The sequence below is a fragment of the Neoarius graeffei genome, chromosome 8 (genome assembly GCF_027579695.1).
Source record: "Neoarius graeffei isolate fNeoGra1 chromosome 8, fNeoGra1.pri, whole genome shotgun sequence".
In the NCBI taxonomy this organism is placed as follows: domain Eukaryota; kingdom Metazoa; phylum Chordata; class Actinopteri; order Siluriformes; family Ariidae; genus Neoarius; species Neoarius graeffei.
Genome location: NC_083576.1, coordinates 14860260 through 14932348, shown reverse-complemented (window position 1 = coordinate 14932348; position 72089 = coordinate 14860260). Strand labels below are relative to the sequence as shown.

Here is a 72089-nt window from a genome sequence, read left to right as displayed (position 1 = left end):
GATGAGCTACAGTAATAATTAATGGATTAAAATGTGTGCTCCTTTACAAATAAATCTAATATACAACATAAAGAGTGATGTAATTAAATAATACTGGCTGGCATTGAGTGGTATATCAGATACCACTTTGTGGATGATATTGTGATATGTGGTGAAAGTAGAAAGGAGGTTGAGTTGGGTTTGGAGAGATGGAGGTATGCATTGGAACAAAGAGGAATGAAGGTGAGCAGGAGCAAAACACAATACATGTGCATCAATGAGAATGGGGATGAGAGTGTAGTGAAGATGCAAGGAGTAGACGTAAAGAAAGTTGGTGAATTCAAGTACCTGGGGTCAACTGTGCAGGAAAATGGGGGCTACGATAGTGAAGTGAGAAAGAGAGTGCAGGCAGGGTGGAGCAGTTGGAGAAGGATTTCAGGAGTCATTTGTGATAGGAAAGTCCCAGCAAAAGTGAAAGGTAAGATGTATAAGACAGTAGTGAGACCAGCTGTGATGTATGGATTGGAGACCGTACCCTCAACGAAGAGACAGGAGGCAAAGTTGGAGGTGGTGGAGTTGAGGATATTAAGGTTTGCGATGGGAGTGACAAGGTTGGACAGGATAAGGAACGAGCACATCAGAGGGACAGCACATGTGGAGAGCTTGGGAATTAAGCTAAGAGAGATGAGACTGAGATGGTATGAGCACATCCTGAGAAGAGATGCAGAGCATGTTGGAAGGAGAATGTTGAGGATGGAGCTGCCAGGCACACGAAAACGAGGAAGGCCAAAGAGGAGATACATGGATGTGGTGAGAGAGGACATGAAAGTGGCAGGTATAGTAGAGAAGGATGCAGAAGACAGGGAGCAATGGCAATGGAAAGATCCATTGTGGTGACCCCTAATCAGGAGCAGCCAAAAGAAGAAGAAGTTGAGTGGTATATCAGATATATTCCATTCAGCTAGCATGATATTGAGCGAAGCTGAATGGAATATATCTGATATACCATGAAAAAAAGCCAGCCATAATTATTATTATCCATACGCATTCCTTTCAGGTGTTCAACACGTCTTTCTCTTTCAAAATTCTCTCAAAATCTTTTGTATTTAGCGACGCAAACCTGGCGGCCATGTTTGTTTACAAATTGTCACAGTCGCTCTCTAGTGCGGAAGTTTTACATCTCTGACGTGCAACATCATGCTGTCTTGACAACCGTGCAATATTGTAAACCGTATTCAACGCTCATTCTCCATTGGGTAGAGTGGCATAATACACGTAGGATAAGCGGTACACTAACAATATTGCATGCTATCAAACCAAATAAATGAAACCCGCTAGAAGGGAATAGAACATGTTTTTATTCCATCAAAAAAGTGTCCTGTATGGATAATAATCGTTGATATTGTGGACTTTTCTGTAAGGACAGATTGATTTAACATTTATGGAAGGAGTCTCCACTTTGTAAATGACACCCACAGGAAAATCTTCAGGATAGAAGAGTTTGCGGTTTCTTGATAAAACCAAAAGTCCGTTGGTTTTTTTTTTTTTGGCCTGATTCACTTCATGAAAGAGACAAACGGAGAGTTTGGTGAGTGAACAGCTGTTTCAAGTTAGAGAACTAACTTGTCTCACAGATGTTCCACAACATTAAATATAACAATGAACATTTCAGTAATAATAATAAAAAAAGGAAAATTGTAATTGACAAAAATACTTACGGTATAAGAGGAATAAAGCACTTCAGGATGTGCTGTTCTTATAAAATAATCAACTTCAGGGTGGTAATATTAACTCTCCTTCATATCAGGCTCCTTCACAGCAGCACACTATTGATTATTTTCCTCTAACAGCATGTTTTTTTCTGTACACAATACACGATCTGGGACATGACTCACTGACGAATCATTTTCAAGAATTATATTAATCTCTTAATTCTGTGAACGAAGTAACAATGTAAGCGAACAGGCATTAATTGACATTTGATTACTTTTGAATTAAATACACCTGCAGTGACTCGCTTATTTAGTCCATGACTAAAAATAAATCCACATGAATAAGCAACGAGTAATTCGCAGCATGTTTCTGAACTCTGGTCTCCAAACATAAATGTTCAAACTCGCTTTTCAGCCTCAGTTCTGAATTTTGCCAGTTTATAGCCATAAACATGTTAAGCTTGTTATCATATCGCTTATCCTCCATGTATTACGCCACTCTCCCCAATTGAGAATGAGAGTGCAATATTGTTATAATATTGCACGCTGTCAAAACAATATGACGTCACATTGTCATGTCACACGTCAGAGCTCATGCGAAACTCCAATGATAAAACATTTCTGCTGTGCATGCGCACAATCATTTCTTTGTCGGCCGGGAAAGAGAGAAGACGAGGCTAATCCAGTGCTAGGTTTAAGCACTAAATAAATAAACTGAAACTGAAGACGTGCTGAACACCAGAAAGGCTACCAAAACTTCATTATATATTCTTCATGCATATTTACAAGAGAAAAACAGACCAATGGGCACTGAAAAACTGGAAAAGAGACACGTCAGAGATGTAAAACTTCCGCGCTAGTGAGTGATTGTGACAGTTTGTAAACAAACATGGCTGCAAGGCTTGTTTTGTTAAAAGTGGAAGATTTTGAGAGAATTTTGGCTGCCAGGTCGCTCTGTTGTGTGTAGTTATCGATGTTAATTTTAAAAGTAACTAAGTAAATTACACAGGGAAAATAATAATAATATTCGGCTTGACTGCGCTGGCATTGGCCTGCGCTAGCATTGTCCTGTGCTAACACTACACCAGCTAGAAGGTAACTGGACTGCCATGCTAACAGCACTAAGTCGCAGGTAAGCTAGCGTCAGCCTTTGCTAATGCTACTGCTACACCAGTTGGAAGCTCACTGGACTGCATGCTAACAGCACCGAGCCATGGGTAAGCTAGCGTTGGCTTTCGAGAATGCTGATATGAAGAGTGTGTATGTATAATAATAATAATGGCTGGCTTTTTTCATGGTATATCAGATTGAGTAAATAGAATACAAATCTGCACACTTGAAGTCTGTGCAATGATTTATTTACTGAGATAGCAAGCTTTCGGTCGCTAGACCTTCATCAGGCAGAGTGCATAGTCCAACAAACAGTGCTGAGTTAATACATCTTACAGTGGTGCTTGAAAGTTTGTGAACCCTTTAGAATTTTCTACCTTTCTGCATGAATATGATCTAAAACATCATCAGATTTTCACACAAGTCCTAAAAGTAGTTGAAGAGAACCCAGTTAAACAAATGAGACAAAAATATTATACTCGGTCATTTATTTATTGAGGAAAATGATCCAATATTACATATCTGTGAGTGGCAAAAGTATGTGAACCTTTGCTTTCAGTATCTGGTATGACCCCCTTGTGCAGCAATAACTGCAACTAATCATTTCCGGTAACTGTTGATCAGTCCTGCACACCGGCTTGGAGGAATTTTAGCCCGTTCCTCCGTACAGAACAGCTTCAACTCTGGGATGTTGGTAGGTTTCCTCACATGAACTGCTCGCTTCAGGTCCTTCCACAACATTTTGATTGGATTAAGGTTAGGACTTTGACTTGGCCATTCCAAAACATTAACTTTATTCTTCTTTAACCATTCTTTGGTAGAACGACTTGTGTGCTTAGGGTCGTTGTCTTGCTGCATGACCCACCTTCTCTTGAGATTCAGTTCACTGACAGATGTCCTGACATTTTCCTTTAGAATTTGCTGGTATAATTCAGAATTCATTGTTCCATCAATGATGGCAAGCCGTCCTGGCCCAGATGCAGCAAAACAGGGCCAAACCATGATACTACCACCACCATGTTTCACAGATGGGATAAGGTTCTTATTCTGGAATGCAGTGTTTTCCTTTCTCCAAACATAATGCTTCTCATTTAAACCAAAAAGTTTTATTTTGGTCTCATCCGTCCACAAAACATTTTTCCAATAGCCTTCTGGCTTGTCCACGTGATCTTTAGCAAACTGCAGATGAGCAGCAATGTTCTTTTTGGAGAGCGGTGGCTTTCTCCTTGCAACCCTGTCATGCACACCATTGTTGTTCAGTGTTCTCTTGATGGTGGACTCTTGAGCATTAACTTCAGCCAATGTGAGAGAGGCCTACAGTTGCTTAGAAGTTACCCTGGGGTCCTTTGTGACCTCGCCAACTATTACACGCCTTGCTCTTGGAGTGATCTTTGTTGGTCGACCACTCCTGGGGAGGGTAGCAATGGTCTTGAATTTCCTCCATTTGTACACAATCTGTCTGACTGTGGATTGGTGGAGTCCAAACTCTTTAGAGATGGTTTTGTAACCTTTTCCAGCCTGATGAGCATCAACAACGCTTTTTCTGAGGTCCTCAGAAATCTCCTTTGTTCGTGCCATGATACACGTCCACAAACATGCGTTGTGAAGATCAGCCTTTGATAGATCCCTGTTCTTTAAATAAAACAGGGTGCCCACTCACACCTGATTGTCATCCCATTGATTGAAAACACCTGACTCGAATTTCACCTTCAAATTAACTGCTAATCCTAGAGGTTCACATACTTTTGCCACTCACAGATATGTAATATTGGATCATTTTCCTTAATAAATAAATGACCAAGTATAATATTTTTTTGTCTCATTTGTTTAACTGGGTTCTCTTTATCTACTTTTAGGACTTGTGTGAAAATCTGATGACGTTTTAGGTCATATTTATGCAGAAATATAGAAAATTCTAAAGGGTTCACAAACTTTCAAGCACCACTGTAATTAGGAGCACCTGTAGTCAGTGCTGCAGCCACTCTGTATCAGTAGAGCATCATGGGAAATGTAGTAAAAATAGTCATGAAACATATACAAAAAAGAAAAAAGAACAAGTCCATGCTGTGTACACATCAGGCTCCCACCATCATAAAACAAAGCATAAACAGTACAACATTCAATAAACAATTCAGAATTAAATAAATACACTCATGTCAAAATCCTCGTTTAGACCTGATGGTTGTAGTGCTTCTAATATCCAAAAGAGTTCCCGTTGGCATAACTTCTTGCCAACGTCACCCCCTCTGTGTAAGGTGACTTGTTCTATACCTCTAAATCTGAGTGAGGAAACAGGATGTGACTGATCATTAAAATGACAGGCAACAGGATAGTTTACATCTTTCCTCCTAATAGAACTCTTATGTTCGCTAATTCTTTGTTTCAGATGGTTTTACCGATGTAAATTTTGTCACCTGGACATGTTAACATATAGATAATATTCTTTGTGTTACATGTGATGATCCCCCTGATTCCAAAGGTTTTCCCAGTTCTAGGGTGCTTAAAAGTGTTTGTTTTCACTGAGTTGTGACAATGAGCACAATTTCCACAGGGATAATTCCCTTCTCTAACACTACGTTCACACTGCAGGCTGAAGTGACTCAAATCCGATTTTTTCGCCCATATGTGACCTGTATCCGATCTTTTATTGACAATATGAACGACACAGATCCGATTTTTTCAAATCCGACCCAGGCCATTTGGATATATGGTCCTAATTCCGATTCCTATCCGCTCTTTTCATATGCGACTTCAGTCTGAACCGCCAGGTCGCATTCATCCGACTTACACGTCATCAATAAGCCACAAACGTCACTATTCTGCGCTGAAGTAGGCGGCGGGTCTCTCAAAAAAAGTTACAACAACATGGCGCATGACATCAATGCGACTCCGCACCCACACGTTCCTTTGAACGGAGGTTGCAGTCACTACCCCGCAGAACGCCTGAGCCAAAACCCTTGCCCTCTTCCTTCTCAACCTCCTCCTTAACATCAGGCTATTGTGCATGTTCTGGCTCCGTCGCAACAACAACTGCATCATCGCCAGGTACTCCATGCTGGCTACTGTCATACACAGGAAACTTTAGGTTACTTCCGTAAACACTGGCCATGCTCACTGCGTGTGACGTCGTCGTATCCTGCAATGCGCATGCGGAACACTTTTAGGTCGCTTTTCGTTCATACTGAGGATCACATACAAGTCGCATATATTTGTTAATGTGAACGACCTCACAAAAAAATCGGATTTCACAAAAAAATCGGAATTGAGCATTAAGCCTTGCAGTGTGAACGTAGTGTAATAGGAGTTAATAGAGTCTGTTTCGGAGGAGGTAAGATGGTAGCTCTGACCAGTTTATTACGAAGGTTTGGTCCTCTTTTGTAGAAAAAAAGAGGTGGATCCTGAAAAAGTGCAAACAAGACTGGATCCGTGGTTAAAATATGCCAGTATTTCATAATTGTTTTTTTTTTTTAATAATGTGGGCCTGGGGAGTGTATGTAGTGATACAAGGGACTGAAAAGTGTCTTTCTTTTTTTTTTTTTTTTACACTTTTTTTCAAAAGGTCAGCTCTAGACTTAGAAAGAGCATTGTAATATGCTTCATCAACACACTTAGCAGTATAACCTCGTTCTAGAAACCGCTGTTTCATTTCTACTGCCTTCTCTATAAAATCTTTGTTAGAGTGGCAGAGTCTTCTTAATCTATAGAATTGGCTTTTAAGTATTTGCCAGCAATAATTGGCATGCTTTTTAACTATTCGTAGTTATTTAACATTAAGACATGCAGGTTAGGTTAACTGGTGACTCTAAATTGACCGTAGGTGTGAATGTGAGTGTGAATGGTTGTCTGTGTCTATGTGTCAGCCCTGTGATGACCTGGCGACTTGTCCAGGGTGTACCCCGCCTTTCGCCCGTAGTCAGCTGGGATAGGCTCCAGCTTGCCTGCGACCCTGTAGAAGGATAAAGCGGCTAGAGATAATGAGATGAGATGTTTAAATAATGTTGGCTGCCATTGAGTGGTATATCAGATATAATCCATTCAGCTACTCGTCTTCAACTCGTTCAATATCATGCTAGCTGAATGGAATATATCTGATAGACCACTCAATGGCAGCCAACATTATTTAAACATATGAATGGTTAAAAAGCATGCCAATTATTGCTGGCAAATTCCTGCAGTATAACAGGAATAACATTTCAGGATGTGCCTTCATCACATATCATATCACCACAACATTGATTATTTTCTTATAACGGCACCAGACATTATATATACACTCACCTACCTACCACTTTAATAGGAGCTTGTTCTTGATTCTAAGATCCCGATTCTTGGCTGCAGGACTGGAACCCAATGTATTCTTCTGCTGTTGCATGCTGAGATGCTTTTCTGCTCACTACGGTTGTAAAGAGTTGCTATGAGTTGCGATATCCTTCCTGGCAAAAAAAAGCTCGAACCAATCTGGCCATTTTCCTCTGAGCTCTTTTATCAACAAGGTGTTTGTTTCCACCCACAGAACTGTCGCTCACTCACTCACACGATGCTTTTTGTTTTTCGCACCATTCTGTGTAAACCCTCGAGACTGTTGTGTATGAAAACCCCAGGAGATCAGAAGTTTCTTGTTGAAATACTCAAACCAGTCCATCTGGCTCAGACCAACACCCGTGCCACAGTGAAAGAAAGTCGCACTCTGAGATCACAATTTTTCCCATTCTGATGTTTGATGTGAAGTGAACTGGAGCTCTTGATTTGTATCTGCATGATTTGATGCATTGTGCTGCTGTCAAGGGGTCGGCTGATTAGAGAACTGCATCAAACAGCAGCTGTCTGGGTGTTCCTAATAAAGTGGCCGCCGAGTGCAGTTAAATTCACATTCACATGAATTAGGTATGTTCACATACTATACTGTAATGCCCACGATTTAGAACACACTCACTGGCCACTTTAATAAGAACACCTGGACCGCTGCTCATTATTGCAATTATCTAATCAGCCAATCATGTAGCAGCTGCATAATGAATGCAGATACAGGTCAAGTTTATATTCCAGTCAAGCGTTACGAATGTTTAATGTTGATGGCAGTGCGTGCAATTCCTTAGTTAAGGAAACCTTCATGTAAATTGTTTCTAGAATTTTCTATGATTTGTTTTTCACTTGTCCAGGTCATTTCACATGTCTGTTAGAAGTATATCAAGGCAGGTAGACTTGTGCAGTGATCTTGAAAGTGATCATAAGATTACACCAGTATAACCGATGAAGCCTGGCCTGACTATTACTCTAACGATCAGAACTTAATTAAAATCCTAGCTGTCTGTTCCTGAAACATTTTCAGTCTCTTTTTATTTTATTAATATGAAATGACTTGTTTCTGTAATTTCATCCTTCCCACATTCTTTACATTCCCCCACTGCTATCGACGTCCAAGTCCGCATCTCAGCGCTGTGCACAGTGCTCATCCCAGCACACAGTTGCCATGGCAAAGGAACCCTCCCGGTCTCTCAGTCTCCAAGGTACCGAGCCTATTGTCTTTGGTTTCTTTATTTAGATGAAAACATGATTTACTGTGCACAATCCTCACCCGTTCCACCAGAGAGTGTATACAGATACCTATCTACTTGATTCGACATCTTGACTTGAGTTTGAGTGCTCTCAATCTTTGTATTTGCACACAATACACTTTTATAATAAGCTTGATGGACATTGAAGGTTTATCATGCTGGCTTGTTTTCACACAAGCATAGGAAATGCATATAGGCACTGAAAGGTGTCTGCGGTATAACATGTAGGTGAAAGCTCTCTCCCACTCTCCAGCAGTGAGGCCATTTTACTATGCAAAACGATCTGGTGAAGTGGAGGACTGTGGTTGGAAAGTACAGTACACAGTTCGCTTTTGTTCCATGCCCATGATGGTAAATTTGCAATTCAGATACAAGGCTCAAATTCAGCCTATTGACCAACCAATGCTGCTTATATGCAAAACTATACAGTATACTGTCGGAAAAAAAGACACAGTGCTATTGAATAATGGTATTATTTAGGTAACGGAAAATAATCTGATTAAAAACCATATTCAAGAGCAGGAAACGTATGTATGAATGTTTGAAGGCATTTGGAGCATTTAATTAATTTTTTAGTAGTCATCGGTGTAGACTGGATTCATGGTACAACTCATGAAGCCCCTTAAATGAGTAGCAAAATATCTTCAAGTCCACACTTTCAGAAAAAAATAGTACTTGGGTGGTATCCTCAATCTTTTGTACATCTTTTGTATCTTGGATATACTGTAGTGTAGTGTAGCATTAAAACCATTTAAAGTTACAGTACAACGAGACCGTCAATGATGGCGTAGCTCACTCAGGCCCTGTGAGAAATCAAATCTGGGTAGAAGTCATATGCACCCTAGGTTCCCCTACCTTCATGCCTGAAAGAATCAAAATCAGTGAAGAATTGAAGGAGAAGAAGCGATTTGTGTGGAAACTGCTCGTTAGGGCTTAATTGCTCCATATCGTCATTATTAATTGCAATTATGCAAATTTGGGTAGAAGCCATATGCACCCCAGGCAGACCTACCTTCCTGCCAAAAAGAATAAAAATCAGTGAAGAATTGACAGAGAAAAAGCGATTTTCATGAAATGTGGACAACGCCAAACGGATGACGGACAACACGATGACATAAGCTCATCACCCGTCGGCCGGATGAGCTAATAATGAACAATAATTAGTTGTTTGTTTTTTTAAGAGTAAAGCATTCTTTGTAAAAGATATATGTACAAACTATGTACTCTTGAGGGTACCATCTACATCAGAAGGAAAGGTACAGTACCCTTTTAGTACCCTTTTTTTTGCATTCATTTTGTGTTACATTCTACAGTACTGTGCAAAAGTCTTCGGCGCCCTATTTTTTTTAATACAAACTTTGTTATAGATTTCTATTTTATGGCTTCTACGTTATCGAGTCAGTACAAAAACATTTTAGAGTCCAAACGTTCATCTTTTTTCCAGCACAAAATTAAATGTTACAGAAAATAAAAAAGTTTGTATCTGAGCTGCATATTACCTAAGAGAGCACTTTTCAGATTTTAAAAAAAAAATCATAATGAAGCTACTGGGTTTTGGTGCAAAATGAAGAAGCGAGTGTGACGGTCAAAGTGTCCCGAAGAACTGTGGCTGGTTCTGTAAGATACTCAATAAACCCTACAGCTCATTTCCTTATCAAACTGCACTCATTGGACCTCAGACAACTATTTTTTTTTAAGTAAAGGGAATTTCGTCTCACGCCAAATATTGATTTTGTTTAATTTATTATGGCTTACTGCTTACTGTTTATAAAAAATGAAGCTACACTACCGTTCAAAAGTTTGGGGTCACTTTGAAATTTCCTTATTTTTGAAAGAAAAGCACTGTTCTTTTCAATGAAGATCACTTTAAACTAATCAGAAATCCACTCTATACATTGCTAATGTGGTAAATGACTATTCTAGCTGCAAATGTCTGGTTTTTGGTGCAATATCTCCATAGGTGTATAGAGGCCCATTTCCAGCAACTATCACTCCAGTGTTCTAATGGTACAATGTGTTTGCTCATTGCCTCAGAAGGCTAATGGATGATTAGAAAACCCTTGTACAATCATGTTAGCACAGCTGAAAACAGTTTAGCTCTTTAGAGAAGCTATAAAACTGACCTTCCTTTGAGCAGATTGAGTTTCTGGAGCATCACATTTGTGGGGTCGATTAAATGCTCAAAATGGCCAGAAAAACGTCTTGACTATATTTTCTATTCATTTTACAACTTATGGTGGTAAATAAAAGTGTGACTTTTCATGGAAAACACAAAGGTGACCCCAAACTTTTGAACGGTAGTGTAAAATACGGATAGGTCACAGACTATGGAAATATAATAACAAAGGATCCAAAATACTGAGTGGTTACAGATTTTAATACGGATGCATCACAGATGTTAATAATTAACGGATTGGTCACGGATATTTCAGTATATTCCAGATTGGTTACCGATTTCATTTGGATGATGCATCATGGATAAAAAATTAAGAAGTCTAAAACAATTAAATGTTTTCTCTAAAGAGCTAAACTGTTTTCAGCTGTGCTAACATGATTGTACAAGGGTTTTCTAATCATCCATTAGCCTTCTGAGGCAATGAGCAAACACATTGTACCATTAGAACACTGGAGTGAGAGTTGCTGGAAATGGGCCTCTATACACCTATGGAGATATTGCACCAAAAACCAGACATTTGCAGCTAGAATAGTCATTTACCACATTAGCAATGTATAGAGTGTATTTCTGATTAGTTTAAAGTGATCTTCATTGAAAAGAACAGTGCTTTTCTTTCAAAAATAAGGACATTTCAAAGTGACCCCAAACTTTTGAACGGTAGTGTATCAACCACCGGAGTGTGCACATGGGTTGTTTTGAAGTCCAAGCTGTACAGTATGACCTGTAATAACGTGCTACTACTTGGAAAAAAACTTCCATGACTATTCCTAAGTTGCATGCATTTATTTCCCTTGAGTGGCAGGACCAAGTGATCTTATAGTTGGGATTATAGTTGCGGTGTTTCTGCTCCAGACTGGAACTAAATTCAGGCAGAGGTATAGTCATAGTTGTAGTTATCGGTATAGTTATAGTTATCGGTGTTGTAGGACCGGGCCCTTAAAGGAACAGTCCACCGTACTTCCATAATGAAATATGCTCTTATCTGAATTGAGACGAGCTGCTCCGTACCTCTCCGAGCTTTGCGCGACCTCCCAGTCAGTCAGACGCGCTGTCACTCCTGTTAGCAATGTAGCTAGGCTCAGCATGGCCAATGGTATTTTTTGGGGCTGTAGTTAGATGCGACCAAACTCTTCCGTGTTTTTCCTGTTTACATAGGTTTATATGACCAGTGACATGAAACAAGTTCAGTTACACAAATTGAAACGTAGCAATTTTCTATGCTATGGAAAGTCCGCACTATAATGACAGGCGTACTAACACCTTCTGCGCGCTTCGACAGCACATTGATACCTTCACTCCTCTTCGGGCATGGCCAGCTCCGTATCAATGCGCTGTCGAAGCGCGCAGAAGGTGTTAGTACGCCTGTCATTATAAACCTATGTAAACAGGAAAAACGCGGAAGAGTTTGGTCGCATCTAACTACAGCCCCAAAAAATACCATTGGCCATGCTGAGCCTAGCTACATTGCTAACAGGAGTGACAGCGCGTCTGACTGCGTCTGACTGACTGGGAGGTCGCGCAAAGCTCGGAGAGGTACGGATCAGCTCGTCTCAATTCAGATAAGAGCATATTTCATTATGGAAGTATGGTGGACTGTTCCTTTAAGGTGAAACTCTGGTTAATGCAGTTTATTTCCTTCCAAATATTTCAAGCTGTTACTTTGATTTCACTGAAATCCAGTTTTGCTATAACACGCCTCATAATTGGCGTATAAATGTTGTTGTGTAAAACGGAAAAACCCAAAGTGTAAAATATGCTCATAAGGCCAGGTTTTGTCGAGACCTCATTAGGTAAAAGTGCACTCCATAACCGTTTGTGTGATTGGCACATTGCATTTCCTTACTTCACAAGCTGTACTGCTGTTCATAGGACTTGAAACAGATTGACAACTTTCTGTAAAAGTACACACCCTATAACTATAACTATAGGGTGTGTACTTTACAAAAAGTTGTCATTCCAGAATATACTGCTTTTCCTTCCCCCCCATCATTATATTTGTTTAAATCAAAATAGCACTGACTAATGACTACTGTACCCTCCAAACCCATCACTGTAATATTTTATGTACTATTTTGGATTGTTCGAGGCATACATGATGAATCATTGTGTTGCTGGTAATTGAATCAAGCCACAAATTAAATGGAGTCCAAAAGTCTGCCTTCATTACCAAGAACTGTTTTTTTTTTTTTTTTAAATCAGTTATGTGTTAAAGTTAACACAGGTTTACCACATTAAATTATTCAACGTTTATTCAAAAGCTCTCTAAAAGCAGTTGTAACAGTAGAACGCCTAACATGGGGTTAAAGCCACATTGGGATAAAACCACACTGACTCAACATCAGCTGTTACTTGCTCAAGTCTGACCATTAACACTTTGTCGCTTTTTAGACATGTATGGCATGAATTAACAGAATCTTTCGATAGCTATCAGTGATATGCAATCATTTCTCAAACTGTTTAAAACGTGTCCCAGTTCTACATTCTACAATCATAAACATCAAATAAATAAAAGCTTGTAGTAGTTTTTGGTAAACAACATCATAAAAAGAGTTATTGGACTCTATTGTGGACAATGCAGTACATAAAATTGCATTAAAAACTGTACTGTTTGTTCTGTGGACAGCTTTTTTGTGTGTGTGTGTGTGCACTGTAAGAACCAGAGGAGTCAAGACCAATAAAGCAGCCCTGTTATGAGGCTAACCTCTAACCACAGTCATATCCATTTTCCAGCACAGCGCAGCTCAGCTGTCATCTGTTGTCTGGGTGCAATTATCAAGCTCAGTGAACAGGGAAGTGATGTCACTTCCTGTGCTCCGTGATATCACAGACCCAGAAATGGAGAGTCCACATTGTTGACGCGTGGAAAACGGAAACAGCAGGTTTTTTTTCACTCTGCCTCACAGATGCTGCGCTGCCTGCAAGACCCTAAAATAACAGAAAAAAAAATCCCACCATGAGCAAACGGTTAAAAAAAAAACTAATTTAAGACCCTTATCGACTCATTGCTATGTCTAAAGTTATTCCAGTCTTGTCCTCAGGTTCACTTCAAGGTGCCTGATTGTTATTAAAGTTTGTGAACTGAAGTTGCTGTATTATCCTGAATTGCTCCCAAGGGCACTATGAAAGCAAAATTACTTGTATGCTATAAGAATATAATTTTATATTCTTATACGACACCCACACAACTGTGAATGTATCTTTGTTAACTCACCTATAAAGAGGCCTTGGATGTTTAACTGTTTAATAAGGTATTAAACAACAGTTAAGCGTGCCTGGCCGTGTTCAGAGGCTGAGATGACAGGCAGGTACATGTGGAGCAGTAGTTGTCTAACTGGTCATGACTGGGGAAGGAAGCCAAATCTTTTCATTCTTTCCAGCCCTGAGGCTAACGTCCTTGTCATCTGCCATCTGTCTGGATGCAAACAATCGGGAATGTTAACTTTTCACTCACCTAGCCTGACACAAAAAAGTTTAGAAATACCTCACATTTTTATATTTACTGCTAACATTGAACGACTGTCTATGGTTTTGGTTTAGGAATCGAGTGACAGTATAGTCAGCTATACTCAACCGCTGTTATATTTTCTATTTGGCTGCAAATTCACAGAGAAAAAAAACCCCAAAAAACAAGATCAACTGTGCTACTGCTCACTTACGTATCCCCCCGCTCTTGCTTATATCAGAATGCAAGCAATTGAAGGAATAGGACACTTATTATGAATGTTGACTTCAACAAATAATTAACCCTGAAACAAGTAAGTAAAGAGCAGTGTCTCTCCCCAGGGGTTTCAAATAGCATCCTGGTAAACTGTCATTTTGAAATAGCATTTTGCTTCTTGAAATAGCATCAAAATCCACCTGTAAAGACGTTCAGTCGGTAAACAGGAAGTTGATGTGCGACAGACCTGAAAACGCTATACACGGTATAGAACCCCAAGCTGAAGCTCAATACCAAATATCAAGAAGTTGTGTTTTGTAGTTGCTGAGAAAAGTGTTACAAAAAGTTTGTAAATCCACACTATATTTTTCATAAAGACATTCAGTCGGTAAACAGGAAGTTGATGTGCGACAGACCTGAAAACGTTATACACGGTATAGAACCCCAAGCTGAAGCTCGATACCAAATATCAAGGAGTTATGTTTTGTAGTTGCTGAGAAAAGTGTTACAAAAAGTTTGTAAATCCACACTATATTTTTCATAAAGACATTCAGTCGGTAAACAGGAAGTCGATGTGTGACAGAACTGAAAACGTTATACATGGTATAGAACCCCAAGCTGAAGCTTGATACCAAATATCAAGCAGCTGTGATTTGTAGTTGCTGAGAAAAGTGTTACAAAAAGTTTGTAAATCCATGCTATATGTTTCGTAAATACATTCAGTAGGTAAACAGGAAGTCGATGTGCGACAGATTGAAAATGGTATACACGGTATAGAACCCCAAGCTGAAGTTTGGTACCAAGTGGGTATGATTTGTGGTTGCTGAGAAAAAGGGTGTTTTGGATGGACGGAAAGACGGATGGACAGACAGAGGTAAAAACCAGTATACCCCCCGTCCTTCGGAGCGGGGATATTAAAAAAAAAATCTCACCTGAGTTACAGTCATCGCTGTTCAATTGATTTCAAGTCGGACTTCATTACACAATCATTATTATTATTTATTATTATTATCACCGCCTCCACCTTTTTTAGAGGAGGTCATGTTTTCACTTCCATTTGTTTGTTTGTTTGTCTGTTCACAATGTAACTCAAAAAGTAGCAAACAGATTTTGATGAAATGTTGTGCAAAGGTAACCATGGGCCAAGGAACACTTGATTTAGCTTTTGATGCAAATCCGGATATGTATGTAGATCCATGATTTTTTTTTTTTGTCTGTTCCCAACTTAACTCAAAAATTAGTGAATGGATTTGGATGAAATTTGGTGGACAGCTTTAGTATTATCCTTGCTTTAGTCCTGGGTATGACTTTAAACTGCAACTGGTGATGAGTCTCAGGTCCGGGAGGACTTGAGTATTGGGGAAAGTGGAGTTACCCCTTAATCACCATTGTTCCCAGGTCTGCTCTGACCTGGAGTGGTAGCACCTGCCTGGGTTCCAGCTATGGGTTAAACAGTACATCACCAATAAGTCACTGGCAGCAGGGTACGTTTCGGTGTAATGTGGCAGATGAACCCAACAAGGTCAATGGCACACCACTAGATGTCATGCGGAAGAGACACTCAAATGGCCAATGGATGGCATCACTCGGCAAGTCAGTTGTCACTGCGGGGCATCTTCCATACCCGTCAGGTATGTGGCACTTTTGTGCATCACTTGGCATCAGGTCTGGGGGTCCAGAGAGACAACACGACAGGGGCATGACTTTGTTTGTCTTACCTTACTGTGCAAGGTGCTTCGCTAGGAGAGGAGAATAGTATGTGAGAGCTCACAAGGCCTGGCATTCCATGGCGGCTCGGCCGGGCTATTCATGCCGCTGCTGCGGATGGCTCTGTTTCTCTGGTGTGGTCCTTGCAGCCCATCTGCGTTTCTGCGCATCCTAATGAAACAGTCATCATCGCTAGCGATGGACAGCCGATGACGATGATGACAACGAGGTTGAAGTGATTTGATTTTGATCTTCATAATATGCGGCTTGGTGGAGGTATACACTCGACCAAGTGTCCCTCTAGTTACTCTTATTATCATCATGAAATATTATTGGAGTTGGCAATATCTGCAGTTGAGCCATAGCATTTACAAGTTTTCACCCCAGGACACCTGAAAACCATGTTTTTCTGTTTACATTGTGGCAATTCACTGAAGGGGAAAGGGTGAGGGATGTGAAAGATATGTATTTGTTTCTTGTAGCATTTTTTTCTCTTTATGTTGACTTTATCTAGGCGAACTTTGACCTATGAATTCACTTGCATCACAAGCTAGGTAGAGGGTTGGACTGCGGTCTCTTTAGTTGAAAAAAAATGGAGGAATTGCTTATTATTAAGGAGAGGTTACACTGAATTTGCTTTCCTGTTTTTGTAAATGTTGTTTGCTGTACATCTGGGGAAAAAAGCTGTTTCATCCACTAATATAGGATTTTGTTGCTGGCGATTTATATTTCTATTAAATTACAGTACCAGAGAGCTCAGATTACACCCCCCCCCCCCAATTTAACCCCTGGCGATAATGTCGCCTCTTCAGACCACCTCAGGAATCACACTCATGTTCCCAAAGATATTTTATTATCTGATTACCCAGTTGCATAAGGGGGAAAGATTTATGACAGCACAGAACCGAACCCAAGATGAAGACGTTAAAATAAGGTTGTGTTCGAGCTTTTCTGTTCACTGAATATTGTGACGTGCTGATATTCCATTTATTTTTGCTGACTACCTGCAAATTTCCAAGTTTCTGCTGTCAGCATGCAATACAAAGTGGGTTGAGGAGTTTCAGAGAACACAGCACCAGGTTGATTTTTGCTGTAGGAACACAACACTCACTTAAGTCTGGTGAATAAAAGCTGAACAGCTCTCTAAGAGGATGTGAGTCATTTCATTTTCACCGAGGGTCAATGCGAAAGGTCAGAAACCATCACACAAAAAGAAGCTATGAAGCCCTGCTTGGGGAGAGGAAAAGAAAAGAAAGAAAGGTTTGGGAGCCTGTTTTTTTCCCCTCCTGCCCAGTAGGATGCATTGGAATCTTCAGAGGAAAGAGAGAGAGAGAGAGAGAGAGAGAGATGAGGAGGAGGGAGACTGGAGTGAGTCCAGGGGAACTCCAGCTCCACATGACAGAGTTGAAAAAGAGCCACAAAAGAGCCGGAGCATGTTTCAGGCAGCGTACTTTTCATCCCTACAACCATGTTGCAATGCAGTCTCTCAGAACATATAAATTCATTTTTATTCTCCAATCCGGATCCATTTTTTAGGCCTAGACTAATCACTGTCATTAAATACTCAATCTATAGCCACCCTGTATAATATATTTTAAAAACGGTGTTCCTTACACTGTGGATACACTAGTTGAAGACTGCAAAAAGACCTGGTTTATATAATTTTTTTTTCTAATTGTTTAACGTGAGAATTTCTGTGCCCACAGTTCTTGACTGACTCAAACGTTCCAGTTTTGGTAAGATTCCTGTTCTTGGCTGACATGAGTAGGTTCTTCTGCTCTTGTAGCACATCTGCCTTAAGATTTGACGTGTTGTGCATTCTGAGATGCTTTTCTGCTCACCACGTTTGTAAAGAGTGATTATTTGAGTTACCAAGCCTTCCTGTTAACTTGAACCAGCCTGACCATTCTGTTCTGACCTCTCTCATGCACAAGGCGTTTCCACATGACTGCCATTCACTGAATGAGTTTTGTTTTCGCACCATTCTGTGCAAACTCTAAAGTGTTGAGTGTGAAAATCCCAGGAGATCAGGGGTTTCTGAGCCCGTCTGGCGGCACCAAACATGCCAAGTCACTGAGATCACATTTTCCTCCCATTCTGATGTTTGATGTGAACGTTACTCAAGCTTTCAATCTGTATCTGCATGATGTTATGCGTTGTACAACGCCGATTCCAAAAAAGTTGGGACAGAGTACAAATTGTGAATAAAAACAGAATGCAATAATTTACAAATCTCAAAAACTGTTATTGTATTCACAATAGAACATAAACAACATATCAAATGTCGAAAGTGAGACATTTTGAAATTTCATGCCAAATACTGGCTCATTTGAAATTTCATGACAGCAACACATCTCAAAAAAGTTGGGACAGGGGCAATAAGAGGCTGGAAAAGTTAAAGGTACAAAAAAGGAACAGCTGGAGGACCAAATTGCAACTCATTAGGTCAATTGGCAATAGGTCATTAACATGACTGGGTATGAAAAGAGCATCTTGGAGTGGCATCGGCTCTCAGAACTAAAGATGGGAAGAGGATCACCAATCCCCCTAATTCTGTGGCGACAAATAGTGGAGCAATATCAGAAAGGAGTTCGACAGTGTGAAATTGCAAAGAGTTTGAACATATCATCATCTACAGTGCATAATATCATCAAAAGATTCAGAGAATCTGGAAGAATCTCTGTGCGTAAGGGTCAAGGCCGGAAGACCATACTGGGTGCCCGTGATCTTCGGGCCCTTAGACGGCACTGCATCACATACAGGCATGCTTCTGTATTGGAAATCACAAAATGGGCTCACGAATATTTCCAGAGAACATTATCTGTGAACACAATTCACCGTGCCATCCGCCATTGCCAGCTAAAACTCTATAGTTCAAAGAAGAAGCCGTATCTAAACGTGATCCAGAAGCGCAGACGTCTTCTCTGGGCCAAGGCTCATTTAAAATGGACTGTGGCAAAGTGGAAAACTGTTCTGTGGTCAGACGAATCAAAATTTGAAGTTCTTTATGGAAATCAGGGACGCCGTGTCATTCGGACTAAAGAGGAGAAGGACGACCCAAGTTGTTATCAGCGCTCAGTTCAGAAGCCTGCATCTCTGATGGTATGGGGTTGCATTAGTGCGTGTGGCATGGGCAGCTTACACATCTGGAAAGACACCATCAATGCTGAAAGGTATATCCAGGTTCTAGAGCAACATATGCTCCCATCCAGACGACGTCTCTTTCAGGGAAGACCTTGCATTTTCCAACATGACAATGCCAAACCACATACTGCATCAATTACAGCATCATGGCTGCGTAGAAGAAGGGTCCGGGTACTGAACTGGCCAGCCTGCAGTCCAGATCTTTCACCCACAGAAAATATTTGGCGCATCATAAAACGGAAGATACGACAAAAAAGACCTAAGACAGTTGAGCAACTAGAATCCTACATTAGACAAGAATGGGTTAACATTCCTATCCCTAAACTTGAGCAACTTGTCTCCTCAGTCCCCAGATGTTTACAGACTGTTGTAAAGAGAAAAGGGGATGTCTCACAGTGGGAAACATGTGTAAAAACTTCCACATCATTGCATTCCATTTTTATTTACAATTTGTACTTTGTCCCAACTTTTTTGGAATCGGGGTTGTATAATTACATTAAACAGTGTGTGAATGAGGAATGGTATGGGTGTTCCTATTAAAGTGGCCAGTGAGTGTATACAGTGCATATATATATATATATCTCATCTCATTATCTCTAGCCGCTTTATCCTGTTCTACAGGGTCGCAGGCAAGCTGGAGCCTATCCCAGCTGACTACGGGTGAAAGGCGGGGTACACCCTGGACAAGTCGCCAGGTCATCACAGGGCTGACACATAGACACAAACAACCGTTCACACTCACATTCACACCTACGGTCAATTTAGAGTCACCAGTTAACCTAACCTGCATGTCTTTGGACTGTGGGGGAAACTAGAGCACCCAGAGGAAACCCACGCGGACACGGGGAGAACATGCAAACTCCGCACAGAAAGGCCCTCGCCAGCCACGGGGCTCGAACCTGGACCCTCTTGCTGTGAGGCGACAGCGCTAACCACTACGACGCCCATATATATATATATATATATATAGTGCCTTGCAAAAGTATTCATACCCCTTGAACTTTTTCACATTTTTCCACCTTACAACCACAAACTTAAAAGTTTTTTATTGAGATTTTATGTGATAGACCAACACAGAGTAGCACATAATTGTAAAGTGAAACAAAAATGATAAATGGTCTTCAAAATTTTAAACAAATAAAAATCTGAAAAATGTAGTGTGCATTAGTATTCAGCCCCCTGTCCTCTGATACCTCTAAATACAATCCAGTGTAATCAGTTGCCTTCAGAAGTCATCTAATTAGTTAATAGAGTCCTACTGTGTGTAATTTACTCTCAGCATAAATACACTTGTTCTGTGAAGGCCTCAGTGGTTTGTTAGAGAACACTGAAGAACAAACAGCATCATGAAGACCAAAGAACTCACCAGACAGGTCATGGATAAAGTTCTGGAGAAGTTTAAAGCAGGTTATAAAAAAATATCCCAAGCTCTGAACATCTCAAGAAGCACTGTTCAATCCATCATTCAAAAATGGAAAAAGTATGGCACAACTGCAAACCTACCAAGACATGGCTGTCCACCTAAACTGACAGAGCGAGCAAGGAGAGCACTGGTCAGAAAAGCAGCCAAGAGGCCCATGATCACTCTGGAGGATCTGCAGAAATCCACAGCTCAGGCGGGAGAATCTGTGCACAGGACAACTATAAGTCATACACTCCACAAATCTGGCCTTTTTGGAAGAGTGGCAAGAAGAAAGCCATTGTTGAAAGACAGGCATAAGAAGCCATGTAGGGGACACAGCAAACATGTGGAAGAAGGTGCTTTGGTCAGATGAGACCAAAGTTGAACTTTTTGGCCTAAATGCAAAGCGCTATGTGTGGCGGAAAACTAACACTGCTCATCACCCTGCACACACCATCCCCACTGTGAAACATGGTGGTGGCAGCATCATGCTATGGGGATGCTTTTCTTCAGCAGGGACAGGGAAGCTGGTCAGAGTTGATGGGAAGATGGATGGAGCTAAATACAGGGCAATCCTGGAAGAAAACCTGTTGGAGGCTGCAAAAGACTTGAGACTGGGAAGGAGATTCACCTTCCAGCAAGACAATGACCCTAAACATACAGCCAGAGCTACAATGGACTGGTTTAGATCAAAGAATATTCATGTGCTAGAATGGTCCAGTCAAAGTCCAGACCTAAATCCCACTGAGCATCTGTGGCAAGACTTGAAAATTGCTGTTCACAGACGCTCTCCATCCAATCTGGCTGAGCTTGAGCTATTTTGCAAAGAAGAATGGGCAAAAATTTCAGTGTCTAGATGTGCAAAGCTGGTAGAGACATACCAAAAAAGACTTGCAGCTGTAATTGCAGCAAAAGGTGGCTCTACAAAGTATTGATGCAGGGGGGCTGAATACTAATGCATATCACATTTTGCAGATTTTTATTTGTTTAAAATTTTGAAGACCATTTATCATTTTCATTTCACTTCACAATTATGTGCTACTCTGTGTTGGTCTATCACATAAAATATCAAAAAAAAAAACCTTTTAAGTTCGTGGTTGTAAGGTGGAAAAATGTGAAAAAGTGAAAAAGTTCAAAGGGTATGAATACTTTTGCAAGGCACTATATATATATATATATATATATATATATATATATATATATATATATATATAAAATATTACACGGTTGCACAAAGATCTGAAGTTTATCTTCGAGTGGTGAATATATTCATGAGAGAGCAAACAAGTGAAAATATTTTCAACATGAGAAGATAAACTTCATATCCTCACATCACCGTGTAATGTTCTTTATATTATATGGACACATCCACAAAAATATGCAAGTTAATCAAAAGAATTTTAATTTTGAACCAGTTTGCCTTTTTGACAACATACGTCTAGTCAGCGGGAAAACACTGAGAGTGATGTTATCGGAGTGAAATATCAGGAATTATTATCCATACAGGACACTTTTTCGCTGGAATAAAAGCACGTTCTATTCCCTTCTAGCGGGTTTCATTCATTTGGTTTGATAGCATGCAATATTGTTTGCATATCACTTATCCTACATGTATTACGTCAGTCTACCCAATGGAGAATGAGCTTTGAATATGGTTTACGATATTGCACATTGTCAAGGCAGCATGATGTGACACGTCGGAGGTGATGCGAATATCCCATGAGAAAGTTTTCTGATGCGTACGTGCAGAAGCATTTGTTTTTCGGCAGGAAAGAGAAAGACGTGTTGAATACCCGAAAGGCTACCAAAACTTCATTAGATATTCTTCACGCATATTTACAAGCAGTGGCGAACCGTTACTATTAGAGCTCAGATTTGAGCGCAGCCAAAACTTAGCCAGACACCAAAAAAGCAACAGGACAAAGGAATTTGCAAGGGATTAGTGGCAGGCTGCCAGGTTGCTCCATTGTGTGTAGTTGTTGATGTTGATTTTAAAAGTGACTCAGTAAATTACACAGGGAAATGAGTACTTAATTCTGAGTGAAAAATACTGTAACAAGCATGCAGTGTGGAAGAAGAGTCTGGAGACAGAAATCTTAGTTTCTCAGTCGTTAGTCTGTGCTACTTGCTCTCGATAGCACTGGCTTGACTGCTTTATTAGCATTCACTAACACTACTGATGAACGCTACACCATCTGGAAGCTAACTTCACTGCTGCGCTGACTCACGGTTAAGCTCACATTGGCCTTCGAGAAGGCCGAGGGCGATAAAATTTTTGGTCCCTCCCACTATAAATCAAAATCTGACTGGTTAATTCATCCGTCACTTCTGACATAAACATACGCTGCCATGGCCTTCTGTCCTGGCAATGAAGTCCTAACCAATGAGTGAATCAGCTCTAAACTCTCCTCAGCCTGGAGACAACAAACAAAAAAATAAAATCTCACTGGATAACTCGATTTTAATGTTTTCAGGACAGTATGAATGGAATATATCTGATATACCACTCAACGCCGGCCAATATTATTTAAAAATGTCACTCAGATTCGTGATGTATTTCATATGAAAAATGCAAGTTTTTCACCATGAGAGGATAAACTTCATATCTTCAAGCCAACTTCCATATATATATATATATATATATATATATATATATATATATATATATGGAAGTTGGTTTACAATATTGCACATTGTCAAGGCAGCATGATGTCACACGTCGGAGGTGATGCGAATATCCAATGAGAAAGTTTTATATATATATATATATATATATATATATATATTTCACACTGGGTTATGAGTTTATTAGTTTCTTTATTAGGTATACCTCATAATAAAAAACAGCTCAGCGTATGCATATTTATTTATACACACATATTCAGTTGCCAGTTTATTATCTCCACCTAATAAAGTAATAAACTTCCAGCTGTGTGTAAATCACAACTTAATATACAGTGCATTGTTTTAATTAACAAATCTGTTCGTTTGGATCTTTAACACAAACCCACAGTCTAAACCGGTGTTAAAACGGAACATCCTGTTCAAGTGAAGTGGTTCCAATAGTTTGTGGACTGTTATGATGTGTGAGATCTTTAACACGTTTTGATAGCACTGAGCAATAGGCGCGTGATTGCAATGGGTGTTTAGAGGCTGCTTTAACGAAGGCTATTTTTCAAGCAACACATAATTTCTTGACATGATGGATATACTGTCAGGGTGTGTTTATGAGGTGATTCTCTCGAGTAAATAGCGTTGCAGTAGAGGCGCTCGCATCCCGCTGCATTCTTACAAAACCCGGCTGGTGTGGTTAGCGTCTGGCTAACAACATGGAGAGGAGTTCAAATGATCACAGGTTTGCAGTGTGGAAACTTACAGCTTAGCAATGTTATAGCTCTATATCACTCTCCTTCTCTGTCGCCATAGTAACTTATTAAGCCTTGTCTGATTCATCCCTAGTGTCCATTCAGGCAGCATATATTATGGCCTGTTTATAGGGTGGCTTTTTACCTCGCTTATGCACAGACAATGAAGGCTAATTCACTTTCTTAGGGTCAGCTGACCTTGTGACCGTTTCCGTTTTGAGACAACAGAGTGAGAGGAAGAGCAAGTAAGGGGAGAGAGAGAGAGAGAGAGAGAGAGTGGCTTTCCTGTTCTCTGGCTCGACATAAATAGCCATGGCCAGTCAGATTGACATAATGGACCTCAACCACTGCGTGCTGTCACAGTATTCCAGCAGAGAAGGTGTCATCTTGTTAACGATAGCCTTACTTAGCTACATAACAAGCCTACTACTATTATTATAGCAGTATAAAACATTTATTGCCTCTGTGGCATCTCTAACACACGTCACCCTGCTGTAACTGGAATCTGAGATGATCATTTTAACAGCTTTCTTTACTTAATCAATAGATGGAAAACTTATTTGTCAATACAGATCGCGGTCATTAAGTCATAGAGCCATGAAGTTCAAGTTAGTTACAAACGAACACATGCCACATGAAGGACGTAACGCCAACTAATAAGTCAGCTATCCGGTGTCTGTGTGTTCACCAGAAGTCGTGAATGTAGCCACTGAGTCTTACGGAAGTTGTGTTTTTACTGTAGCAGTCAGAATAATTCGGCGTGTCTCACTAACACGATTAGCACAACACTGTGGTTTGAATCAAAAAATAACCAAACACTATTGTTTAAGCAGTTTATTTTGGTCGTTTGAAACCCCTATATTTAGCCACTGTGGCTTTTGAAGAGCATGGAAAAGGTGACTGAGTTTGTTTTTCACTGCAACATTTCCTGTGTGCCGCGAGGAGAGGAAAACCGCACGCTCTGTGACGCGGCAGCTCGACACACAGAAAGGGCAAGTCAGAGGCGTGGAAAACAAGACAGCAGGAAGAGGCCAAAAAAAGAAGGGAAAAAAAAACCCTCAACTCATTGCTTGCTTTGTTAATCAGATCTAAAGAACGCGTTCCTATTGAGAGTGCAGGAGAATTATCACTGCCTTTGATATCGACAAGGCTGATGCAGTTTCTGTGGTGAGATACAGTCATGAAAAACTACTGCGTTGTATATACGTCAGTTTACAGTTAGAACATTTAGGCTGTATACGTGACGAAATTAGAGGAACTGAGCTGCTCGCATTTACAACAAAATCCACATTGAACTTCTAGGCAAAGAGAATCACAGAATAATGTGCATTTCAAAGAAAACAACGTACTTTTATTGACTCACACATATAAAGCTATTTGGTCTGAAACGTCCTGTTTCTGTAGAAACATTTATTTATATACACTACCATTCAAAAGTTTGGGGTCACTTTGAAATGTCCTTATTTTTGAAAGAAAAGCACTGTTCTTTTCAATGAAGATCACTTTAAACTAATCAGAAATCCACTCTATACATTGCTAATGTGGTAAATGACTATTCTAGCTGCAAATGTTTGGTTTTTGGTGCAATATCTACATATCGTAGGTGTATAGAGGCCCATTTCCAGCAACTATCACTCCAATGTTCTAATGGTACAATGTGTTTGCTCATTGCCTCAGAAGGCTAATGGATGATTAGAAAACCCTTGTACAATCATGTTAGCACAGCTGAAGTCAAGGGGATAATAATAATAATAATAATAATAATAATAATAATAATAATATGTTTAACTTGTATAGCTCCTTTCTCACACCCAAGGTCACTTTACAATTCCAAAAAAAAAAAGAGTCCACCATGTAACTCCAGCGGTGTAGCTGGCCGCAGTCCCACCAAAAGGTGCATGAAGATAAATCCCACACCGCCTGCACAGCTGCCGCAATGCCACCAGGCAACAGCCTTCATTAGACCGTGCCATGGATCCAGAAAGCGAGCACAGAAGCACCACCGCACAGAACCCTGGACAACTCCGATGTTAAAGAGAACAAGCTCATGACAGTCCATAGCAAGCAGAACGTGCATCACCCATGGCAGACCTAGGCCTGAGGAAACCGACGCCCAAAACTGGGTTTGGAGCTGTGCCACAACATTCAAACAAATAACAAACATCAAACCATACAAACACAAAAAGAAAAAAAGGGGGGAAGAAAAAAAAAAAGTACAACCCCGATTCCAAAAAAGTTGGACGTTTACAGACTGTTGTAAAGAGAAAAGGGGATGTCTCACAGTGGTAAACATGGCCTTGTCCCAACTTTTTTGAGATGCGTTGTTGTCATGAAATTTAAAAGCACCTAATTTTTCTCTTTAAATGATACATTTTCTCAGTTTAAACATTTGATATGTCATCTATGTTCTATTCTGAATAAGATATGGAATTTTGAAACTTCGACATCATTGCATTCCGTTTTTATTTACATTTTGTACCCTGTCCCAGCTTTTTTGGAATCGGGGTTGTAAAAGAAAAACTCAAAAGAAGCGGCAGCCAAAATGCACACAGCGTACTCTCAACTGGAAATGTAAGTGTGTCAGTTATGGGGATAAACTGTCCTTGACTTGTGAATGTTCTCAAAAGCAGCCCATTACGTACATATTGAGCTGAGTCAAACTCAACACTAGACATTCTTCATGTCTGTCTTAAGATCCCTGTCTGTTCAAGGTAACAGCAAAATCCTACAGTCAGAGGACCATCAGGGCTTTTAGGCCTTCAGAGAAATCCCAAACATATTTCAAATATTATATTTAGTTTATTTCATTCTTTCATAATTTCATGATAATTATTCTCTTCTAATTTTAATTTGGCCTCATTTTCTATCAAATTTGCTTCAGGAATGAAAGAGTTACTGTCCTGAAAACATTAAAATCGAGTTATCCAGTGAGATTTTTTTGTTTGTCTCTTGACTGAGAAGAGTTTCGAGCTGCCTCACTCATTGGTTAGGACTTCATTGTCGGGACAGAAGGCCATGGCAGTGTATGTTTATGTCGGAAATGACAGATGAATTAACCAGTCAGATTTTGATTTATAGTGGGAGGGACCAAAAATTTTATCACCCTTGGCCTTCTCAAAGGCCAATGTGAGCTTAACCGTGAGTCAGCGCAGCAGTGAAGTCACCTTCCAGATAGTGTAGCGTTCATCAGTAGTGTTAGTGAATGCTAATAAAGCAGTCAAGCCAGTGCTATCGAGAGCAAGTAGCACAAGCTAACGACTGAGAAACTAAGATTTCTGTCTCCAGACTCTTCTTCCATGCTGCACACTTGCAACAGTATTTTTCACTCAGACTTAAGCACTAAATTACACCCTGTGTAATTTACTGAGTCACTTTTAAAATCAACAGCTACACACAATGGAGCAACCCGGCAGCCTGCCGCTAATCCCTTGCAAATTCCTTTGCCCTGTTGCTTTTTTGGTATCTGGCTAAGTTTTAGCTGAGCTCAAGTCCCAGCTCTAATAGTAACGGTTCGTCACTGCCTCTCACAAACCATTGATAATAATCGATTACGTTCACTCAGCTTGACGGACATATCAACCTGATTAAAAAAATAAGTAAATAGTTATGGGAAAAAGAAATCACATCCTATGCTTTTATTTATCAGGAACTGAAACGACAGTTGTGTGGTCTTCACCAATGTCTACGGTATAAACTAAAATAAGCTCACAGCAGAACAGAAACCCCACAACACATTTCAATATACAGTATAGCCATTGTTCCCAAAATCTTTTCCCAAACATTAGTTAATACTCAAGAAGTATGACTACCTCTATAAAAACTGAACTTTTGGCAGTTTGGTGTTCTCGAGACGTTCGTGTGCATCCTTCCATGATGAAAGGACATCAGCCATGACTTCAGAGAAGCAATACGGGTTTATGAAAAGGATCAGAGTAAAGGATCAGAGATGAGTGTTCAACTTCGGTACACACAAAGTGAAACTGAAAGAGATGTGAGGAAATTGTGATGAGTGCGTCTACGACGTATGAGTGTGCTGAGTATGTGGAGATGTTCTTTACTGTGTAAAATCAGGAAATAAGACTAGAGCATATCCTTCCACAGATTATGTACAAACACCAATGTGCTTTAGCAATGGATATTCTTCATCTCCTGTACGTCAGAAGATAATTGCTTTTAGATGATCTAGGTTTATATTCCATGGTCCATGAATGACCCAAGGCTTTTAGGTGGGAGCAAGTCGGTGTCCTATGAAAGCCTTATTTGGTAAACCTACTCAATTTCCAATAACTACGCACTTCCCTGTATAAATCCATAGATGGCACTGAGCAGTGTGCTCCAGAACATATCCGCAATTAACAAGAGGTCAGCTCGTCTACTCTACAGCACTGAAAGCTCTACATTGCATGAACAAGGTTGCTATGGGGACTGGAAGGAGTGCTTGAGCGTGCTCCTGAAGAAGGTATTGAGAATGTTTTCTAATCAAGGGGTATGAAAAAGGAATGTGTTGGCAAGTTTGACCTCTTCACCACCTCACTCTCTCACTTTCCTTCTCACCCCAGGGTTAGGCTGACAGCATGGACTATTGAGTTATTTTAATCGACTTGTAGCTTTTTTTTTTTTTTGCCAAGCGCATGTCTGGCAGGCTCGTTCTTCTCTGTGGATACGATCAGTCATTTTTCCCAGCATCGGTTGTGACACCGACCACAACAGACTTTGGTTTTCTGCCCTTTCAGTACTGCTGGAGCAATGTGGAAACGTGGCCGCAAGTCTCGGCACCTGCAGGGAGGAACGGACAGCTGGATGAGTGACAGGGCCATCGTTGTGGCTGTCTGGTTGCAATACACACACATACACACACACACACACTGCATGCTGCTGGAAGCACAGGTTACTATCACTCTGCTGCCAGAGTGACACAACAGTTCCAGAAAAAAACAAGCGCCAGAGGTTTGGAGCTCTGAATAACTCCAGCGGAAGCTATGTGACTAAACCATGCAAACATTTTAATTGCTCCTTAATGATATGAAAATCTTTTACAAACTTCAGACGAAAAAAAAAGACAAATGAAAAAAAGAGAAAGAAACGACTCAGACTGATGATGTCGAGAATCGAGAACCTTTTTCCCCCCTTCCTTTCATTCCTACAGTTTGCTAGATACTTCAAATGCCTCATCATTTCATTCCTATCACTTCTTTTTCTTCTTGTGTACTGTATAAGTACTGTACATGCTCTTACTTGCTCTTGCCCTAAGCTCACCTCGGGAAAAAAAATGCCAAGGATGAGGGCTTGATATGGAGGTTTAGAAAGAGGACAAGAGAACATTGACATAATTTAGTAGAAAAGGAAGATACTGAGGAACTGGGGGGCGGGGGAGAGGAAGAGGGAAGGAGGTTTAAACTTTTGGATATGGAGTGTTATATGGATTGGCAAATGACCCTCAGGCAAAGCAGCCTGTGAAAAAAAAAAAAGACAACAAAACATGGCTGGGGTAATGTGTTTTTGCTGTAAGTGTCATCTGGCGGGTTTACTGAGACGGGTGATTGAGTGTCGAAACTTCTCATGTGCTTTTTCCCCCCTCTCTTGCCGTCTGGGTGCAACATCAAATGATCTCAACGTCAACAGCATTCTCTGAAATCTATATCAGAGAGTTCAGACATCAAATCCCACAAATGCATATTGGACTAGATGTCTCATATGATACAGAACGTGGTAAATAATCAGATAGTCATCCAATACTCAGTCCATGAACAACTATAATTGCACACTAGAGCTTTTGATAAGTGCGTGGTCTTAAAGAAATGGCCAATTTATACATCCATCCCAAATAGAGTCGATTAGCCAAGACATGGCTGAGCTAGTGTCTGATATTTCCTTTTTTCACAGAACGTAGATACCAAATAGAGGAAGGATTTTCTCTTGCAAAATCTTTTGCATAAATATAACGCCTCAAACTATGCACAAACTAAATCCCTTTTTTAACCCCTAAAAAAAATCCCCTGGCTTATTATTCACTTTGTTATTCACTTTAAAGCATATTATTCATTATGCATTATTTAGTGATTACAGTGAAACCGATAACCATTGCCTCCTAGGAGTCGGGAAGAAATAAGGACTAATAAATAACTAGGGAATAAATAGTATTACAGACTTGATAATGTTCTCAAATGTTTTGCAGTCAGGGATAGTGTTGCTAAGTCTCAGCAAAATTTCCAGCCCAACTAAATTTCAAAAAACACACAAAAAGACCTGAAACTGGATTAAAAAGTTGAGCATGAGGAAAAGCAGACACATTTTTCTTCTTTTTTTGTTTTACTCTCTGCTTAGTAAATTACGCAAGCGTATTACTGCCATGCGAGAAAAAGAAAAACGTATTGGTATCACGTTAAAATGTTATAACAAGATGTTTTTCGATGTTTTAAAGAAAATATCTCGCAAATTGAGCTAAAAGTCTGTCTTTATGTCTGTGCTTTATAAAAAAGCTGCATTTTGAGTGGATTTGTTCTTAACGATATAACCACTAAAGTGATGAAAATAGACAGGACTATTTTTTTGTCAGGGAGGCCGCCATAACGCCATCGTGCGTGATGTCATTTTCCGCAAGCACAGCGGAGGTGTACAAGTGCATGTCATGCATACTAGTGTCAGCATGGTGAAGGATTTGTCAGGGACAGTTGGACACAGATGTAAGTGCAGAAGATGATAAAATAAAGTGCAAACAGGCAAACAGGCCAAATCGGCAGGCGGATATCATAAAACAGGCAAGAGGCCTAGCGAAACACAAACAGAATATCATAGATAGAAGCAGGGTCAAAAACAAGGAACAGAAATCAGAAACCAGGAAATCAGTCAGGAAACAAGGCTTGCTAATGTGTCACAACAATGCAATACTTTGCAAATTAAGTCTGCATTCTGAGTCCTTATATAGATGTGCTGATTGCGCCTTAATCCTGTGCAAGTGTGTATCATTCATGGCATGTGTGTGAGTCAGTTTGGAGCGCGCGCTGTCCAGAGCACACCTGAGAGTTCTTCTGTTGTGACAACTAGACTATAGTATAATATTATGGTCTAGCATGACTTCTCGGTCAAGTTGTTTGCATTTCTTCACAAAAAATTATGCCAATGCAGTATTAGAAAAGAAATCAAAATAAAGTAATGGCCAGTTTATTGCCTGTTTATAAAAAATTATATATATATACACACACACACACACACACACACACACACACACACACACACTGGATATAAAAAGTGTACACACCCCGTTAAAATGATAGATTTTTCTGATGTAAAAAAATGAGACCATGATAAATAATTTCAAAATTTTTCCCACCTTTAATGTGACCTAAAACCTGTACAATTCAATAGAAAAACACACAAATCTGTTCGGGGGAAAAACACAAGAAATAAAAAATGTACAATAAGCTGGTTGCATAAGTGTGCACACCGTTAACCTAATACTTTGTTGAAGCACCTTTTGATTTAATTGCAGCATTCGGTCTTTTTGGGTTTTAAATTAAAATGACTCTGATTAACCCCAAATAAAGTTCAGACATTTACTCAGTTGCATCCTCCAGCAAAAGCCAGGGTTCACAGAGAGCTTACAAAGCATCAAAGGGATCTTATTGTTGAAAGGTATCAGTCAGGGGAAGGATACGAAAACATTTCCACGGCATTAGATATACCATGGAGCACAGTGAAGACCGTCATCAAGAAGTGGAGAAAATATGGGACAACAGTGACATTACTGAGAACTGGACGTCCCTCCAAAATTGATGAAAAGACAAGATGAAAACTGGTCAGGGAGGCTGCCAAGAGGCCTACAGCAACACTGAAGGAGCTGCAGGAATTTCTGGCAAGGACTGGTTGTGTACTACATGTGACAACAATCTCCCGTATTCTCCATATGTCTGGACTATGAGGTAGGGTCAAAGAAAAACATCCAGACCTGGCTAAATTTTGCAAAAAAAAAATACATCAACTCTCCCAAAAGTATGTGGGAAAATGTGTTATGGTCTGATGAAACCAAGGTTGAACTTTTTGGCCACAAATCTGAAAGGTAAGTTTGGTGCAAAAACAAGGGGCGTAGCTGGGGGGGGGGGGTCCTAAGGTGCCCGTGACCCCCCCCCCTTGTCGAACCATACATTTTTTCAATAGCCGCATAAGAAAATTAGAAAAGTGCTCACTGTAATTTTTCTAACATTTTTTTAAAAAATTAGATTTGTCACCTCAGCCTCATTGGGGTTTCTCTAACCTTGCATGGACTTCCTGTGGTTTGGGTACGAAAACCCAGTTTGTCAGAGTGTGTGTGGGAGAGGCGGATGCAAATGCAGATATGTTAAATAATACACAGTGCGATATGAGCATAAAGTGCGTGAAACGCACACAACAGGCAAACAGTCCGAAACAGCAGGCAAAGTCGTAATCAAGGAAACAGGCAGGAGGTCAATCGAAGCGCGGACAGAATATCAGAGGCAAAACTATACAAGATCAAAGGACGAGAAACAGGAGTCGAAAAACCAGGAGGTCAACAGGAACAGGAAACAAGGCCCAGTAAGGCACACTAGAAGTGGTGTAATACTTCGCATTGTCCTTGCATGGGAGCAGTCCTTAAATAGCCCAAAGATAGTTCATTGATTAAAGACAGGTGTTCTTTGTTAACGGCGCGCGTGCTGGAGTTTGTTAGGCGCGCACGCAGAAGGCGCGCCTTCAGGTGCACGAGCCAAGGCGCGCAGGACTGACACAGTTCTGCGCAAGCGCAACATGATTGCACTAGAAAGCATGGTCAAGCTGCCAGTGTACCTTACATCAGAAAAACCTATCATTTTAATGGGGTGTGTACACTATATATATATATATATATATATATATATATATATATATATATATATATATATATATATATATATATGGGCAGCACGGTGGCGTAGTGGTTAGCGCTGTCGCCTCACAGCAAGAAGGTCCGGGTTCGAGCCCTGTGGCCGGCGAGGGCCTTTCTGTGTGGAGTTTGCATGTTCTCCCCGTGTCTGCATGGGTTTCCTCCGGGTGCTCCGGTTTCCCCCACAGTCCAAAGACATGCAGGTTAGGTTAACTGGTGACTCTAAATTGACCGTAGGTGTGAATGTGAGTGTGAATGGTTGTCTGTGTCTATGTGTCAGCCCTGTGATGACCTGGCGACTTGTCCAGGGTGTACCCCGCCTTTCGCCCGTAGTCAGCTGGGATAGGCTCCAGCTTGCTTGCGACCCTGTAGAACAGGATAAAGCGGCTAGAGATAATGAGATGAGATATATATATATATATATATATATATATATAGTGCTCACCATAAATGAGTACACCCCCTTTGAAAAGTCACATTTTAAACAATATCTCAATGAACACAAACTATTTCCAAAATGTTGACAAGACAAAGTTTAATATAGCATCTGTTTAACTTATAACGTGAAAGTAAGGTTAATAATATAAACTTAGATTACACATTTTTCAGTTTTACTCAAATTAGGAGGGTGCAAAAATGAGTACACCCCACAACAAAAACTACTACATCTAGTATTTTGTATGGCCTCCATAATTTTTAATGACAGCACCAAGTCTTCTAGGCATGGAATGAACAAGTTGGTGACATTTTGCAACATCAGTCTTTTTCCATTCTTCAACAATGACCTCTTTTAGTAACTGGATGGAGAGTGATGCTCAACTTGCCTCTTCAGAATTCCCCAAAGAAAATAATTTCTTTACACCACAAAGGTGAAGGCTACAAGAAGATCAGCAAAGCTTTACTCATCAGTTAGAATACTGTAGCAAAAGTGGTACAAAAGTTTAAGAAAGATGGAACCGCAACCATCTCACAGAGACGTCCAGGTCGTCCACGGAAGTTAACACCTCGACAGGAGCGTCTTCTGATGAGAAGGGTTGAAGAAAATCGGCATGCAAGTTCACTGCAGTTATCTCAAGAAGTAGAAAGCCAAACTGGGGTGACTATTTCCTGTGACACAATACGGCGTACGCTGCAGAGGAATGGCATGCATGGAAAGAAGCCTTTCCTAAAGCCCAGGCACAAAAAAGGCTGCCTGGAGTTTGTCAAGGCCCATGCTGACAAAGATGAAGACTACTGGGACTCTTTACTCTGGAGTGATGAGACCAAGATAAATGTTTTTGGAACTGATGGCTTCAAAACTGTATGGGGTCGCAAAGGTGAGGAATACAAAGAAAACTGCATGGTGCCTACAGTGAAACATGGTGGTGGCAGTGTCCTTATGTGGGGCTACATGAGTGCTGCTGGTGTCGGGGAGCTGCATTTCATTGATGGCATCATGAATTCACAGACGTATTGCTCTATACTGAAAGAGAAGATGCTACCATCACTCCGTGCCCTTGGTCGTCGTGCACTTTTCCAACATGACTAAACACACATCTAAGGCCACTGTTGGATTTCTGAAGAAGAACAGGGTGAAAGTGATTCAGTGGCCAAGTATGTCTCCTGATCTGAACCCAGTCGAACACCTATGGGGAATTCTGAAGAGACAAGTTGAGCATCACTCTCCATCCAGCATCCAGTCACTAAAAGAGGTCATTGTTGAAGAATGGAAAAAGATTGATATTGCAAAATGTCGCCAACTTGTTCATTCCATGCCTAGAAGACTTGGTGCTGTCATTAAAAATCACGGAGGCCATACAAAGTACTAGATGTAGTAGTTTTTGTTGTGGGGTGTACTCATTTTTGCACCACCCTAATTTGAGTAAAACTGAAAAATGTGTAATCTAAGTTATATTATTAACCTTACTTTCACGTTATAAGTTAAACAGATGTTATATTAAACTTTGTCTTGTCAACATTTTGGAAATTGTTTGTGTTCATTGAGATATTGTTTAAAATGTTACTTTTCAAAGGGAGTGTACTCATTTACGCTGAGCACTGTACCTGTTTATCTTCTATCCGTTTGATGCGTGACATGGTATGCTGTCGTGTGAAATCCTACGTCATGCAGCGCCACCCTTGTTTTCATCTAATTCATGTATCTGGCTAATCCAGTATGGCCACGCCTGGGGAAATGGCCCAATGGACTGATATTACAACTTTAACATGTTTTTTAAAGTTAGACAGCTTTTTGATTTCATAAAATCAGTGAAATTTAGTTCCCTCTGAAATTTGGTCATTGTGATATGTTTATTTTTGTAATATCTCACAAAATATCAGGCCATTCTGTGACTGGGAAGTTATTTAATTTGAGGGGATTCCCGGGCAAATAATATGCATGAAATTGCTCACTTCACGCAGTCAAGCAGACAGAGGAAGTCCGTGTGTGCATGCACAGGTTTACCTTCTTCTTCTTTTGAAGTTTATTAGTTCGTTCCTGTGTTTCCTTTCCTTAGTATATAACATCATGTCTTTTCTTCTCACTTTCCGTTACTGTAGTTGGTCTTCCATGTTTCATTTGCACACTAATGTCCTCCATTTTTCTCTCCTGTTTCAAATTTGTATCCCACAATACCTTGCGCGAACGGGGAAAGCCCACTACGTGATGCATGATGTAGTACAGCCTTTCTCAACCGGGGTGCCACGGCACCCTGGGGTGCCGTCTGGCTTTGTTGGGGTGCCGTCAAAAAATTATATATTCTAACATTGAAATAAATAAAATGAATTTAAATTCCAAAAAACGATAGTTACACTAATGCAGATCATCGCCGCCTCATGCATCATCAAAATTTGTCTCACGGCCCCCTTTCCCATGTCACAACGTCAATGCTGGGGTCAGCGTATGGTCAGCGTGACTGCATATATTTTATATGGGGGTGCCTTGAGAATTTGCATACTTCTGAAGGGTGCCGTGACTGAAAAAAGGTTGAGAAACACTGATGTAGTATCGTGAAATGGGTCATGGTGAAGCAGGAAAAAATAGCCAAGAATTTAGGGCCACATGGCTTTAAATTCATTAACTGTAGTATTTTAAAAAACCTAATAAAATTGGAAGTCTGTGATTCGAATTCAGTCGCTTTCGATCCATTAAACAAAAAATAACTGGGTGTCGGGGAAAATTCTGTTTATGACCACTTGAAAAATCTGAAAGGCAGTCTACCTTTAAGCTAAAGTCTGCTTAATTTTTTTCATATACAACCCCGATTCCAAAAAAGTTGGGACAAAGTACAAATTGTAAATAAAAACGGAATGCAATGATGTGGAAGTTTCAAAATTCCATATTTTATTCAGAATAGAACATAGATGACATATCAAATGTTTAAACTGAGAAAATGTATCATTTAAAGAGAAAAATGAGGTGATTTTAAATTTCATGACAACAACACATCTCAAAAAAGTTGGGACAAGGCCATGTTTACCACTGTGAGACATCCCCTTTTCTCTTTACAACAGTCTGTAAACGTCTGGGGACTGAGGAGACAAGTTACTCAAGTTTAGGGATAGGAATGTTAACCCATTCTTGTCTAATGTAGGATTCTAGTTGCTCAACTGTCTTAGGTCTTTTTTGTCATATCTTCCGTTTTATGATGCGCCAAATGTTTTCTATGGGTGAAAGATCTGGACTGCAGGCTGGCCAGTTCAGTACCCGGACCCTTCTTCTACGCAGCCATGATGCTGTAGTTGATGCAGTATGTGGTTTGGCATTGTCATGTTGGAAAATGCAAGGTCTTCCCTGAAAGAGACGTCATCTGGATGGGAGCATATGTTGCTCTAGAACCTGGATATACCTTTCAGCACTGATGGTGTCTTTCCAGATGTGTAAGCTGCCCATGCCACACGCACTAATGCAACCCCATACCATCAGAGATGCAGGCTTCTGAACTGAGCGCTGATAACAACTTGGGTCGTCCTTCTCCTCTTTAGTCCGAATGACACGGCGTCCCTGATTTTCATAAAGAACTTCACATTTTGATTTGTCTGACCACAGAACAGTTTTCCACTTTGCCACAGTCCATTTTAAATGAGCCTTGGCCCAGAGAAGACGTCTGCACTTCTGGATCATGTTTAGATACGGCTTCTTCTTTGAACTATCGAGTTTTAGCTGGCAACGGCGGATGGCACGGTGAATTGTGTTCACAGATAATGTTCTCTGGAAATATTCCTGAGCCCATTTTGTGATTTCCAATACAGAAGCATGCCTGTATGTGATGCAGTGCTGTCTAAGGGCCCGAAGATCACGGGCACCCAGTATGGTTTTCCGGCCTTGACCCTTACGCACAGAGATTCTTCCAGATTCTCTGAATCTTTTGATGATATTATGCACTGTAGATGATGATATGTTCAAACTCTTTGCAATTTTACACTGTCGAACTCCTTTCTGATATTGCTCCACTATTTGTCGGCGCAGAATTAGGGGGATTGGTGATCCTCTTCCCATCTTTACTTCTGAGAGCCGCTGCCACTCCGAGATGCTCTTTTTATACCCAGTCATGTTAATGACCTATTGCCAATTGACCTAATGAGTTGCAATTTGGTCCTCCAGCTGTTCCTTTTTTGTACCTTTAACTTTAACTTTAGTCATTCGGACTAAAGAGGAGAAGGACGACCCAAGTTGTTATCAGCGCTCAGTTCAGAAGCCTGCATCTCTGATGGTATGGGGTTGCATTAGTGCGTGTGGCATGGGCAGCTTACACATCTGGAAAGAGACCATCAATGCTGAAAGTTATATCCAGGTTCTAGAGCAACATATGCTCCCATCCAGACGACGTCTCTTTCAGGGAAGACCTTGCATTTTCCAACATGACAATGCCAAACCACATACTGCATCAATTACAGCATCATGGCTGCGTAGAAGAAGGGTCCGGGTACTGAACTGGCCAGCCTGCAGTCCAGATCTTTCACCCATAGAAAACATTTGGCGCATCATAAAACGGAAGATATGACAAAAAAGACCTAAGACAGTTGAGCAACTAGAATCCTACATTAGACAAGAATGGGTTAACGTTCCTATCCCTAAACTTGAGCAACTTGTCTCCTCAGTCCCCAGACGTTTACAGACTGTTGTAAAGAGAAAAGGGGATGTCTCACAGTGGTAAACATGGCCTTGTCCCAACTTTTTTGAGATGTTTTGTTGTCATGAAATTTAAAAATCACCTCATTTTTCTCTTTAAATGATACATTTTCTCAGTTTAAACATTTGATGTCATCTATGTTCTATTCTGAATAAAATATGGAATTTTGAAACTTCCACATCATTGCATTCCGTTTTTATTTACAATTTGTACTTTGTCCCAACTTTTTTGGAATCGGGGTTGTATGTCATAATACAGTGAAAGTTCACCATGGAGCATGTGCATCTTTATTTTGCATTTATTTTACTTAAAGTATCCGCTCCATAATCTACTTTTCTTCTCCCAAGCTTTGGAATATATCTTACAACAGAAATGTCATGGACACTGTCTGTCTGTACTTAGGCCCTGGTCACACTACAGCTCGCGATGGGTTTGCGAATACTTCACAATGAAAAATTGGTAGCATCGCCACCAATAAGTGTTGTAGTTGAGTCATTAAATCTCGAATCCGAGTCCAGTCTTGAGTCCCCAGGGTTCAAGTCTGAGTCAAGTCCAAGTCATTAAAGAACATTTTGAGTCAAGTCTGAGTCGAGTCTGAGAACAAGACTCCAACCGCACCATTTGACGGTGGCTGTTGTTGCCTTTATGTAAAACTGTCTCTGCTACTGTGTTGGACTAACATTACTGTTCGACTGCCACGTTTTAGTTAATAGGCTACAGATAAAAAGCTTGTTCATCGCTCAGCAAACCCCGCCCACTATCAACAGGGCAAATAACATGAGAGAGGGTTAACACAAGCTAGTTTATCACTCAGCAAGCAAGCCCCGTTATCAACAGAGCAATGAACATAGCGTGTCACTTCCTTCTCTGGGTGGAGTCTTGCCAAATGACGATTGAAGTTCGAGGTTGTCTCTGTCGTCTCCTCGATAGTTCTTCTACATATGGAACACATAGCAGTGCATTTTTTTCCCACTGTACAAGAACTCTATATAAGCAAAGCGGACAATCCTAGGCACATTCTCTCCAGCGCCATTCTTAGTTTGTCCCAGAACATGACGTATGAACAGCTGAATGTGCATTCTCTTGCATGAACTTAGTATAAAAGTTAATGTAGATATAAATATAAATATCTTATGCCAAATTATTATAGCATGTTACAAAAATAAAGAAAAAATCAGAGTTCCCATCTCCAATTTACGAGTTCGAATGCAGTTAATGAATGCACGAGTCCGAGTCATCAGTGCTCAAGTCCAAGTCAAGTCACAAGTCCTTAAAATTAGGGCACGAGTCGGACTCGAGTACTACAAGCCTGGTAGCTGGCTATTTTATCTACATCACAGATCGTCACTGAACTTACTAGCGTCATTGGCAAAGCAGCCAGGGCGAATTTTGACACTCTTGCCACATTTGGTGTGAATGTAGGGTTATACTTTCCCTTTGTTTGTCATAGCCTTTGTTGCTTTGTTTCACATTGGCATTTGTAGACAACCTCAGCCCCAAAAGAAGAAAAAAAACCTAAACAAACAAAAAAATCACTTGTTGTCTTGCTTTTTTTCCCACCCCAGCCTTGTTCCAAAATCCAGTTTTGTGTAAAAAACGAGACCCTGTCAGACCAGGTACCCCTTTCAGTGGAAAAAAAGGTCAGAAGGTGTTTTCTGTTATCAGTTATCTGTCATTTGCTGTAATTTTCTCTAATAACAGCTCAGAATGTAGTTCTGGCTGAGAGACAAATCCCAGGTTTATATTAATGCACTAGTTCTAATGATCTTATGGTTTCTATAGGAACAGCAAATTCACATGGGCTTGCATAACAGACGCCCTATATAAGTCTAAAAATAGAATTCGATTTATAACAGATGTCATAATCACTGAAAAGGTGAAGCTTTCTGTAAGGAGATGGTTATTTAACATTTATGGAAGTAGTCTCGAGGGTCTGGGCTTTGTAACAGTCAGTAAGTTTTCCGCCATGGGAAAGTCTTCAGAACGAGGGATTTTACAATTTCTGGTGTTTCTTGCTTGTTTGTTTGTTTGTTTGTTTTATTAATTTCAGGAGAGACTGAAAAAGAGAGCATACTGAGGGAACAACTGTTTATAATTTTTATAACAAGTGATAAGAAGAACTAGCCTGTTTAAGGGACACAACATTAAATGTAACATTATACAAAGTACAGTGTTTTGTTTTGTTTTTTAAACCGGAAAATAATCACATTTCACGTGCTAACAGTATCTCGACATTGTGTTAAGCTGCATCACTCCAGCCATTCACCCGATCAAGCCATCATTATCAGTACCAAATGTTTTGGAGGAAGTTATGTTTTCACCTCTGTTATTTGTTTGTTTGTCTTTTTCCAACATAACTCAAAGTCCCTCCCGTGCCAGGACCTGGTCTTCCCAGGCAGTCTCCCATCTCAGTATGCCACACTGGGCAGCGCCAATCTCCATTTCTACAGCCCTCAGTCTCTTGCCTATTACATATCTAGGGTTACCAGTCATCTGGTAACTGCAAGGGTTTGACTCCCTATTCACATCTGTATTGCAGTGTGACTCAACAGATCACAGTAGGCACAGTTTTTATGATGGTCTTTGGTTTGACCTGACTGCAAATAGAACTCACGATCTGCTGGTCAAGAGGCAGACACGCTAACCACTAGGCCAACTCGAGGTAACTCAGAAAAGAGTGAACAGATCTTGATTCAATTTCGAGGAAATGTGGGCCATGGACCAAGGAACAATTAATTAGATTTTGATGCAAATCTGAGTATGTGGCTTGGCAGAGGTATGTGCTCTACCAACTGCCCTTCTACACACTAATAAAGTACATTATTAAAATAATGAAAATAAAGTACATTATTATACCTTTCAGGGTACAACAGGGGCAGTACCCTCTAAGGTACTTATTTGTACCTTTTGTATACTTTGTGGGAACATAGATGTATCATTTTGAATGTAAAAACGTACACATAGCTACGTTGAAGTCCAGTAATAAGCCCTAGAGGGTACACTAGTGAGATTATACCTTGGGGGACATAAATGGACTCCTACTGTACCCCTGTTTCTATATAAAAATATACATACAGCACATCTAATATTTGGGTAAAAGATTCACCTTGACCAAACATTTTTGTTTACCATAAACAAGCTTCTGGCAGAATTCTGGTTGGATATTTCATGACTCTTCATGGTAGAATTGGTAGAGTTCAATTAAATTTGTTTTTTGTTTTGTTTTTTTCTTGGCATGGACATGACTGATAAGCATGGTCCATATAGTTTCAATAGAGTTGAAGTCAGGATTTGCTTTAAGCTTAATGTTAGCATGCTTTATCCTCCACAGCCAGCTCTGATGCACGTTTGGTTTCATTGTCCTGTTGTAAGTCCCAAGTCATGTTCAAGTTTCTGATGGTTTATGCTGAAGAATTCTGAAGTAGTCCTCCTTCTTCATTATTCCATTCACTTCGTGCAATGAACCAGTTCCACTGGCAGCAAAACAGCCCCAGAGCATAATGATCCTACCACCACCACCAGCTGGTACAGTGTCCCTCTGTACATGGTGGTCATTGTGGCCAAACAACTCAATCTTTGTCTCATTTGACCATACAGCTATCCTCCAGAAGGCTTTTTTTTTTTTTGTCCGTGTGGTCAGCTTCAAACTTTAGTGAAGCTTGAAGGTGTCAATTTTGGAGCAGGGGGTTATTTCTTGGACAGCAGCCTCTTAGTCCATGGTGATCTGAACTGTAGACAGTGATCCATCAGCTTCCAGTTCATGGCAGGGCTGTACCATGGTGGTTCCCAGGTGGTTCCTGACCATCCGAACCAATTTCCTTTCAGCTGAGGGTGACAGTTTGGGTTTTCTTGAAGCAAAGTGGCTTGGCAAAGTGACTACACCTCACAATAACTTGCATACAATTGTTTGAACTGATCTTGGAATTTGCAGTTGTTTAGAAATGGCTCCAAGAGACATTCTGGAGTTGTGTATATCTGCGATCCTCTTTCTCAGATCTGCACTGAGCTCCTTGGACTTTCCCACTGTATTATGGATTGGTCAATCCAATGAGTGCTGTAAACAAACCCTTTTTATGAAGGCACAGAGAAGCTACCAGCTGTAGTCAATCATGATCACTAACAGGAAGTTAAGAGACCTCGGCCTTGGTAAGATAAAAAACATTTTGGAAGTTTCAGCACCTCTGAATTAATAATCTAAGTAAGTGTATGTAAATTTTTGACCCTGTATGTATAATTTTGACCCTGTGTTGATTTCAGAAAACCCAAAGAAAATTAAAACTTGTGCACCAAATTATAGTGTTGTTTTTTTTAGATGTATGCTGTACAATTATTCTGCCACAGAAAAAAAGAACAGTTCAGAGAAATTACTGAAAGCCCAAATATTGCCATGACATTCAAATCCAAGATGACATTCATGTCACTATATGTAAACTTCTGACCAAAACTGCACATAATGTCAGTTTCAATATTTATGCAAGCAAGCTGTTTATGATGCAAAGTGACTTGCTGTGATCCATAAAATGAACAAAACTTTACTTCAGCACTGGAACATTATGGAGGCAGCCATCTTAGAAAACCAAAATCTTTTTTTATATTTTAAATGGTTTTTATTTAATTTTTTGTTGTTGTTGGTATTGTTTCTTCCCATCGGTGTTTATACCAGAAAGCTGAAAATTACAATCTGAGGAAAAAGGGCTCTTCAAAGATCATTTATTGCTAAAAGTTCTAGCTTTATAAATAGCTTCTTCTTCTTCTTCTTCTTCTTGGAACCTTTCCTGAAAAGAAACTAACTAAAGACAACTTTATTGTGCTAATGTCAGCATTTTTTCGAGACTGTATGCATGGGTGAACTTAAATTTGAGCTAACCCTGCTATTTTACTAAATGTTCTTTGAGGCATTTGAAGATTTTTTTTTTTGTAAGTACAGTACTTGAAAATGTGAAGGTTTATGAGGCTTATCATAGTAGCTTTAATGCAAACATGGGACATCAAACCCATGTCCTGAGTGAGCCACTATATTTAAAGCGAGCAGGAAATTATATAAATAAGTTGTTGGGTATTTTTTTATTATTATTATTATTGCTGAAATATTCGTTTTATTGTCTGGGACACCATGCTTGCTAGCAGGAATATTATATTGTGATATTTTAGGCTAGTGGTTTAGTATCCCACTAAACCAACTGTGGGAGGTGAATAGAATGGATAAGTTTCTGGTTAAAGGAGGAGTTAAAAGCCTTTTATAAAACAATACAGCAACAGTGTATACGGAGGAACATGTAACACTAAACCACTCAGAATTAAATAGATCTGGGTCGCTGTTATGACTAACAACTTCCTTTCAAATAAGTAATACAAGACAGAATTACTTTAAGCAATCAACTTCACATTAGGATATGTAATGTAGAGATCACTACAGGCACAGAGGGTGTAGATTTAAATAAAATCTTATTTGCATTCATTTAAATCCCTTAGTTCATATTCTCGTTTGTAAATGTTCAGTATAAGTTCCTGTATATTGAAAATGTTGTCCACATCTTAAAAGAAAAAGCCAACGATCCAGGTTTTTAATCTACTGGGAGCAAAAAACAGTGGCATGTTTTGAAGTTAACAGTGACAGCCACAGGAATCGCAAGAGAAAGTTCACCACATGCCTCATTTCTGTCAGAATAAATTTCTTTCTTGCTGTAAAAGTCTGGGGGGGAGCAGAGGTACGTCTTTTATACATTAGCACTGATGTTTCTTAGATCTTTAAGACTCCAGCAGAGAAACAGGTACTCAGAGGAGCTGAACCTCATACAGCACTAGAACCTGGTGCAAGAAGAATGACATTTAAGTGAAAACATCACACTGCCTTCTTGCTCTTTCATCTCCCTCATTTGTTGATAGACAGGTGGAAACGTTGCTGGCTTTTACACAATTTCCCTATTATTAAAGAGTAAGTCACTAAGCCAGAGTTCCTGCGTTTACTTTGTTCCTATTTTAAAACCGTGCACTTTTGAAATACACGATATCAGAGTTTGAAAGAGAATAACGCATTTGAAATGCTGGGGGGAGGGGGGGGGAAGCAGCAGTGTCAATAATTTATCGACTTGCTAAGAAAATAGCGAGCTTAATTCAAAATGCTGGAAATTAAATGGATGCATTCCCAGAGTTGCCATCTTAATTGTATTTTGTATTTATTCTTTATCTAATGATTTGCAATTTGCTCACACATCATATGATATAATGCTCATATTCTCTCATGGTTAAAGACTGTATTTTCTGATATCTCTATTATTTTGCATATAATGATTGCCTGAGGATTTAAAAAAAATTGTAAATGCAGAAATAATAATTTTTAAAACATATCTTGACATAGGGCGGCACGGTGGTGTAGTGGTTAGCGCTGTCACCTCACAGCAAGAAGGTCCTGGGTTCGAGCCCGGGGGCCGGCGAGGGCCTTTCTGTGTGGAGTTTGCATGTTGTCCGCGTGGGTTTCCTCCGGGTGCTCCGGTTTCCCCCAAAGACATGCAGGTTAGGTTGACTGGTGACTCTAAATTGACCGTAGGTGTGAGTGTGAATGGTTGTCTGTGTCTATGTGTCAGCCCTGTGATGACCTGGCGACTTGTCCAGGGTGTACCCCGCCTTTCGCCCGTAGTCAGCTGGGATAGGCTCCAGCTTGCCTGCGACCCTGTAGAAGGATAAAGCGGCTAGAGATAATGAGATGAGATGATATCTTGACATACTGGTATTATTTCTTATTGTAGCAAAAGAAGGTTAGAATATTAATTCATCCTCAGGTGTTTGCAACAAATGAGTTTATCTTCACTTTTTAGTATATACAGCATATACAACCCAAATTCCAAAAAAGTTGGGACGCTGTGTGATGCTCATCCTTTGGGGTCGAAGATGACCATAACTTCAGTTTGGTGGGTGACAGTTGTGGGTCTGGAGGTGACTGATGAGGCCAGTCCGGGCTTTGAAGGTATGCCCACATCGGTAGGTCTTGTAATGGGGGTGGCAATAGTTCGAGCCTTCCGCGCAGCTTGCCTGGGCTGTCTGTGTGCAGGTTCGTGACTACAGCTTCCAGTGTTTCTGCACCTGCTGCTTCACCACTTGCCTATCACCACAGGGCATGAATTTGAAGTCATGACTTGCACATGACTTGGATGAGAGTGAGGGGAGAGTTGCATAGCCATCAGCCTCACTCTCTCGTCCTGACCTAACTGAGTCCATGGGCAAGACAGAATCGAGATGGCTGGAGCTAGGTTGGGATGCAGTGGATGGCCAACAGTCTTCTACGTGTTGCACTGTGCCCTGATCGTGCTCCACAAATGCTTTGCTGGGTCCGCCTTCCTGCCTGTTGAACCACCAGGTGGTGGTATCCTCCGCACAGTCTGCCAAGTTCAGTCTTCGGTTGTAACCCTGACCAGGGGGAGCGAGGGGTTGCTAGTGCTTGCTCAAGGTACCACTCCAGGCTAGCAGAGGGAAGGAGATGCCTTACTACTCCATTGCATGACAGTCAAGGATGGTACATGCCCACTGCTCTATCTGTGTAAAACGTAAATAAAGACAGAATGAAATGATTTGCAAATCCTTTACAACCTATACTCAGTTGAATACAATACAAAGACAAGATATTTACTGTTCAAACTGATAAACCTTACTGTCTGTTGCAAATATACACTCATTCTAAATTTGATGCCTGCAACACATTCCAAAAAAGTTGGAATAGGGGCAACAAAAGACTGAGAAACTTGTGGAATTCTGAAAAAAAAAAAACACCTGTTTGGAACATTCTACAGGTAAACAGGTTAAATAGAAACAGGTCATAGTATCAAGATTGGGTATGAAAGGAACATCCTCAAAAGGCCCAGTCATTCACAAGATGGGGCGAGGTTCAGCACTTTAAGAACAACGTATCTCAATGTACAATTTCTAGGAATTTAGGGATTTCACCACTGACAATCCATAATATCATCAAAAGATTCAGAGAATCCAGAGAAATCCCTGCATGTAAGGGGCAAGGCCGAAAACCAACAATGAATGCCCATGAGCTTCGATCCCTGCATCTCTAAATGCAAAGTAAAAGCCATGTATCAACAACATCCAGAAAGGCCACTGAATTCTCTGGGCCTGAGCACATCTAAGATGGACTGATGCAAAGTGGAAAAGTGTTCTTTGAGTCCATATTTTGAACATTTTTTTTTTTTTAGAAATCATGGACATTGTGTCCTCTGGACTACAGAGGAAAAGGACCATCCAGATTGTTATCAGCATAAAGTTCGGCAGCTAGCGTCTGTGATCTTATGGGGGTATGTTAGTGCCCATGGAATGGATAACTTGTACATCTGTGAAGGCACCATTACTGTTGGAAGGTACATACAAGTTTTGGAGCAACATATGCTGCTATCCAGACGATGACTTTTTCAGAGATGTCTCTGCTTATTCCAGGGAGACAATGCCAAGCCATATTCTGCATGTGTTACAACAGCGTAGGCTTGCTATAATAGAGTGCAGGTGCTAAAGTGGCCTGCTTGCCTCCCAGTGAAAATGTGTGGTGCATTATGAAGCGGAAAATACAACAGTGGAGACCCCAGATTGTTGAGCAACTGAAGTCATATCAAGCAAGAATGGGGAAGCATTTCACATTCAAAATTTTGACAATTAGTGTCCTCAATTTCCAAAAGCTTACTCAGTATTGTTAAAAGAAAAGGTGATGTAATAAAGTGGTAAACATGCCCCTGTCCCAACTTTTGTGGAACATGTTGCAAGCATCAAATTCAGAATAAGTGTATATTTACAAAAAATAAAAAAAATAAAAAATTATCAGTTTGAATATTAAATATATTGTCTTTGCATTGTATTCAACTAAATATACGTTTAAAAAAAGCTTTGCAAATCATTGCATTCTGTTTTTCATTTATGTTTTACACAGCGTCCCAATGTTTTTGGAATCAGGGTTGTATACCAATCTACTAACTAATCAACTGGATGCTCAGTGTGAATTAATTTCAGAATATTACACATTCTTTACAGTACTGGTATTCTCTAGATTTCTGTGTTGGATTATTATGATATCTTTGTGTTCCTATAATCTAATATTTTGCTAAAAATGTGCCGGTATTTATTGACAGTTTAGTTGAAAGCATTCAGATACACAAGATTGTACCATTTTTGTTTGAATGCAGAGTTAATCCCATGCTGACAACCTAGTTTCTGAGTCCCACATCATCTTGAAAAGGTCAGCTGATGAGTCACCCAGAAAGCCCATGGCTAAAAAAACAGCAGCATTCTTCACTATAGATGAACAAACAATTCAGATGTCGCCTACAGTATACAGTTAAACTATTCTAAGGCAGGTCACAGTCCAGTGCGGTTGGGGGAAAATACAGAAACCCACCTACCCAAGGGAAAGTATTAGTGTGTGAAAGTGTGACAGTATGGTATAAAAGTATATACTAATTATAACCTGCAGACCACCAATTTGTTCCAACAACATTCTTTACCATAGATATGACATGTATTACTATCTAAAGAATAGAATAGAATAGAATAGAATAGCTGTATTGTACAGTATAATAAAGATATTTTTGCATTTCCCTGTAACTGATCACATTGCCTTGCATATTCAGCATTCACTATATTTTATATTCTTACATCCTGGAACTGAAATTGACATAAAATAGTCAATAATACTAAGGTTGGTGGAAAATCAATGTACAATGTGTCCAAAAAGTCAGGAACCAATGGCAGTTAAACTGCTTATAAATGATTTTGAATGTATTATTTACTTACTTACTTTATTATTTATTTACACTTTTTAAAATTTTGGTTCTTCTTAGTTCTCCCATTGCTTCATAACCCTGTTATGAGTACTCTCATTGGTTCCTAACCCCCAAATTATTTTCAAATAAAAAAAAAATTATGTTATGATTGTATGTATTACAAGTATTCACCTTGTTGCTGTGAAACCCTCAAGGTAATTCTGGTGCAACAAGTTCCCAATTCCCAGAACGCATATAATTAGTTGAATGGAGTCCACCTGTGTGCAATTAAAGTATCCTCAGTATAAATACGCCTGTTCCTGGAAGGCTCCAGAGAATATAAGAGAACGTAATATCATGGAGACAAAGGATCTGTCCAACCAAAGCCAGGATGTAAATCTGTGAAATTGTTAATCAGGGTTTTACCTTACCTTAACCTTAAGTCTCTTCACGCCATAAGTCACATAAGGCCTCCACACTGGCTGACCAACCCCTGTATGCCTATTCTGGGTTTCATCTATGTCAGCGTTTCTGGTTTCTGTAGCATGTTGTTTTTTACAGGACAGGGCTGTTAACCCTGCACCCAACCTCCCCTCTGGTGGACTGGGTTTTCTCTCTGGGTTGTCCTTCCCGTAGATGATTGCATTTACCCTGCTAACGAGTTGCATCTACCCAGCTAACCAAAGCCATCCACAAGGCAGTGGAGCTATTTGACCCATAGCTGGGGACTAGGTTTGCAGGCATCAGGGCATATCCACATGCTGGTGGGCCATGAGTGCCATGCATCTAGGGGCCTAGTCACCTCCGAGGCCTTGTGCTTCTGCCTGGGTCTGCAGGGTACCCAGTTACCATCTACCACCTCGGGGAGGATTCCATATCTGGGGCACATAGGTCTTACTGTATGAGAGGATATAACTGGCAGTGAAGGCTTACGCACTTGGCTCCACAGTTCACAGCATTGCTGCTAGTCAGTGATATGGCTGAAAGTGAGAGTGACAAGCACAGACGCTAAAACACACACACTATGTGCATCATACAGCCATTTGGTAGACTAATCAGAGTTTGGTTGTAAAAAAAAATGTCACAACCATGATTCTGCCAGGTAAGGGGGTCATTAATCAAGCAGAGAAGCCATGGGTAACTCTAGGGAGGTTGGAATTTAATGGGGAGAAGCTGTTCACAGGTCAACCAAAGCATGGACGTTCAGCGAAAGCTAAGAGAAAAGAAGGCCATTATTGGAAAAAAAAGCCATATGAAATCCTGTTTGAAGTTTGCCAAAAGTCATATTGGAGACTCAGCATACATGTAAAAATTGCCCTCTGGTCTGTTGAAGCCAAAACTGAACTTTTTGACCTTGGCATATGGCAGTACTATGGCAGCACTATGTTTATGTTTGGCAGAATTCCAACACTGCTGATCACCCTGAGATCACTGTCTCTACAAGGAAGCATGGTGGTGGTAGCATCATATTTTGGAGATGTTTTTCCATCAGTAGGAAATGGGAAATTGGTCAGGGTTGAGGGCAAGATGAATGGAGCCAAATACAGGGTAATCTTAGAAGAAAACCTTTTCCAATCTCTACAAGTGACATGAGACTGGGGGGGGGGGGGTGTCACTGTCCAACAACCAAAGCTACACTAGAGTGGTTCAAAAGTAAGAACCTGAATGTGTCATAATGGCCCAGTCAACGCCCAGTCCCAAATCTGAGTGAGAATCTGAGTCATGACTTTCCAGTCATGAATTTCCATTTGGCACTGGTCTCCATCCAATTTGTCAGGGCTTGAGCAATTTTGCCAAGAAGAACAGGCAAAAATGTTTAGATCAGTTGTGCAAAGCTCAAAGAGACATATGCATCTGTAATTTCAGCCAAAGGTAGTTCTACCAAGTAGCCTATTGATCCAGGAATACTGGATATATATGCAACCAACAATTGCATGCCTTTTTGTTTATTTAACCTTTGAATCACAATAAAATGAATATATTGCACCTGTAAATTTTAAGCATGGTGTGTAAACCAAATGGAAAAATCCCAATTAGGTCTATTTCAATTCCAGGTTGTCACACTAATAGTAGAAAAGTTCAAGGAGGTGAATACTTGCAAGGCGATGTAAATCAAGTCCGAACGAGGAGACATGGGGCGAGGTGTGAAAGGAAAGGTTGCACAACTGATGATTGGAATAAAATTCCTCAGGGGTACTTTCTTTAATGAATTATACTAAGTAGCAGTGGTATTGTTAGAGTAATGTTATTTACTCTAATCTTTCTCTAATCTATTGGCACATTCTTACAACCAAAATTACCTACTCGTAAGTCAAAGTCAGAGTTTCATAAGCTCAAGTCCCAGCTGAGTCTCAAGCCATCGAGCAGCTAGTTTGCATCATGAAAACCATGGCTTAAGTCCAAGTCCAGGACGTCTATCTTTCTATCACAAAATTCAAAAATATACTAAGGTAAAGAGTCGACACACAAACCTACAAACTTCCAAGTTATAGTATTTTATTCTATCCACATTCACTAGATGTAAGCAATTGCATGCTCTGATTGGGTACTCTACTACCAGGCTATCAGCTCATATACTGTGAGTAGAGAAAAACAAAATGGCGGAGCGTGTTGCTGAACCAACCAAGGACGAAATAAAAACTCTCCTCGAAAACAAAATACAAAAAAAGCAACAAAATGTATAATAATAGTATTAGATGATAAGAAAGTATCTTTATTTATTTTTCAAGAATTATTATTATAGCATTTTTCACAAATTACTACTGTTATTTCTCCGGTTTGTTTACATTCTCAGCAGAAATTATTTGGTCGGACGATTTGTGTAAAGATTTTATTTATCGAATTTGCCAAAAATAAAAATAAAAATGCTCTGTTTCTCAAAATCCAGTGAATGTGGATATAATAAAACAGTTATTCCACTTAATCTTGTCATACATGGCTTCAGTGTTGTAGTTGAGTCACTAAACCTCAAATCCGAGTCCCGTCTCGAGTCCCCAGTGTTCAAGTCTAAGTCCAAGTCATTAAAAAAATTTAAAGTCGAGTCCACTATTGATCCAAGTCGAGTCTGAGAACAAGACTCCAACCGTACCATTTGACGGTGGCTGTTTTAGTGCCATTAACATGAGTTTGTTCCTGAACATGATGTATGAACAGGTGAATGTGCATTTTCTTTGTCAGGGAGTGCGAAGTATTCTGTCAGAGATGGTTGGGAGATGGATGGAAGTGCAGAAGGTGTGTTTATTAATACAAGTGAAGACAGGTAAACAATCCAGAATGGCAGGCAAAATCGTAAAACAGTGAAACAGCCAATAGGTCGAGCGAGGCACAAACAGGCTATCGTAGACTCGGCAGGATCAAAGACGAGAAACAGGAAATCAGGGATCAGAAAACCAAACAAGGAAATAAGGCTCGGTAATGTGTCAGCAATACAACTCAATACTTCGCAAAGTAAGTGTGTTTTCACAATTTTTATATAGGTGCGCTGATTGCGCCTTAATCCTGTGCAGGTGCAAGTTGTTTACAGCGCGCACCCGAGAGTCTATATTATGCACGCGCTAATGCGCACAGGTGTGACACTCTTGCACAAAATTAGTACAAAAATTAATGTAGATATAAATATCTTATGCCAAATTATTATGGCATGCTACAAAAAAATTAAGAAAAAATCAGAGTCCTCGTCTCCAATTTATGAGTCCGAATGCAGTTAACGCACGGGTCCGAGTCTGAATCCGAGTCATCAGTCCAAGTCGAGTCACGAGTCCTTAAAATTAGGGCACGAGTCAGACTCGTGTACTACAAGCCTGCATGGCTTATAGCCAACTTGGCTCTACACGCCTCATCGGCTATCATGTACGACTCGATTTCGTGGAATAACTGTTAATTATTGCCAACAGATTATTGTTTGCATTGTGTAAAAGAAACTCTGTGAAGCTGATAATGATATTATTGAGATAAAAGTTTGACACATTTTCATTTTTTCCTGTCTTGTGCAATTATGCATTCATGAGAAATATACTGGGAAATATATTCCTGTATATATATGAGAAATATATTCTTATATAACATTGTTAGCCATACCCAGCAGCCTTCTCTCTCTCTCTCTCTCTCTCTCTCTCTCTCTCTTCTCATAGTTCAAGGCTCGCAAAGAAAGTGGCCTTAATATAGATTTAGTGCACTTTAATGACAAACTTAATAATGTGTTTGTTCAATGATCTGTAAATCATCTATTCCACCCCAATATTCTCTTCCTGTCACGTAATGCAGAGGGCTGCCTCACTGATGACATTCCTGCACTCAAGGCATAGTAACAGGCTGTAAAAAGAACCATGAGTCATGGTATTTTAGCAGAGGGAAGGGGGGGGGGGGGGGGGGGGGTGGAAATGATATGGCAGTGTTAGTTGTTAGTGAGTCCTCGTGGCTGCCAGAACTTCATCCTCCTCTTTATGGTTTGGATAGACACTCCTCTGTGGGTGTGATGTGAAATCAGTTTTACTGTTACCTCACATGTTTTAAGTTATAGGGATTTGGCTGGAAGAGAATCTGATCTTGACCCAATCGGGTAATATATAATAGTAGAAAGAGCACCTCCTATTGGTCAGAGAACAAACCCTGGGAATTAGGCGAAAAACTGTTGCTCTCCACCCTCTTTATTATATATATATATATATATATATATATATATATATATATATATATATATATATATATATATATATATTGTCACAAAGGTTCCAGTGACATAGATCGTTTCAAACTTTGTTCGCACAGTTAAGGAAGAACTACTTTCTGAAATGTACTGCTTTTTTTTGGAAACTTTATGTACAATGCTCAACTTATACTATATCCATGACAGTATTATTAACAATGTACTGTCTATCACATTACTGAGTACATCACACTAGGAGCCAACTGGTTTGGTCTTCTTTCTTCTGATTATGATGATGTTCTCCCAATATAATAAGCAGTTCAGTTCAATCTTTTGGAGGCTTCTGAGGTTTTGCATACCAGTAAATGGTATGAGATTTGAGGCTCAAATAAGGGTCACTGTACAATGCACTTTAGGACACTCAAGTACGGTAAGTGCCAGCCACAGTGATTTATAATAGCCTACTAGTTTGTCTATATTTTGGGAAATAGAACCAACTGCTGTGTTGCATTTTTGGTTGACATGGCAGATACTGTGAATTTTGTTTGAATTTTTTGTGCATAGGTACAAACAAAAACATAACTGCGTGTGTGGGGTTAAAAGTATTCCCAAGAACATCTTTAGTTGAGGCCAGTTATTGGGGACATTAAAAAAAAAAAACTTTCATGCCATCCCATGTCCACTTGATACAGCTCCAGCAGTGCATTTAACAATTATTCCAGAAAATTGAGTCATACATGAGCTGATAGCCGATGATACATGTAGCGCCGAGTAGGCTATCAGCCATGTACGATGAGATTGAGTGGAATTACTGTTTTATTCTATCCAGATTCACTGGATTTTGAGAAACGGAGGATTTTTATTTTTATTTTTTTGCAAATTTGATAAATAAAAACTTTATACAAAACATCCAACAAAATCATTTCTGCTTAGGCGGACTTCTTAAAAACCTATCAATGGCTGCACAAATTGACTTTAGCGTTGTTGTTGTTTTTTTGTAGAAAGTGCCGTCTTGCTGTTGTGCCGAGGTATAGAATAGCTTTAGACATTTATTTCATTCTTCCTTGGACATTTCAGTGAGGTAATTTTCAAACTTCTTTGAGCTTTTGAACCAGTCTAAAAAAAATGCAACAAATTTTTATGCTTAAAGATGAAAAATGTAAACAAACCAGCGAAATGACAGGAGCAATTTGTGACAAATGCTATAATAATCTCATCTCATTATCTCTAGCCGCTTTATCCTGTTCTACAGGGTCGCAGGCAAGCTGGAGCCTATCCCAGCTGACTACGGGCGAAAGGCGGGGTACACCCTGGACAAGTCGCCAGGTCATCACAGGGCTGACACATAGACACAGACAACCATTCACACTCACATTCACACCTACGGTCAATTTAGAGTCACCAGTTAACCTAACCTGCATGTCTTTGGACTGTGGGGGAAACCGGAGCACCCGGAGGAAACCCACGTGGACACGGGGAGAACATGCAAACTCCGCACAGAAAGGCCCTCACCGGCCACGGGGCTCGAACCCGGACCTTCTTGCTGTGAGGCGACAGCGCTAACCACTACACCACCGTGCCGCCTGCTATAATAATAATAATAATAATAATAATTCTTGAAATAGTAAAAAAGATACTTTCTTATCATCAAATACTTTCACAGAGTAGCCAATCAGGGCACATGATTGCTCATATCCAGTGAATGTGGAGTGGATATAATAATAATTTGTATTACACTCACTCAAGCCCCTAGTATACATACATTTAAATGTGAAATTATTTCCCAGCTTGCTTATTACAATTCTTTCTGAGCACTTACTTTTGGTCAAAGACCGCAGTCTTCCTCACTCATGTCACCTCCCTTGACTAGTTTTGGCCACTTCAACCCCAGTGTTCAGGTAGACTGATAAAAGCAGAGTAATGTTCTTGTTTGGTGCTGGTCCAATAGCTGAACCTGATGTTTATCTCTGCTTAAAGCTCTTCCCTTTCCTTGTTGAGATAATGACACTCTTTACTGATGTGACCTGAAGATTAACCAGATTAGGACTGGACCCTGAGGCCAGAAGTCTCTCTAGAAATAAAGATCCTTACTTGATTGCTGAGACCCAGAAAAACTGTCAGATTAAACAAATTAGTTGTAACAATAGCTGCAAGCCAACAATTGGTGAGATGTTTTCTCTTTGATGCACATTTGCATTTAGTAATCAAAGCCACTGCTTTCATAATTTGAAAGGTCTTTATGCTACATCTTCATTTTATACAGGCGTAGCAAGACTTCTTTTTCCTTTATCAGCTAAACCTGAAGTGTCATATTGAGTGGATGTGAGTGTGGCAGATCTATGACACGCCAAACCCTCCATGCGCCTGACTGAAGTGGAGGTCTGTCAGTCTGGAATGAAGATGTTTCTTCACGGTCTATCAGTCTTATGGGACCAGCTCACTCAAGCCCATCTCATCTCGATGCCCTTTGCTAGCAGTTGCCGTGGAAACCTAGAAGTAACAATTCACAAGCTTGGAAAGTGAAGAACAATATTGACTCCTGTGTCTGAATGCACTACACAAGGACATCGGTTCTCTAACATCTTTGTACAGGCTCCTCAGCAACGGCAACACAGCACAGAATTGCGTTATTCTTAAATGGCAGAATTTGAGCTCAGAATGAATTTTGTCCCCTAAATTATTTTATTATAAAATGTGCATTCCAGCAGTGCCTTGTTAATTACTGTGCAAGGACACAAAGTCAAAAGTAGCAAAAGCTCATTTTTATAAAACAGGTCCAAGATGTGAAAGAGCTCTTGACTTCACACACATTACAGAGATATATCAATTTAATCGTATATAATTTGACCTTATGGACCACGATTGTTCCTTTAACCTGATCTCTGTCTAGCATTAGCAACATGGATGATTACCACAGATATGTTGCTCTTTAGGGTGGCACGGTGGTGTAGTGGTTAGCACTGTCGCCTCACAGCAAGAAGGTCCTGGGTTCGAGCCCAGCGGCCGCTGAGGGCCTTTCTGTGTGGAGCTTGCATGCTGTCCACGTGGGTTTCCTCCGGGTGCTCCAGTTTCCACCACAGTCCAAAGGCATGTAGGTTAGGCTAATTGGTGGCTCTAAATTGACCATAGGTGTGAATGGTTGTCTATGTGTCAGCCCTGCGATGACCTGGCGACTTGTCTAGGGTGTACCCCGCCTTTCGCCCATAGTCAGCTGGGATAGGCTCCAGCTTGCCTGCGACCCCGTAGGACAGGATAAGTGGCTACAGACAATGGATGGATGGATGTTGCTCTTTACTGATGAAAGAACATGAAATCAGTTTACTTAAAGCATTTTCAGCAAAGTTTAAGGGCAGTTGTTGAATACCATTATTAAATATTTATATCAGCATGTTTTGTGTAGAATTTTTCTGTCAAATGTCTTTATAATTTTAGGGTTTTTTGGTTTTTTTTAACCAAATTTTCTCCCAATTTAGTCATCTTGAGAGTTCCCACCCACTAGTTAGCTTTCTCCTATATCATGCCAATTGCCAACCAGGAAGGATGAAGGCTTGTGCCTTTGTGATTGTACTTCCTGTAAGACTTGTGAAACCATTGCTCATGCTACTTCACAGGCAGTTAGTTAAAGACACTTGGAAGAAAGTGCTATCTACCCTCTTCCACATACTTCTACATGAACTCACAGTTGTTTACAATAGAGGCTTTGCACCATCACGTGATCCCATAACAACTGTAATTATGCTGCCATGACAGGGGCCACACTTGTCATGCTTCATTCAGCTGAGTTAGTTGTTATTGAAAGGTATGGGAAGGTTTTGCTGTGTTTTTGGACGTGCAAATCATTTTGAACTATACAAAGACATCAGATTTTTTAAGTTACCAAAAGTAATTCATCATTGGGGGGAAAAAACTAGAGCAATTTCAAAACATAGAAGGGAAAAATGGGAAAAGATATTCAGTGGGACTCAGTGATGAACAGAGAGGTCAAAAACCCAGTGGTACGCTCACTTCATTTCCACAAAGGTGAGAATTCCAAAAAATAATAATAATAATTTCACAACTTAGTGGTGCAGTTGGTTAGCACTGTTGCCTCACAGCAAGAAGGTCCTGGGTTTGAGCCCAGCGGTCAGCAAGGGCCTTTCTGTGTGGAGTTTGCATGTTCTCCCTGTGTCTGCATGGGTTTCCTCTGGAGCACCCAGAGGAAACAGACACAGGGAGAACGTGCAAACTCCACACAGAAAGGCCCTTGCCAGCCACTGGGCTCAAACCCAGGACCTTCTTGCTGTGAGGCAACAGTGCTAACCAACTGCACCAAAGGCATGCAAGTTAGGTTAATTGGTGGCTTTAAATTGACTGTAGGTGTGAATGGTTGTTAGTCTCTGTGCCAGCCCTGCGATGACCTGGTGACTTGTCCAGGGTGTACCCCGCCTCTTGTCCATAGTTAGCTGGAATAGGCTCCAGCTTGCCTGCGACCCTGTAGAACAGAATAAGCAGCTATAGATAATGGATGGATGGGTGAATTTCACAACTTCAGCACGGTGCTCATTCTTGTGAAGTGAACATGCGCAACACAGTGGCTCGGCACAGCCTAACCTTCACCGGGACTTAAAAACTGCATTTCCATTTGGGGATCCTTCAGAGTGTGTTGTGTGTGCATTTGGGACCCAGTCATTATGGGAAACACTTGATGATGATTTGAGAGCAATCAGAATGCACATATAAGGACATAGAGGCTTTGCAAAGTATTGCCATTATCACAGTCACATTTGTTTCTAGCCATGTTTATGACTCTGTTTTCGGTTTTATTTGTGTTTTTGTAAATATCACACCTGCTAATAAACACTCTTCCTGCACTTAGACCTGTCTACTAACGCCTACCTGACACAATACTTCACAAAGTTTCCGTGAAAACAGTGTCCTTATATGTGTGTGCTGATTGCACTCAAATCAGCATCAGGTGTTTCCCATAATGACAGGGTCCCAAACGCACACAAAACGCGGTAATCCAAGTTGCTATGAGGTCACGTGATGGTGCAAAGCCTCTATTGGCTAATGTCGTTTAGATTGATAGGGGAAACAGTAAAGCCATCCTTCTTTCCCAGACAGCACAGACAATTTTGTTGTCTTGGATTCCTGGCCATGAATAACCATCTGATCTCTGGAAAGCATAAGGATGAATGTTTTCCCTTGGGAGATACTGCTGTTTGTAAATTAAGCCTTAAATCTCTTTAATTTGTCCTTTCATGGATGGAAATCACATTTCATAGTTATAGACTTATCACCTGAAGTCAACATCTGCCCTCATGCTTCAGAGTTTTGAATCAATTGGTGTCCTGTTCTTTTCTCAGTATAACAGGGGGCATGGGGGATGTCATGGCCTAATGGTTAGAGAAGCAGCTTTGGGACTAAAAGGTTGCTGGTTTGGTTCCCTGGACCAGCAGGACTGGTTGATGTGCCCTTGAGCAAGGGACCAAACCCCAAAATGCTCTCTGGGCTGCTCTGGGTATGTTGTACTTCACTCTGGATAAGAGCATCTGCTAAAAAAATGGCAATAATAAAAGGTGGGGGTTTTTTTTTGTCTTGTCTGCTCTAATCATATGCATTTGATACAGATTTGGTGAGTTTGATGAAATGTGGTGAGAAAACGTTGGCGTATTCTTTTAATGCTCTCTAATCCTCTGAAAGAATGTGCAAAGAAGCATCATCAGTGCCTCTCCATATTTTGTGCCATTCTCTCTATAGCTTATCTGGAGCTGAAAATGGAGATCCTATAATCCTTGCATCATTTAAGTGCATCCGCAGATGTAGCTACATCCATATTCAATATGTATGAGATTAGCTTTTGACTTATTCATGATTGCATGTAAATAACGTCCAGACAAATTAGAGCGCAAACACATGCATTAATTTTTACATCTATTACTGTAAGGCCCAGAAGTAAGAATATATTTATACTTAACTGATGCTTTTATAATAATGAATTAATACATGGACTAATCCTTAGTGCATCTGGAGATAATGAAGTGCATTCTGGATATTAAAAGCTGAGGAATCTTATAGACTGACTCCACTTTCATCAGAACATCTGTACACCTACTCATTCATTCATTCACTCATTCATTTATCCAATGTGGCAGCAACACAATAGATAAAACCATGCAAATACAGGTCAAGAGCTTTTGGTAATGTTCACATCCAGCATCTGAATGGGGGGGGGGGGGGGGGGAGTGATCTGAGGGATTCTGACCATAATATGGTTGTTGGTTTATTATTGGTTTTTCAGAAACTGCTGATCTCCTGGGATTTTCAGACACAACAGTGTCTAGAGTTTAAACAGTATGGTGAGAGAAACTATATAAAAGACAAAAATATATCCAGTGAATAACAGTTCTTCAGGTGGAAACACCTTGTTCATGAGAGATACCAGAGGAGAAGACTAGCCAGACTGGAGAAAACTGATAGAACAACTATGGAAACTCAAATAGCAACTCTTTACAACTGTGGTGAGCAGAAAAGCATCCAAGAATACTCAGCACATCAGAGACCACATTGGGTTCCACCCCTGTCAGCCAAAAACAGGACTCTGAGGCTACAGTGAGCACAGATTCACTGAAATTAGACAGTTGAAGATTGGAAAAAGGTGACACCAGGTGACATTTTTAACATTCAAGTGCATGTATTAATTCATCATTCAGGTCAAGTCAGGGATAATGTACAGCTGGTCATTTTCATGTATTATTATACATTCAAGACACTTTTTCGCTGTAATAAAAATGTGTTCTATTCCCTTCTAGCAGGTTTCATTTATTTAGTTTGATAGCATGCAATATTGTTAGCATATCACTTATCCTACATGTATTACGTCACTCTATGAATGGAGAATGAGAGTTGAATATGGTTTATGATATTGCATAGTTGTCAAGAAAACATGATGTCACACATGATCCAATGAGAAAGTTTTCTGCTGCATATGTGCAAACACATTTCTTTGTTCGCTGGGAAAGAAAAATGCATGTTGAACACCCGAAAGGCTACCAAACCTTCATTAGATATTCTTCACGCATATTTACAAGCAGTAGTGAACCATTACTATTAGAGCTGGGACTTGAGCTCAGCCAAAACTTAGCCAGACACACCAAAAAAGTGTAGCACTTCTCTCACTTGGACCTGTATTGTGCTATTTACCACTTATTTAGACTACTAGATTCCTGAGTTGTGAAATGAGGTAATGACTAGAAATATATAAAAAACTGTAAAACTTTATTTTGTACAGATTCCTGGTATGAAGAAGAGAAGAGCGGTTAAAAGAAGAGTATTAGAGATTAGAGTTATTAGAGAAGAGAAAACAGGCAGAGTTGCAAAAGCGATACGTATATATCCAATACAAAATTAAACAAAATAGTAATAGAATGTAATTCACATCTGTGCTCTGGGAGTAGTGAATAAATAAAAAAAAAACCACTATCGCTAATAATAGTGCACTTCACATTCACTTCCCAGGTGTTCAACTACAAATCAGATATCAGAGTGATAACAATAATAGTGAGCCGTTCAGCTCACTATTAAATTGAGGGAAAAGACCTTACAACTTGTAAACCAGAATAAAATAAAAGCCGTATGGCAATTGTTGGGTATTCACCCAAATACACAACTTTGTACATACAAACAAAAATAAGTGCAAGTAATACTGATACGGTAACAGTGCAATCCCACTCAAAAGTCGTTCACAAAGCATTCATTCACACACAAGTCTATTAAAGAAAGTCAAGTCAAGTTAGAGTATATAAAGTAGGGTCTTCTTTTTTCCAGGAAAGAGAAAAGTATCTTAAATGTCTTATCTGTACTCCTTGAGACAGGAACAGTTGGTGAAGGCGACCTGCAGCAGTTGGCCAGACTGCTACAGGCGCATCAGAGAACGGGGGGTTTCAAGGGACAGGCTCGCCATCTTCAGGTTTTCTCTGGAGCTCGCGGTGAATCAATCCGTATCAAAAAAACCAATCTACACGAAATATCATGACAGTTACTCATCAACTTCCAATCCAAATTTTTATGTGATATTTTCTATAGCATCAGTATCTCCATCAGTATCAACATGTAAACAATCAGTCAGTACCGCTATAGTGCCCTGAAACATAGCAATGTCTCAGCTGTAGCTAGCTGACGGCTAGTGCAAGCTAACAGTAAACCAACACTAGCTTAAGCGGACCGTATACAGTACATATGAATTACAAGGCAAACAAATGTGAATCATTAAGGAAAACTACATGTATAATGAAAGGAAGTGTATACCAATACACACTATACACTGAAATGTCGATCAGAAGTCAAACAAATTACTATTTCCCTCACAATATTAGCAGGCTAATATTAATTTATTGGTGGGCTAATACCATTACATATTCCATAAACACATTTGCTACGGACATTCACGTCAAGTAAATTCAATGTTAAGATTGAATAACAAAAGTAAACGTGGGAATACCACTCATATTCAACAGGTAAGGGTCTATACTACAGAGTAAATACTTCGATTGGTTTTTGTATAACCTTTATGGCTTCTAAATCACTATTATATTCACTATGGAAATTCTGATTCACGAAGCGTTTGAATAACTCACCGAAGTTCTTCAGGTGTATTACAAAAGAGAAAAGGTGTTCAAGTAGAAAACGGGAAAAAGAGAAGTTCAACGGTGGAAAGAAGTATAAGATGTTAAAGAAGAAGTTGTAAAAAGTTATATCAAGACAAGTTCAAAGTGACGTTCTAGGGTTCGTGAGGTTCGAGCTAAAGTCTTGACGTTCAATCTCCAGATGCGCGCGACAGAGTCTATGCGCATGCGCGTGCGGTGCATTAAAATCTAGCAGGGCTACACACTCCCCTCCTGAATCTGCATGAGTCCCTTCATGCGTTACATTCGATTACACATTCAGTATTAACGAAGAATTATCACTAGTGGATATCGAACTGAGTGCAGTGTTAAAGCTTTCTAGGATGGTTTGTGCAAATGAAATTAGGGGTTGACCTAGTTGGGGGTAATGAAAACGACCTGGGGGTTGTCGGGTCCGAGTTGACCTACGCACTAGGGTTTCACCTGCTGTATCTGTAACAGTGTCTGTGGGGGTATTTTGGGGTTGTGAAGCTACAGGTTCTGTGGGTGTAAGAGTGTCTGCATGTTTCTCAGCTTGCTGACGTTCACTACTGGGACCAGGTAAGTTTGGCTCTGCTTCAGTCTCCTCTTCCGAGGAGATTACAGTAGGGATATCCTCAGGACCGTGGGACACCTCACCTTCTGTCACAGGAATTGGTTCATCATTGTGTTCTGATGTATTCACCACAGGCATGTCAGTGACACCTGTCTGAGGGCGGTTCAGAGCTGAGATGGCCTGTTGTGGCATCACTGAAGGGGAATGTCTGTCAAGTGGACGGCAATCAGAGGTTGCAGCAAGGGGCAATGTCTTTGTGACGTCACAGGTTCGGGTGAACCGTCTTTCAATGAAAGGTGATGGGCTGGCTGGACCCTCATCATCATCCGATGAATCATCAGGCTCCTCCTGAGCATTTAGGGATGGATTTGCTCTGGTCTGAGTTCGGCGAACAGGTTCTTGGGTAGCTGACTCATCTCCCTTGTCAGTTGCTCTGGTACGTGGTCGACAGACGGGTTCTGGGGCAGCTGGCTCATCATCTCCATCAGATAGTTGTCCACATGGCAACAGGAGGTCTCGGTGGAGAGTTCTTGTTGGTCCATCTTCACTCACTGGCTGGACCTTGTACACAGGTAAATCTCCCATTTTCTGCAGAACACGATAGGCCACAGGCTCCCATTTATCAGCCAACTTGTGCTTGCATCTTAGACGGAGATTCCTGACCAGAACCTGATCTCCCACTTCCAGTTTGGTTTCTCGCACCCGTTGGTCAAAGTTGTGTTTGTTTCGCTGCGCTAGCTTCTCAGCATTGGCTGTGGCAGTCTTGTAGCTCTCCTGAAGACGAGACTTGAGTTTTTGAACGTACTGGGAATGAGACTGGGGTGTTGCTTCTCTGACTGGCAGGTTAAACGCAATGTCGACTGGTAATCTTGGGTGTCGGCCGAACATCAACTCATATGGACTGTAACCAGTAGCTTCATTCCTGGTACAGTTGTACGCATGAGTGAGCGGCTTCACAAAGTCACACCAGTGACTCTTCTCTTTGTCCTTCAGAGTGCCAAGCATATCCAGGAGCGTACGATTGAAACGCTCAACTGGGTTGCCTCTCGGATGGTAAGGGCTCGTTCGGACTTTTCGTATTCCTGTAACAGCACAAAGTTCTTTGATGATGTTGGACTCAAAGTCTCGTCCCTGGTCACTGTGAAGACGTTCTGGGAAACCATAGTGCACCAGGAACTGCTCCCAGAGACATTTTGCCACTGTCCGTGCTTTTTGGTCTCTTGTTGGGATGGCAACAGCGTAGCGAGTGAAGTGGTCTGTGATGACTAGAACGTCTTTGATGTTTCGACTGTCTGGCTCAATGGAAAGGAAGTCCATGCACACAAGTTCCATCGGCCTGGATGTCTTGATGTTGACCAAGGGAGCGGCACGTTCGGGCTGTGCTTTCCTCCTGACACATCGTCCACAGGTCTTGATTTTGTGCTGAACATCAAATGACATTCTGGGCCAATAGAAGCGCGACCGCACCAAGTCGACAGTGCGGTCGATCCCCATGTGGCCCATATCATCATGAAGGCACTTCAGCACGGAGGCCCTCAACGGTTCAGGAAGCACAAGCTGGTAAGCTAGGTGGTCGTCGCATTGCCGTTTTCGGTACAGGAGGCCATCTCTCATGACAAAACGTTTCCACTCTCTGATCATCAGCTTGGGGTCTTGGGAATGAGTGGCCGGATCTCCCGGTACACTGTTTCCTGCTTCCAGAGCTTTGATCACACATGCAATGGTGGGGTCGTCTCTTTGGTGCTGGATCAACTCATCATTGGTGTACGTGGGTATGAGCACACATCTCTCAAGGTCTGGCTCATCGCCATAGACGTCAGGGACAGCATCGACGTCCATGGCGAGAGACTCAACGAGGGTCATGTCAGGCAGGTCACAGCCACCCCGGTCAGACAGGTGACGGGTACAGACGGCGTCGATAACATTGCAGGAGAGGCTCTTTAACTCTGTTGAAGAGTCCAGGTGCTGTACTGCAAACTCAAGGATTCTCTCTCTCTCTTCCACAGACGATGGGTCATCCCATGATGCACGGGGAATTCGGGAGAGCGCATCAGCATCTTGATTTCTGGCCCCAGCCCTGTACTTGATCTCAAAGTTAAACGTTGACAAGGCCGCTAGCCAACGATAACCCACAGCATCGAGCTTTGCAGACGTCAGTACGTAGGTCAACGGATTGTTATCAGTCACCACTGTAAAGTTGTTTCCATACAAGTAATCCTGAAACTTTTCTACGATGGCCCACTTCAACGCCAGGAATTCAAGTTTATGGGCTGGATATCGGGCTTCACTCTTCGACAGACCCCTGCTTGCATAGGCGATGACCCTCTGCTGACCTTCCTGCACCTGATAGAGTACAGCTCCCAGGCCAACGGCACTGGCATCAGTGTGGAGTTCGTAGGGCAACTTTGGGTCAGCAAACCCAAGTACAGGAGCTGTGGTCAGTCTGTCGATGATGCACTCAAACGCTTGCTGACATGCGTCTGTCCAGCGCTCAGAGAATGGTTCTTTGGGGTTAAAGTAGGTGACAGTTTTGGCAGGCTTCTTGCCATTCTTTCGAGATGGAGGGTACCCAGCAGTGAGGTTTGTTAAGGGCTTGACTATTTTTGAGTAGTCCTGCACAAAACGACGGTAATAGCCTGAGAATCCTAAAAATGACCTCAGGTCTTTGAGGGTCTGGGGTCTGGGCCAAGTCTTCAGTGCACAGACCTTTTCAGGGTCGGTCTCAACACCTTCCCGAGACACGATGTGGCCAAGGTAACGAACACGTGACTGGAAGAACTTGCACTTTTCTGGGGAAAGCTTTAGGCCATTCTCTCTGAGACACTGCAGCACATTCAACAGCCTTGCTTCATGTTCCTCTAAGGAGGTGGAAAACACAATCAGGTCATCCAAAAACACCAGCACTTCCTTCAGATTAATGTCCTTCATGCACTTCTCCATTAATCTTTGGAACGTACTTGGTGCATTGGTGATACCCTGGGGCATTTTGTTGAACTCCCAGAATCCTAGCGGGCACACAAATGCCGTCTTGTGCTTGTCCTCTTCCTCCATCTCTATCTGATAATATCCAGACTTTAAATCCATCACGGAGAACCATTTGGAACCGGTAAGTGCAGAAAACGCCTCCTCAACGTTGGGTAATGCATAAGCGTCCTTGATGGTTTGAGAGTTCAGCTTCCTGTAATCAACACAGAGCCGGACATCGCCATTCTTCTTCCTCACCACAACGATTGGAGAAGAGTATGGGGATTCTGACTCGCGGATTACACCAGCTTCAAGGAGGGACTTCAGATGCTTTCTCACTGCCTCTAGGTCACGTGGATGGATAAGTCTGGCTCGTTGCTTGAAAGGGGTGTCATCTTTCAGCTTTATGCGATGCTTTACAGAAGTGGCATGGCCAAAGTCAAGGTCGTGTTTGGAAAAGACATCAGCATAACTCTTCAGTTTCTCAGAGACTCTCCTCTTCCACTCCTCTGGGAGAGGAGAGTCTCCGAAATCGAAGTTCAAGTTGGAACCGCTTGCTGGAGGGCAGACTTGTGTGGATACTGTGCACTGCATACTGTCAGACTTCTCAATGTTTGGGCAGGCAAGAACTTTATCGGCAACACTAAGCTGTGCAACAACACATCTGAGAGGGAGTTTTATGTCATGGTCTGTCTGGTTTCTGACCCACACAGAGAACTTGTTGGGTGTCTGGCTGGGCAAGGTGATGAGGCATTGCTCAATGCAGATTCCACCAGGCAGAGAGGACAGTGTGGGGGGCTCTACCAGTGCACAGGACTCAGTGAGGGTGGTATTAACTTTCATAGCGCACTCCAGTGCAACTCTCTGACCAGCAGGGATGATTTCTTGCTTTCTTCCTCTCAGTGTCATGAGTCCAATTCGTCCATTGGTGTTCTGGACTTCCCTTAACTTGAGGGTTTTGAGGATCTGAGCATAGGCATTAGTTGGAGAATGCTTAGCTTTGGGGCGGTTCCCATGATGTTCACTGTACACTGTGTCAAGCAAATTAGTTCCTATCAGGACGGGCACTTCACTGTTTGAGCTGGTATCAGGGACAACGAGGGCTAAAGTGGCTACTGCTTTTTCATTGTTCATGAGTTCTTTTGGGAGGATAACACTAATTTGTACATATCCTAGATATGGCACTAACTGTCCATTCGCACCTTTTACTTCTAGGAGGTGTTCTAAGGGTTGGATAGGCTGTGAGGTCAAGTGTTCATTGTAGAAGGACGAAGAGACTGTGGTGACCTGGGAACCAGTGTCTAGTAACCCACTACATTCAATCCCGGAAATATTTACAATAGCAGTGCACTTCTCACCAACTAACTTTGGCTTGGGGTTAGGTGTATGTTTAACAGTGTGTGACAGGATGGCAGTTCGGTGTTCAGGTTTAGGCTTAGGGCTAGTGGTACTCAGGGCTGCTCCTGTTTGCCCCTCAACTGGAGCAGGGGTTAGTTTAAAGATGCATCAGTGGAGTCTGAATTTAACTCGTCCCAGGCTCTTTGTTTCTGCCTAAGCTCTTTTTGTTTAGCCTCAACAACTGCAGGGTTAGGGGCATTTTCACAGAATGGTGAGATGTGTCCATCGTCACCGCAGTTGAAACAGTACCATGGTCTGGGTCTTTTGTTGAGTTTTCCCGTAGCTCTCTGGGGTGTACTTGAGTTTGTCTCTTGTGATTTTTTAGATGTCTTTAGTTTGGGCCTAGCCCCTAAATGTTCTTTTGTCTGTGACACTTTTAGATTAGCTAACTGGGACTGAAGGTCAGCTATTTGTTTTTTCATGGTCTGGGTCTCAGTGACTAGCTCAGATGGGGGTTGATGGTATGTCATGGGCATGTCAGACTCACTGGCAAAGGGATCAAACACAGCATACAAGTTGGATTGAGCTTTTGTTTTTGTAAAGCCAAGGTGCTGTTTCATGCGGTTGGATTTCGCTGCTTGTTTTTCTTCCTCTGTTCTTAACATGAGCATTAATTCTGACAGTAGTGGTGGGTTATGAGTCCTTTGCTCTAGCTGAAGGGTTGCTATCAGGCTGTTGTTCCAACATCCTCGACAGAATTGCTTGAGCAGCTGACGGTCCATCTGTCTTGGATCTAGCCCACCCCGGTTCACTACAGCACTGAGTGCGACCTGGAGCCGTTGAAGGTAGACTGAGGGCTTCTCACCGGCATTCTGATTTGTGTGGAGGAACTTTGCAAAGAGTTCGTCGGCATCTCCAACATCGGCATATGCAGAATCTAACAGACTGAGGTATGAACTGGAACTGGCTAGGGGGCCTAGGTGCTTTACAATAGTTGCTGCTGGAGTCAGGAGGCTTTCAACAATCTTTCGTACAACTTGCATGTCAGAAAAGGTGGAGTCTCTGAGATAGAAGTCGATGTGGCTTCGCCAGGTCTCATAGTCAACTTCCATGGGAGGAACAGGGCTTTTCCCTGAGAACGATCTCAGTTTGAGGGCACGGTGATGCTGAGGAGAGGTCTCGCTGCCCTTGACAATGTGCTCAACCACTAGCCTTTGGACTTCGGGGGTGTTAAGCTGATGAACAGGAAAGTGTGTTGCAGCACTTGGAGGAGTGGTGTATTGCTGGTCAAAAGACAAGTGCTTGGGGGATGAAGTGTCAACTATAACTCTGGGTAAAGAGAGGGGGCTATTGATGTTTTCTTTGAGGAATGAACAGGGTTTTACTTTGTCAATATCATCCTCTATTTGTATGGATACATCAGTCATGTTACAGTGTTGGGGTTTCATGCGAGAGACTACATGGGGAGATTCACGTTTAGTAGAGCCTTGAATTCGGGCCAACTCTGACTTAAGTAAAGATTCAAAATCTATGCCACCTAGTCTAGCAACATTTTCAAGTTCTGCTATGTAGCTGCTGGTTATGCAAGAACCTAGAGAAGCGGACAGTACAGTAGAGAGGAGTTGAAGGTGGTGTGTTACACTAGAGTCAGAAGGGGATGTTCTAGAGCAAGGCAGCTCATATTTTAAACTTTCAGTGGCAGCGCCACTCTCGTATTCTACAATGGCAGTATTTTGGAAAGGTGGGTTGGGGCTCTCTATTTTAAGAACTCTACCTATCTTGCCATGCATGCCAAGTAATTCAAAGACATACTCATCTGCCTCAGAGTGAGACAGTCCACTTACTAACACCGCATTCGGTACTTTGACATTCTCGTTTCTAATGACATCCATTTTCAGAAGTTAAAAAGTCAGCGTACAAGACGAATATAAATTCACAATATATCAAAGAGGAGACTGTACAAATTAAAGCCACAACTCTCCTGGCTGGCTCGCCAAATTTGTGTAGCACTTCTCTCACTTGGACCTGTATTGTGCTATTTACCACTTATTTAGACTACTAGATTCCTGAGTTGTGAAATGAGGTAATGACTAGAAATATATAAAAAACTGTAAAACTTTATTTTGTACAGATTCCTGGTATGAAGAAGAGAAGAGCGGTTAAAAGAAGAGTATTAGAGATTAGAGTTATTAGAGAAGAGAAAACAGGCAGAGTTGCAAAAGCGATACGTATATATCCAATACAAAATTAAACAAAATAGTAATAGAATGTAATTCACATCTGTGCTCTGGGAGTAGTGAATAAATAAAAAAAAAACCACTATCGCTAATAATAGTGCACTTCACATTCACTTCCCAGGTGTTCAACTACAAATCAGATATCAGAGTGATAACAATAATAGTGAGCCGTTCAGCTCACTATTAAATTGAGGGAAAAGACCTTACAACTTGTAAACCAGAATAAAATAAAAGCCGTATGGCAATTGTTGGGTATTCACCCAAATACACAACTTTGTACATACAAACAAAAATAAGTGCAAGTAATACTGATACGGTAACAGTGCAATCCCACTCAAAAGTCGTTCACAAAGCATTCATTCACACACAAGTCTATTAAAGAAAGTCAAGTCAAGTTAGAGTATATAAAGTAGGGTCTTCTTTTTTCCAGGAAAGAGAAAAGTATCTTAAATGTCTTATCTGTACTCCTTGAGACAGGAACAGTTGGTGAAGGCGACCTGCAGCAGTTGGCCAGACTGCTACAGGCGCATCAGAGAACGGGGGGTTTCAAGGGACAGGCTCGCCATCTTCAGGTTTTCTCTGGAGCTCGCGGTGAATCAATCCGTATCAAAAAAACCAATCTACACGAAATATCATGACAGTTACTCATCAACTTCCAATCCAAATTTTTATGTGATATTTTCTATAGCATCAGTATCTCCATCAGTATCAACATGTAAACAATCAGTCAGTACCGCTATAGTGCCCTGAAACATAGCAATGTCTCAGCTGTAGCTAGCTGACGGCTAGTGCAAGCTAACAGTAAACCAACACTAGCTTAAGCGGACCGTATACAGTACATATGAATTACAAGGCAAACAAATGTGAATCATTAAGGAAAACTACATGTATAATGAAAGGAAGTGTATACCAATACACACTATACACTGAAATGTCGATCAGAAGTCAAACAAATTACTATTTCCCTCACAATATTAGCAGGCTAATATTAATTTATTGGTGGGCTAATACCATTACATATTCCATAAACACATTTGCTACGGACATTCACGTCAAGTAAATTCAATGTTAAGATTGAATAACAAAAGTAAACGTGGGAATACCACTCATATTCAACAGGTAAGGGTCTATACTACAGAGTAAATACTTCGATTGGTTTTTGTATAACCTTTATGGCTTCTAAATCACTATTATATTCACTATGGAAATTCTGATTCACGAAGCGTTTGAATAACTCACCGAAGTTCTTCAGGTGTATTACAAAAGAGAAAAGGTGTTCAAGTAGAAAACGGGAAAAAGAGAAGTTCAACGGTGGAAAGAAGTATAAGATGTTAAAGAAGAAGTTGTAAAAAGTTATATCAAGACAAGTTCAAAGTGACGTTCTAGGGTTCGTGAGGTTCGAGCTAAAGTCTTGACGTTCAATCTCCAGATGCGCGCGACAGAGTCTATGCGCATGCGCGTGCGGTGCATTAAAATCTAGCAGGGCTACACACTCCCCTCCTGAATCTGCATGAGTCCCTTCATGCGTTACATTCGATTACACATTCAGTATTAACGAAGAATTATCACTAGTGGATATCGAACTGAGTGCAGTGTTAAAGCTTTCTAGGATGGTTTGTGCAAATGAAATTAGGGGTTGACCTAGTTGGGGGTAATGAAAACGACCTGGGGGTTGTCGGGTCCGAGTTGACCTACGCACTAGGGTTTCACCTGCTGTATCTGTAACAGTGTCTGTGGGGGTATTTTGGGGTTGTGAAGCTACAGGTTCTGTGGGTGTAAGAGTGTCTGCATGTTTCTCAGCTTGCTGACGTTCACTACTGGGACCAGGTAAGTTTGGCTCTGCTTCAGTCTCCTCTTCCGAGGAGATTACAGTAGGGATATCCTCAGGACCGTGGGACACCTCACCTTCTGTCACAGGAATTGGTTCATCATTGTGTTCTGATGTATTCACCACAGGCATGTCAGTGACACCTGTCTGAGGGCGGTTCAGAGCTGAGATGGCCTGTTGTGGCATCACTGAAGGGGAATGTCTGTCAAGTGGACGGCAATCAGAGGTTGCAGCAAGGGGCAATGTCTTTGTGACGTCACAGGTTCGGGTGAACCGTCTTTCAATGAAAGGTGATGGGCTGGCTGGACCCTCATCATCATCCGATGAATCATCAGGCTCCTCCTGAGCATTTAGGGATGGATTTGCTCTGGTCTGAGTTCGGCGAACAGGTTCTTGGGTAGCTGACTCATCTCCCTTGTCAGTTGCTCTGGTACGTGGTCGACAGACGGGTTCTGGGGCAGCTGGCTCATCATCTCCATCAGATAGTTGTCCACATGGCAACAGGAGGTCTCGGTGGAGAGTTCTTGTTGGTCCATCTTCACTCACTGGCTGGACCTTGTACACAGGTAAATCTCCCATTTTCTGCAGAACACGATAGGCCACAGGCTCCCATTTATCAGCCAACTTGTGCTTGCATCTTAGACGGAGATTCCTGACCAGAACCTGATCTCCCACTTCCAGTTTGGTTTCTCGCACCCGTTGGTCAAAGTTGTGTTTGTTTCGCTGCGCTAGCTTCTCAGCATTGGCTGTGGCAGTCTTGTAGCTCTCCTGAAGACGAGACTTGAGTTTTTGAACGTACTGGGAATGAGACTGGGGTGTTGCTTCTCTGACTGGCAGGTTAAACGCAATGTCGACTGGTAATCTTGGGTGTCGGCCGAACATCAACTCATATGGACTGTAACCAGTAGCTTCATTCCTGGTACAGTTGTACGCATGAGTGAGCGGCTTCACAAAGTCACACCAGTGACTCTTCTCTTTGTCCTTCAGAGTGCCAAGCATATCCAGGAGCGTACGATTGAAACGCTCAACTGGGTTGCCTCTCGGATGGTAAGGGCTCGTTCGGACTTTTCGTATTCCTGTAACAGCACAAAGTTCTTTGATGATGTTGGACTCAAAGTCTCGTCCCTGGTCACTGTGAAGACGTTCTGGGAAACCATAGTGCACCAGGAACTGCTCCCAGAGACATTTTGCCACTGTCCGTGCTTTTTGGTCTCTTGTTGGGATGGCAACAGCGTAGCGAGTGAAGTGGTCTGTGATGACTAGAACGTCTTTGATGTTTCGACTGTCTGGCTCAATGGAAAGGAAGTCCATGCACACAAGTTCCATCGGCCTGGATGTCTTGATGTTGACCAAGGGAGCGGCACGTTCGGGCTGTGCTTTCCTCCTGACACATCGTCCACAGGTCTTGATTTTGTGCTGAACATCAAATGACATTCTGGGCCAATAGAAGCGCGACCGCACCAAGTCGACAGTGCGGTCGATCCCCATGTGGCCCATATCATCATGAAGGCACTTCAGCACGGAGGCCCTCAACGGTTCAGGAAGCACAAGCTGGTAAGCTAGGTGGTCGTCGCATTGCCGTTTTCGGTACAGGAGGCCATCTCTCATGACAAAACGTTTCCACTCTCTGATCATCAGCTTGGGGTCTTGGGAATGAGTGGCCGGATCTCCCGGTACACTGTTTCCTGCTTCCAGAGCTTTGATCACACATGCAATGGTGGGGTCGTCTCTTTGGTGCTGGATCAACTCATCATTGGTGTACGTGGGTATGAGCACACATCTCTCAAGGTCTGGCTCATCGCCATAGACGTCAGGGACAGCATCGACGTCCATGGCGAGAGACTCAACGAGGGTCATGTCAGGCAGGTCACAGCCACCCCGGTCAGACAGGTGACGGGTACAGACGGCGTCGATAACATTGCAGGAGAGGCTCTTTAACTCTGTTGAAGAGTCCAGGTGCTGTACTGCAAACTCAAGGATTCTCTCTCTCTCTTCCACAGACGATGGGTCATCCCATGATGCACGGGGAATTCGGGAGAGCGCATCAGCATCTTGATTTCTGGCCCCAGCCCTGTACTTGATCTCAAAGTTAAACGTTGACAAGGCCGCTAGCCAACGATAACCCACAGCATCGAGCTTTGCAGACGTCAGTACGTAGGTCAACGGATTGTTATCAGTCACCACTGTAAAGTTGTTTCCATACAAGTAATCCTGAAACTTTTCTACGATGGCCCACTTCAACGCCAGGAATTCAAGTTTATGGGCTGGATATCGGGCTTCACTCTTCGACAGACCCCTGCTTGCATAGGCGATGACCCTCTGCTGACCTTCCTGCACCT

At 41.2% G+C, this 72089-nt stretch overlaps 1 long non-coding RNA gene across 1 annotated transcript; it reads right to left on the bottom strand.

The window, feature by feature from the left end:
* Positions 1-12805: 12805 nt before the first annotated feature.
* Positions 12806-27705, bottom strand: LOC132890057 (uncharacterized). Its single transcript, XR_009655142.1, has 3 exons — positions 27618-27705; positions 13744-13944; positions 12806-13457 (listed from the first exon to the last, which is right to left on the bottom strand). It is a non-coding gene; the product is annotated as an uncharacterized LOC132890057 (long non-coding RNA).
* Between the last annotated feature and the right edge of the window lie 44384 nt (positions 27706-72089).